Source organism: Lampetra fluviatilis, chromosome 28, assembly GCF_964198595.1.
Source record: "Lampetra fluviatilis chromosome 28, kcLamFluv1.1, whole genome shotgun sequence".
NCBI classification, from domain to species: domain Eukaryota; kingdom Metazoa; phylum Chordata; class Hyperoartia; order Petromyzontiformes; family Petromyzontidae; genus Lampetra; species Lampetra fluviatilis.
Window position 1 is genome coordinate 8,565,621 of NC_136302.1, and position 72,089 is coordinate 8,637,709.

Genomic DNA, 72,089 nt, shown 5'->3' on the forward strand with positions numbered 1-72,089 from the left:
ACGCCAGCATTGTCAGCGTGGCTTTGTGGTCTGGTGCATTCGTATAACTATGCAGCGAATTAAAGCAATTTCACGGACAAAGTTTGGAAACATCCACATTTCCTGAAGTAACGAAAAAAAATACCCACCAGTAACTTTCTGCCCAATGGCCATCATGCCTCGCAATACTCCACCACTGGACCGGTGCGGTTCACACAAGTTTCTGGTATATCAAGTATTGTTAGCGAGCACCTATTAAGGCCGCCACGATGGGGGGGGGGGGGGGGTAATGGCCATGCCCGACCGTTTTTATCTCCCCAGTGGCGATGTTTACACGCACACACCGCACCAGCTACTCATTTTAGACCGTCGACCTCGGACAGACCCCAGGACCGGTTCAGACAAAAAAGAAACCACGTTTGCCGTGGTCACGAATCGAACTTGGCGACTGGGTTTGTAAGCGCAGTGTGCCAACCATTTGCGCCACGGCTCCCCATATAAAATACACAGAAAGACCAAAGACCCCAGACGCCCTCTATAGCCCAAACAGACTGTTGGGGCGAGCGCTGTTAGTGAGCACCTATGAAGGCCGGCACGCACACATTTAGGACAGGTACACTCGCAAACTCCAGCGGCACAATTACTCAGACTAAAGTCAGGCAAGCGTGGAGCCAGTGCAAATGTTATAACATATACAGTACACACCAACCCAAACTTCCTCCTTGCAACGAATACCAGCACACATCTTTAGCCACCAAATACATCGGCGACACAAGGCTATAACACCGGTAAAACATTACATACAGCATTCAACATAGACTTGTGTAAGATGTTAAGTTACAATGTGACACTGGGTGTTATTGCGCGGAGCAGCGACGACTCACCGGATCTCATCGATGTGTTTGATGCAGTGAGAATGGACTGCGCCCTTCAGTAGTAACTAGGCTGGTAGATTCTGCCCCAAGTGTTAAGACTTTAATGATGAGGGTTGCGAGCGAAACTACTGCCACCTGCAGTCGGCAAACTGGTTCCGCAAGCTAGCCTCACCAAGAGTCGCGCATTATTAATAGCGCGCTCCAATCCCCACCCCCCCAATTATATTATTTAGTGTCTAATGATTAAGCTGCGCACATTGAGGTACAGAGAGAGGGGGGGGAGTAAGAGGGTTCAATTGTTTCAGAGCAGCTCGCGTGGATTTGATGGGTGTAATATTTAAAGGGCAATGTTTTAATTAACAACATGCTGAGTTTTAACCAACGGCTGATGACACTGTGTAACAAAAAAATGTTTTGTTCCTGGGTAGTATGTGTTGTTTCGTAATTGCTTATACCTCAAAAGTACAGAAAAGGGCTATTATTCCCCAAAAACTTTGCATTGTGACCAGGACAGTGATATTTTTAAATTGACCTTGTTTGAATGAGAAAACGTGTGCATTTGTATATTTCGTTCACATGAAGTCCTGGATAAAAAAGCAAAGTTTGTGGGGAATAATAGCCATTTTCTGTACGTTTGAGGTTTAAGCAATTGGGAAATAACACTTAGTACCCAGGAACAAAAAAAATGTTGCGTTAAATAGTGTGATTATAGTGCTTATCACTTGTAGAGGAGGCGAGCACGTTGCACGGGTAATTATAATCACGAAATGTTAAGCAATCGTTTGACAATGACATGCAATTCTAGATTTGAAGTTTTCGTGACTGCAAGGATCCATACTCTTTGGTTCTTTCGGTAAAGTCACGTAGGTGAAATTTTTTTTAAATAACACAACAAAAAATTCACCTAAATGACATGCAAGAAAATAATGGATAAATCACGATCCGCGCATTTGATTAGTCCAAATGAGCACAAATTAGCCCAAGCGGGCCTCTCCGATCTTGGAAGCTAATCAGAGATTTAAGCCTGGATGGTGAGTGGCATTGGCGATGATCCTATTAATTAATGTCCCCTCCCCCCTAAAGGCAGCAATTTGTTCGGGAGCTAAATGCCAAGTCTGCTAGCCACGGCCCACGATCAGAGAGATTTAGAGGTCTTCTTGGAGAGATTTCCATATGGCTGCAAGTTACGCGTGTCGGGCAGTAGAGGGCAGTGCAGCAACAACATGTAGCGAATCTTCTGCACTTAAGCTTCCACATGTACGTTTCGCGGCACCACCAAGGGGCCGTCCATAAATGACGTCACGCACCTGGGGTGGGGGGGTCAGAAATTTGTGACGATGTGTGACGAGGGGGGGGGGTTTGAGAAATGTGACGTCACATCAAAATGCGCAACTTTAAATAAATATAGACAACACGTTCTGCTTAATTAAATAGACTTTTTAATAAATGTTTTCTCCGACAACATCAGAGTGCAGCGCCACATTAAATACGCGCTACAATAACAATAGTTTAAAGCGATTTGAAGCATGTTTTATTTTTGGGGGGGGCAGAGCTTTGTGACGTCATATTTGAGGGGGGGTCTGACTTTTTGTGACGCCGTGTGACGAGGGGGGGGGGCGTCAAAAATCGTCCAAAATCGCGTGACGTCATTTATGGACGGTCCCCAACCCCCGCTGACCAGAATGGTGAAGTATGGCCCCTTAGGGAGGCCGTCATCCAGCAGTGGATTGACCAAGGGGCTGGACATGTGCGTACTCGAGGTAGAATTATTCACACGAATCAATAATCATTGACGTGTTCATATAAACATTGCGATCAATTGTAGCGCCTCTAGAGGCCGCAAGGATACCGTGAACCAGATTTATCGGAAAATGTATCGATTTTTAAATCCTTTATATTAAGTTCACTTGCTTGCTTGCGCGTTTACGACCGTGCAAATATTTCGGTCGTTTTTTAACCCACTTCCCGTGATCCAATCGAGCTGACATTTTGCACACAGACTTGTTGTGCGTGACAATTTATTTTCGTGAAATTTTTTTTCCAGAATTTTCCACTTTTTAGGAAAAAACAAAATTTCATACTTAATTTAAAATACCAATGTGATAAAAATGAAACTCTTACTCAAGAAAAATAGAAATGAATAATAAAATAAAACCGATGCTACGCATATAAAGGATTTATAGTGAAAAACTTTGTTTTTACGGGTTAATTTTTTACACGCGCGATTCAATGCACGTATTGCATATTGTTGACCTTAAACGTGTGGTGGGGTGAAGTGTAGGGACTCCTACCTCTTACATGACGTCTGGCCGGCATGGAAGAGTAGACCAATTACTCTCCAGATAGGGCTCTTTAGAGCGGAGGCATTAGCAAGCAAATGTCGGGCTTCACATTTGCATATTCAGACCGTCCCCGACTTACGAACGGCCAACTTACAAACGTCCGGACTTACGCACGCGATTCCATGTGATATGTTTTAACCATCCGACTTGCGAACCTGCACCGGCACTTCGAACCTAACCGCGGGTCTATTTGGTTCGCCAAATGTACAAATGTACCATACAGTATATTTATTATTATTTATGCGTTTCAAAACACATTTTATAACTCTGTCCGTATGTCTTCTTGGTTCTTTCGGTAAAGTAACGTAGAATGGAAATAATAAAATAAAAGAAAATACTCTTTATTATTTTATTATTTCCATTCTACGTGACTTTACCGAAAGAACCAAGAAGACGAATCCCTGCAGTCACGAAAGCTTTAAATCGAAAAATATGTCCGTATGTTTGTTTAAATACAGTACATTCGTGTGTTCCCACTTACGAATCGCCCGACTAACGAACGGGCCTCAGAACGGAATATGTTAGTAAGTCGGGGACTACGCTCGTCAACTGGCCTTTTGACCCTTACTCCAGCGGCCTATCACTGTTCCCCAGTGAAATGTTTAGACTGATATACTATAAAATAAAACAATTGGAAAACACGGCCTTTAAATAAACATGACTTCCATGCCAGAGTGAAAAGCATGACTGTTGACACAGCAGGGTAACTCAGGAGATTTGTGATGGATTTCAGACTCAAGGGCAGAACTTTGACTGACCTCAGTATCCAGTGTGCACTATCCACTGTCGAGTCTTATCAACATCACAGCATTGCGCCAGAGATTGTAAATTCTTGGAAATAGGTTGACATGCGTGCCCATTTGATTAATCCATCATTAGAGGCATCTGTGACAATCTTTGTGCTTTATGGTTCGTTTAACTCCGATAAAAAAAAGTAAAATACCCATTTGCCAAAAAAAGATGAAGTAACGCCATGGAAAGTAAGGGGCCGGTCATAAACGATGTCACGCGATTTTGGACGATTTTTGACCCCCCCCCCTCGTCACACGGCGTCACAAAAAGTCAAAACCCCCCTCAAATATGACGTCTCAAAGCTCTGCCTCACCCCCAAAACCATATTTCCATTTTGAAAATAAAACATTCTTCAAATCGCTTTAAACTATTGTCATTGTAGTGCGTATTTAATGTAGCGCTGCACTCTGATGTTGTAGGAGTGTTGTTATAACATTTAGTGTTGTTATAACAATTCTATATTTATTTGAAGTTGCGCATTTTGATGTGACGTCACATTTATCAACCCCCGCCCCCCTCGTCACAAATATCTGACCCCCCCCTCCCCTAGGTGCCTGACGTCATTTATGGACGGCTCCTAAGTACATTGGACTGACTTGCAATCCAGATGTCTTCCTCTTCAATTACATCTCCCGGAACGAGCGTTGATATCATGAGCAAGTGTATTACATTCCACAGCCTCTATCCACCCACAAGTTTCAACAGTCGCTCATGGTGGGGCAAAGTGAGGGTACTCCCCCCTCTTCCAAGACGCCTGGTCACTCAACACTTATGTTGGTCCAGGGGTAGGAATCAAAAGTTTTTTTTTACCATTCCAACCCGTTTTCTACATTTTACTGAAGACGATGACTTCGACGCACTTGTCCTGGGAAGGTTTCCTTTATTAAGGAGCCACGTGCTCACACTGGGACAGGCGGAGACCCCACGGCAACAGGCCCAAGTCTCCTGCGCATCTCCCTTATATACGGTCCGTGGCCACGCCCCCATTCCTGAACCTTCTCGCTGGCTCTTGACCGCTCGCTCTACCTGCAGACTCCACTGTCCTCTTCCATCACCTGGCCACGCTCCTATTCTCGATCATTCCCGTAGCCACCAGTCCCTTTGTACTGCAAGCTGACTCCCCTGACATTACCTCACGTAGCGACCAGTCCCTTCTTACTGCAGGATGACTCCCCTGTCATTACCTCACGTGGCCACCAGTCCCTTCTTACTGCAGGCTGACTCCCATGTCATTACCTCCCATGGCCACTAGTCCATTCGTACTGCAGGCTGACTCCCCTGTCATTACCTCCCGTAGCCACCAATCCCTTCTTACTGCAGTTTGACTCCCCTGTCATTACCTCCCGTGGCAACTAGTCTATTCGTACTGCAGGCTGACTCCCCTGTCATTACCTCACGTGGCTGCTAGTCCACTCACACCGTAGGCTGACTCCCCTGTCATTGCACATACATTACACTCGTATCACCACAGAGGAACAACCCCTGAAAGATGTTGCTGAGGCTATTGGCTCAGTTGGGAGTTGGAGCAGTGGGAGCGTGGCGATCCGCATTACGCCACAAACCCAGAGATTCCAAGCCACGGCTAACATCAGTGGCGATATTTGAATTGGTACCGCCCTAAACCACCTTCATGAACTCTCAGCGATGGTTGGTGAAGGTCAAACCAACCCGCTCAGGCCCATAATCCACAAAGCGTGGGGATTCCCTCATCCAGCAAGTGGATTGACGTTGTTATTGTCAGAGCGCTCCCAACTGAGTGCAAAGGTTGCGGAAAAGCAATACTGTACATGTCTGTTACATTTGTAATAATCCTTCCAGAGACGGCTTCGGAATCGGTCCTTTTATTTCCACTCCACAATACACTTTGCTCACTCACTCTCCGTTGCTGGCAGACAACGGAGAGAGGACAGACCACGCACTAAGTTCCCACCGCGCACGTGGCAACCCCAGCCCCCGTCCGCGTGTGACCCTGCTCTTGTCAGTTTCAGTCTGCTCCCGATCGTTCCCCTCCACTCGCTCTTAATACCTTCGTCACGTGGTTCCCCCAGCCAATCGTACATGGACAGCTTCGACCATTCTCGATGGTTCCCTGTCAATCCCGGGACCACGCCCCTCATCCGGCTCCCCATTGGCTGGGGCCCCGAATGGCTAGGCCAATCACTCCTGATGACCTGTCGTGATGACGCATGGGCCATGGTCCCTATCTCAACCCTTATTGGCTACAAGCAGGACCGGCAAGCCAATCCCCACGTGAACCCTCTATGGCTGTTATTACACATTTACAACAATACCACAAGCGACATCGCCACCCAGTGTGCAAACAAAATACAACCGGGCAATGCTGTGAGGGAGCCCTTGTTGTGATTTGACAAACTATTCGAAATATGCGTGATTGATTCACAGCTCAGTGCTATGCGGTGGATTTTGTTGTTGTAACACACGCGATTGAATAAAAAAAAGACTGATATTTAACTGCAGAACTTTTGAAATGAGTTACAGTGTTTTACAATTAAACACAGCACACAGCTTTTGAATTTAATCTTAAATTTGTAGCTTTCGTGACTGCAGGAATTACTCTTTGGTTATTTCGGTAAAGTCACGTATAAAGATAAAATAATTTAAGTTCGCACGTTTTATGAAGCGGCCATTTACGCCTGGGATTTCCCCTCCAGCAGAGTAGAGTGAAAAACATCTGGACACCTGTGAAAAAGAGCTTTATAGCACATCGGATTCCTCCAGTATAAATATATATTCTCATTCTGAAACACTGTATTGTGATTGTGAGTGGTTTGCGCACTCCGCTATGAACCTGGCGATCCGAGTTCGATTCACGGCCACGACTGACGACACCAATTGACCAGTGATCTGTGTCCCGCAAACTCGCGTAAACTCTTGTCAAACAAACTCCCTTGGACGACGACAGGGTGTGTATATCGGGCCTTCATCCAGCAGTGGATTGACAGTGGCGTAGCCATTGAGTGTGCAAGGCGGGTCACAACTGACTCAGGGTCAACCCCATGGCTCTGAAAAGGCCGCCAAGCGGAGCGAACATGGACACGATGTCCTCCCGTTTCGTTCTGAGAACCAGAGGCCCGTGCCAACCGTGCTTCGCTGCGGGTTGCAAGCATGCCGCCCGATGATGGGGTATAGTGTTACCCAGAGGTGTGGACTCGAGTCATGTGACTTGGACTCGAGTCAGACTCGAGTCATGAATTTGATGACTTGCGACTCGACTTGGACTTGCATAACAATGACTTTGTCCCACCTATGAGATGTGGACTCGAGTCATGTGACTTGGACTCGAGTCAGACTCGAGTCATGAATTTGATGACTTGCGACTCGACTTGGACTTGCATAACAATGACTTTGTCCCACCTCTGGTGTTACCGGAGCATGAGGGATCTTGCGTGTGCTTCTGCTAATACACAAGCAACGTGTGCATGGAACTCGGTCGTGTGGACATCGCTTAAAACTATGAACTATTTTATTTTAGTTGGTAAAGCCCCACTTGAGCTATGTAGATCTTTTTTAGAAGCGAATCGGCCGCAAATGATAGCTCGACGATGTGGCCCATGTAGAGCAGCCAAAAAGCAGAGGATCTGGAGAAAAATACATGCGACCACGGGAAGAACATGGAAACTCTAAATCTCCAGGCGTCAGGGTTGGGATCGAACCGACAACCTGGACACCAGGCGAGGTGGTTAACATTACGCTACCGTCGCGCCCAGCAATGCCTGCGTGTAAAGATTGGCCAGACATGCCAAGCCACATTATACGGAGTTAAACTGTTGAAAAAAAAGTTTAGGCAGTCAGCGATTATCTTCTAGGGTAATGATTATTCCACACTCTGCGAATTGAAAATTGTTTCCAAATTGTTAAAAAAAAACTAATTGGGCGAGGCTTGCGAAAGAACGAAACTTTAACCGTCCAACGGTTACTAGAGGTCAACAATCACGTTTGCCGAGTGGCACAAGGTTGAACCATGTTGTGGTTCTGTGAAATATTATATGCATAAATATTGAACTGGGTCCCTTAAGGCGATTTTAGTCTATAATTAGCTGAATGTTGTGAATATATTGAAAGTATGGGGAGCGTTAATATGACTCGCTGATATGATGTTGCACGTTATTGCATAAGCATTTCGCTCTGGGTTTGTTTGGGTATAGCATTGGAACGTGCTCTCCACGTGGCTTGGAACAATGATAACGCACATATGGCTTTCAACAACAAGCAATATAATTTATTGTAAATAATAATGTGAAGGTGCAGCCCTGCAATTGCTTGCTCACGTCACTGCTGGCAGAAGAGCCTCCACCAGAGGGTGCTTTAGAGAGCCCCTCTTGAGCCTATTTTTGGCCTCCTCCTCCATGCTGGTCAGATACCTTGTAAGAGGTGGGTTTACTCACACTTTCTTAGGTTTATTCGGTAAAGTCACGTAGGTAAAAACATTAAAATTAATAAAAGTAAAATAAAATTAAATCACGACGTTTCGGAGGCAACACAAGCTTCCGTCTTCAGGTGGAACCGTCACAGCCACGACAGCTGTATCAAGTAAATGAGAGATTGCAGGAGCTACAGCTGTCGTGGCTGTGACGGTTCCACCTGAAGACGGAAGCTTGTGTTGCCTCCGAAACGTCGTGATTTAATTTTATTTTACTTTTATTAATTTTAATGTTTTTACCTACGTGACTTTACCGAAAAAAAACCTAAGAATATGAATCCTTGCAGTCACGAAAGCTTCAAATCTAGAATTTACTCACACTTTACCCCACAACGTGGAACCTGGCAATTGAATAACTGTGGTGTATCCATGAGTGGACAAGGGATTTAAGATATGACCCAATTGTTTGAACAACACCGGGATTGTAAGTGGTGTGGTAACCATTACACTATGGTAGCATCTCATTGATGATGCCTGCATTTCTGAAAAAGAGCTATATAGCTCAGTGGGCCTTACCTGGTGAAATAAAAAGTGTCAACCGTTTAGTAACTCGAGAAGCAAGAGGAGCACAATGATCCCCTTCCTGTGGACACGGACAAAGTGCACGGGGACGGTGACGATGCCAAATGCACCACCAATGACCTTCAACTGAAAAGCATTTAATTTTAAATGCAAATATCACTCAATAATAGCAAACATATGCAAACCTGCCAGAACCATAGTCTCATTTAATTGTAAACAAACAAAATGTTTTCCACAAAAGAATTTACAGCACCGGACGGACGAAAAACGTACAAATGACAAAAACATATCAACAAAAACACACATTTAAGCAGCAAGCCGCGACAACACCACCGCTACTGGAAACCGCGATGGCCGTTATTCATTCGGCGCACGACCGCGGAGAACGTTCAACGTCGCTGTCTGCGAACCACGCTTGAGGCACCACCAGGCTGTGTGACTTTAGGTGCGGCACTCCAAGAGCACTTGTTGACCGTGCTAGAAAGGGAAACGCCCTCGAGATGTTTAAAGTCACAATGCAGTGTTGCAGCGCGCACCCACCGAAGCTACGGTTGTGCTCAAGGATGTGGTGGCTAAACGTACAAGGCGTGCCGCTGGAGCCGGGCATTCTCCGCCAGATGTGTACGCTTGGCACGTGGCACGTTTCACTTCCAATGTGAATAAGAGATCAACAGTCCACGTTTAAAAGTCACCCGAAATTTGTTAAATGTCGCGACCAATTTGAAATGCTGTACATAACGGCACGAAATGTCCAACAGTGGGTGGGTGGGTGGATGGGGGTACAACACTTCACGTCCATGACGGTGAAGTGGCAAAAATGTTTAGATCGGTTCAACTTGGGGGTAAAAAAAAAACAGCGTAAAAATAGTTATTTTAAGTTGAAACAAGAACAATGTTGTCTCGGAAATAGTAGTGCGCAAACGCGAGGTGGCCAACAGCCCCCAGTCTGTCCGCTCACACCACCGCTCCCCAGACTCAAACACGTGTGTGTTTTTGGTTGTGAGGCTGCATAAGCAGTCGTGCGTCGAGGTCTATCAGAGCAGCTCAGAGATGGAGAGGCAGCGTTACACTCGATGCACGTGTCGAGTTCCCGTTCTTTTCGAGGCTCATCAACACATCGAACTGCTTGATTGGCAGGACAAGACGCACGGTGGCACCATGGCAAATGAACAGGTTACAACGCACCACATGCGGTGTAAATATCGTGTTTTGAATACTGAATAAAATGCATCCAAGGTGTTGAAAAAAACGCAAAAGTTTTGTTTTTTACATTTAGAACAAAATAATAAAATCAAGCATTGAGATCCATGTAAAAATGCCTTTCCGAATGCCTTTTGGTAATGATTTTTTTTTTATCAAGTATAGAATGTGAAAAAACACTAAGCTATGTACAATACATATTCACAATCGACTCTACAATATACATTCACAGCACATGTTTTCTATGTTATGGGCTGCACGTTAACGTACACCACAAACCATTCCTTGTACTACTGCTAGTATACGACTGCTTGTGCGAATGCAGCTTATTAAAAAAAACATTTTATATGCGGAGGTAAAATTCCACATGTTAATGCTGAACAAACACCACCACTTTCATATACCCTTGACAGGAAGGCATACTCTGTACAAGGCTTTAAATATATCAACCCAACCAGCACTTGAAAACGATTGCCCGTTAAAACAGTCACATGACAGCTTTTTTTTTATCAATGAAACAAACCCAACTTGTTTAAACTTTAATATAAAATTTAACTTCGTGCAAGTGTCACACCTTGCTTAAATTGTGATTTGTTGGACGATATTGAAGATGGCATACTTTTGTCCACACTGGTGTTCATTTGAAGTGATTATTTATTCTGTGGACGTAAAAGTTGGCATTGCTTTACAGTGACCTCGCAAAGTGACATTTAGCACATTTTTTTACATTTGCCCCGTCACAGCTTTCGTATTTCTTTGCTACATCTCAGTTTGTAAAGAATACCTGTTATAGAAATTACCTCTTGCTTTAAACTGAATTCACCACAAACCCTTGTACTTCAAACCACTATCATACAAGGTGGATGCCGCCTTACGTATCATATTTATTGTGACTGCTAAATTTGATTTAAACCTGAACGTCCCCTCTGGTAGTGCAATCGCAAGTGTCCTTAAAGCTTTTTCACGGTGTGTTTAAGGTCATAGAATGTAATACTATTTGATTCAGCATGTGTAAACGGGGGATATTAAGTATTGTAATACATCCAGGTCAGATTTATAGCCAAATTGGATTTGACACCGCAACGGAAATGTGTGAGAAAAAGAGATTCCTCACATTAACACATCTTAAACACCGCGTTAATTGTAGATATACAATATCTTACACTGTACACGACACGTGTATACATATATTTACATGTACGCAAGTTTATATATACATTTATAACCAAACACATTAGATTTCTGCGTGAATTCATTTCCACCTACTCTGACAAAGTTACTATACAACAGCATCAACGGTAATATGTACACAATGTTTTTTTTATACGCATTAACCATGTTTACATGAAGGAATGATGCAATTTGGCCACGTGTATCTACAAAATCAAACCATACACTCTTGAGATATAAAATAAGCATCTGCAACAATTGCACACGTCAACATGACACCGTAATCCATCGCAACATTACAAACTTTGCACTCTTGCAAAGCGGTGCAATTTCTTTGCCGACATTGCACATCATAAAACGTGGCGTGCCAAAGGTAGGCAGCCGCTCATGTCGTAGTTAACCAAACTCAATGTGCATCTGTATAGGAAGATGCAAGAATATCCAGTTGGATTTGAATATCACTCAAAATATGTGCAGCAATATGGCCTAGGATTTTGTCTTATTTTCTTGATATCACTCTCTAAATTATATACCAGTGCAGTTCCACCAACACACTTCACTCTCCTATTCAGTAGCACGTGACACTTTTTCTTGCCATCTCACACATCCGTTAACAGACCATTAGTTGACTCGCCACACCTCCAGCCGTTCCCATTTTCGGAAAAAGAAAAACGTTCAAGTCGTTCCTGTGGCCACACACGCAGCAGCAGCGTGACTTACAAAGCTTCACGGGGGAGCCAAATCGATGCTCTGGATTGCAGCCCTCTCTCTCTCTCATCCACCCTGATCACTCTAAACCACCTCGATAGTCAGCAAACACTTCCCAAAACCCATCTCGCCGTCGATTCTTTCATTGGCGCCGCCGACTTGCGACCATGCTTGACCCACGGCCGCGGGCTCAGCCGTTGAGCAGGTAGACCACGAGTTCGTAGGTGGCCATCATGATGGCCGTGTTGGGGATCTGCCGCAGCATCTGGGTGGTGAGTCCGCGGTAGAGGGCCCGGTAGCCCTCCTCCCTCACTATGAGGCACACTGTCTGCGGCAGCGTGCGGTAGCGAGAACCTTCCTCGCGCAGCCGAGTGCGGATCACCTCTGCACGCCGGCGGCAGAAGAGACGGCAAGGGGTAGAGGAGAAGAGGGTGGTGTGGAGTGGGAATGGGGGTTGGAGCCACATGAGCCAGGGTTAGTTAACAAGGTAAACGCGTAAAGGTGCAACCCTGCAATTACTTGCTAACGCTACTGCTGGCCAAAAGGGTATTCGAGGGAGCTCAAGCGAGCCTACCCCTTTCCATGCAGGCCAGATGTCTTGGAAGCGGTGAAAGTACCCACACTTCACCCCACCACAAGCGACCTGTCCATCTACAAACTGCGGTGTATCCATGTACACCGCTGGGTGGACAGAGGCGAGGTGAATTTAGGATTGCAATTCCTGTCCTTGACCGCGACACCACGGCATTGTGGGTGCAGCACTATTATTTTAATCAATCCCCAACACCAATGCGTGCATTCCATAACTCTTAAATACAAACGAGCATAATAAGACCGTATTTTTTGTTCTTTAACCTTGAGTCACTCATGTTTACCAATTCTACATTGTACAAGGCTTGTATTGAATCCGATAAATAGACGGCATAACATTCGCCTACTGTACCGCAAAGTCACGAGAAACCTCCCGAACCTAACGCCGGATCCACAGTGACTGTGCTTTGAAACATTTACGCATCGTAGTGCCTGTAAGAAGCGCGTTTATAAAATGTCTACATCTACTCATCCACGCAGGTATAACGTTCGGACATACTTTTTTCAAGAGTGGGGTTGCTGTTCACTGGTTTGCAGTGACATTTGGAAAACAATTTATATGTCTGGAATGCTCTTCCTTCCGATATTAGGAAGCTACTGGAGCTATGCACTTTCAAATCATCATCTAGATTGAAAACGGATTTCTTGAGAACTGCTTTTTGTGTTTAAGTTTGTTGTCCTTCCCTCGCATCTGAGACCTCTGATTAGCACGTTTAGCTACTACGTACTGGCTAAAGAAGATAAACATACATGGGGGGGGGGGTGCAAGAAAGTTTCAAGCAAGTTTTCGTGGTTAATCAACAATCTGTTACGCTCAGTCACAGCACAATCAGGGGTGGGTGTGGGGACACAGAGGACACACCAGTTGGTGCAATTTGATAAGATAGTCAATTTGCCCCACACCCACAAATAAAAACAACTCAACCAACTGCCACAGGGTTGACTGAAGCTGACTTAGCAGTCTACCGTACATCCACCAGCTTGTTGAATTATTAACGTTTCAAGTACAGAATGGCGGGGGGGGGGGATGTTCCATTGGTAGAATTTCCATAGTACATTACTTTTCTATTCTTGCCTCAGGCAAAACGTTCAGGAGCTAAATACCAATGTCGAGGTCTGGCAGCTATGAGACGGCTCAAGGAGTTCATGAAGTTTTGCTATTCCTCCTCCGCTGAAAGCATTGCTATATTTAAGATCGAAACAGGCGGACTTTCTAGCAATTCTGGCTGATCGTCTGGCGAAGCTGGTTGTTGCAATCACGAGCGAAACGTCGTACTCGAATTGTAAATGCTGTGGGTTTACTCTCCAACACACCGGTGTGCTGAAGTAGTAACAAACGGGCACGTTTTATTTACGTGACAAACCTTACTAATTGGCTTGTGCAGGTGGTGGCGGGTTTAATGACAGGTTCATGGTTACACGATCTAACCAAAAAACACCTTAATTATGGATAATATTTGTCGCGAAAGCCTACTACAGTCGTTTCCCATACGGTCCATAATTTGGGTTGCCTGGCCACAAACACACGGCGGCTTGTCTTTAATCTTCCATTTACGAAGGAGATGCATGCATAGGCACATTGATTTTCTGATGGGGGTTGATGGGTTACACCAGTGTCTAACGTACAATATCGCGAGGAAGAATTTGCTCAAATCAATGCGTGACCAAATTAAAACGACAACGGCGGTTCATGTCTATGGCAACGACGATGAAATCACAAACCGGCAACCGTCGCCATGGTGAGATGTTATCTCCCTCGCCTGGTATGCAGGTCGTGGGTTGGATCCCGACCCCAACGCTTGTATATTCAGAGTTTGCATGTCTCTCCCCGTGGTCATGAGGGTTTTACTCCAGGTCCCCGTTTATCCTCCACATTTAGAACCACGCGGTTAGATTAATTGGCCGCGATACATTTCCACACGACAAGCCACTTCGTTGAGCTATCATTTGTGGCCAGGTCGTCGCTTCTGAAAAAAATAGCTAATGAGAGCTCAGTGGGCATTACCTGGCACAAAAAAAAACAACTTTAAATAGTTTAGTTTCACCGTTTTCGTTCGTACCGTGCGGGTAAGCGATGCAGGAAGCGCAGGTCTTAGACGTGGCGGCCGCGCACATCATCCCGATGAAGTCGAACGCGTCCTTCTCCGACGATGAGGCCCCGTCCTGGAGCTCGCTGCCGCCGTCGCCCGAGCCCAGGGGCCGCGCGCGACGCCGCAGGACCTCGCGCTTCAGGCTCTCGTAGATGACAAAGTGGATGATGGTCTCCGAGATGCCCGCGTAAGACGCCGACATGCCGCGGTAGAAGCCGCGGGGGCCTTCGCGCTTGTACACGTAGCGCACGCACTGCAGGGCGCTCATGGCGCGGTCGCCGCGCTGCCTGCCAGACCGTGAGAGCGAAAGGTGCACGGCCGCGTTAGGAGATGAACAGATAAACCAAAAAATATAATTTTATAAATTTACTGGGTAAGGCCCACTGAGCAATATAGCTCTTTTTCAGAAGCCACCTGGCTATCACAAATGACAGCCCAGCTAAGTGGCTGAGCATCGTTTGGAAATATGTAGCGGTCAAATACTCTCATGACGCTGCCCTGGTGTCGTGCATGGCTAGCACACACTGTGGACGTGCAATCCAGAATTCGCTGGTTCCATCTTCTGACGCGCCAGGTGAAACAATGGGCAATTTTTTTAAAGTCTGTCCTGTCTCGGACGACCCAGCAGTTTAAATGGGTAAATAAACTGTGGGCACACACGCCCTTTTTGTCAAAACGACTTGCCAGCGTAGAAGAGGAGGCCAAAATACCCTCGCGCGGGGTTCCCTCGCGCTCCATATCGGGGAGGCCCTTCCGCCAGGAGTGAGGTGAGCAAAAAATTGCAGGGCTGTACCTTTACCTTTTAAGAGATTAACATCTTATTACTAAGCATGTTTCTGGATTAAAACAGACAATTACTCTCAGGATAGACGTGTTGTTGTATCGAGCATGTAAGAAATGATAATTTGACAGTTTGTGCAAATTAAACATGCCGATTTTATATTAACGTAAATGGAGTGAACTAAAGTCTATAAACAAGATGCCACCACCACAGATTCATGCTCTGGAGGGAAGGGTAATTTTTTTCATGCCACGTGTTTCAAGTTTGGGACGCTCTTAATATTCATTCTTTTTAAAAGTTCTTAAAACTCAACATATGATTTAACGACACCTTGGATGGACTGCAGCTACATAAACTTGAGTTTACCATTACAAGCATAGCAAAAAAAAATCCAACGTTTAAAAATATACATGTCCCGAGGTAACCACGGGTGAGCAAGGTGTACTTTGTCAGACAGAAATTCAATATCAGCGAGGCCTCGCCTGACGAAACAAAGGGCACCGATTTGTACCCGAGTGTCGTAATCAGCTGGCTGGAACACGAAATAACAATTGCCCATTATGTGTGCTGTCGTAACTTCCGTGCCCAGCACTACTCGATTTTAAACTCACTTCTTTAGAACTGCTTTTTATCTTTAGTTTGTTGTTCTTGCGCCCTGCACCTCCGATTAGCAAGGCTGGCTACATACAGTGCGGTAGAAGTTATACGTACATACTACTGTGTCTTTACAGAGGTAGTTTTAAGATACAATGGCACCACCATCTGCTCAAAGGCATTCCTTTGTGTGTGCACTATTCAGGGTCAAGCACAGTATTTCCAGTGCTGGCTTGAACAAACAAGTATACTGCACTCATGTGCCTTTTGAAGATACAGTCCAATCAGATGATAATAATCCTAGCCCCCCTAACGCACATCATCAAAGCCGGGTATTGCGTTCGAATTTTAAGCAATTGTCCACAAATGCATTTTTCTCTTTCGTCTAATTTATCATTTCTGATATCAGTTGTGTGATGAGAAGACAATTCCATTCCAAACTCTCGCAATGCAGCTTCACTCGCTGCGCTGACGTATCAAACCCAAATATGTCTGGTATATCATTTGGCTTGCCCGAACATCAAATGCAAGTGTTATAAATATAGAAATTACAAACTTGATTCAATAAAAATGTCAACAATAATTTTCGGGAAAGCATACTGGTAATTCAATCCTTTATTTACCCAGGTGAAAAACTCATCAAAATGAGAACAATAAAATAAAAATATATAAATGTTGTATTTTAGTTACGTAGTTTTAAAGTTTAGTAATATGAACTTGTAACAACTTCTGCCCTCTAATTTTTCATTCGCCATTCAGTAGCTGAAGAAGCTCCCAGTATGAAGACCGACACGTTCAAACTCGTACTGGGCAACACGCGGTAACATCAGAGAGTTTGGCCAGCAGAACACACATTCTGCCTCCAGCAAAATACATTCCACGTATTACTACGAAATAGCAGTTCAACTTCAGGTCAAGCCACGCCAGGGGGGAGAGAGAATGCGCACAACGGCAAACCTCAAAAGTGGTCACAGGGGAAACAGCACCGCCGAGGCTTACCGAGCATTGAGCTGCATGCGCGTCTTGACCAGCCAGATGGGGTTGGTGGCCGTGATGGCAGAGAAACCTGCGTGACGGATACGCGAGAAGGCGGGTGTCAAACGCAGCGAGGTCAACCGGCAAATGCCCCAAGCGGCTTGGTCGGCCACAGTGTCTTGCTCAGGCTCATCGTGAACGGGGTGACGCGATCAATCAAACCAAACACAAATGTCAACAACTGTTTTGGTAATACTGCACTGGCAGTGATGGTGCGCAAGCAAATAGAACAAAAAAAACTCAACATTCCCTCAATACCACTGCTCTAAAGATGAAAATTCATAAATATATTAGGCAACATTTCAGGCAATGGCCCACCTTGACGCCTTTTATCTATTAACACACTGCCTTAAAAATGCAAAAAATACATAATAGGCAATGGCCCTTTTCTTAGTAGCCGAGTTTATTGAGTGCCATTGGCAAAAACGTCACCGATTATCTATTTTCACTCCCTTATGGCGGTGTTTTTTTTGGATAACGCGTCGAGTTTTGGAAAGCACAAATACGAGTTGGTCCACCCGCCTTGGTCTCCGCATGGCGACCACGGGGTTTTTATGCCCAGTTGTTATCGTTAGTTACTCTTAAATGGGTTATTAAAGCCCCCCCCCCCTCCACTGCTATCAAGTCTTCGCCAGATAAACCAGAGTGTGGCACCAGATGTTGTACCTAACGGCCATGCTGTCCTTGTCATCAACGCATGCAATGTGACGTTTTATGCCATCTGTGTTAAAAACGAGTTCGTTGAAAACTCCTGATGTTACGGATGTGTGTGGTTCGATGCGGGAATTCCAAGTTTTTAGCAAAAGCAAAGCAAATTAATTAGCCTTACATTTCCCATTGAAAAAAAATGATTTTATATAATACTAGCATAAGTACCCGGCGTTGCCCGGGTGAAAAATATATTTAATAATCTTACATGTATACACACCCTCACCACTCACCCTCACCATTCACCCTCACCACTCTCCCTCACCACTCTCCCTCACCACTCATCCTCACCAATCACACCCTCACCAATCACCACTCACCACTCACCCTCAACACTCACCCTCACCACTCACCACTCACCACTCACCCTCACCATTCACCCTCACCACTCTCCCTCACCAATCACACCCTCACCAATCACCACTCACCACTCACCCTCAACACTCACCCTCACCACTCACCACTCACCCTCACCATTCACCCTCACCACTCTCCCTCACCACTCATCCTCACCAATCACACCCTCACCAATCACCACTCACCCTCAACACTCACCCTCACCACTCACCACTCACCCTCACCACTCTCCCTCACCACTCATCCTCACCAATCACACCCTCACCAATCACCACTCACCACTCACCCTCAACACTCACCCTCACCACTCTCCCTCACCACTCATCCTCACCAATCACACCCTCACCAATCACCACTCACTACTCACCCTCAACACTCACCACTCACCCTCACCACTCTCCCTCACCACTCATCCTCACCAATGACACGCTCACCAATCACCACTCACCACTCACCCTCAACACTCACCCTCACCACTCACCACTCACCCTCACCATTCACCCTCACCACTCTCCCTCACCACTCTCCCTCACCACTCTCCCTCACCACTCATCCTCATCAATCACACCCTCACCAATCACCACTCACCACTCACCCTCAACACTCACCCTCACCACTCATCCTCACCACTCACCCTCACCACTCAACCTCCCCTCACCACTCACTAATCACCACTCACAATCGCCACTCACAACCGCCCTCACCATTATATTTTTGCCCCAGTCAACGCCGGATATTTCCCATTCGTAGCAGTTTATATCAACTCTATAAGCAACTTATATTAAACAGGAAGCGCGATCTTAAAGTAATTTACAACCTTCGATTAGTCCTTTGTGCGATTCCAAGAATCGATTCCTGGCATGTTGGGGGTTTACATTTTGAATGATAGAGTTTCATTTTCATTGTTATTTTATTTTTTTATTTTTTCAGGAGTTTTTAATTACATTTTTGCCCCGGTCAACGCCGGATATTTGCCGTTCGTAGCAGTTTATATCGACTTTAACCAACTTATAGTAAACGGGAATCGTCCGAATCTAAAGGAATCTACAACCTTCCATTCCTTTGCGCGATTCAGAGAATCGATTCTTGGCGCGTCGGGTTTAAAAGTAATTACACAGTTGTTTTTTCATTGGTATGTAATGTTTGAAAGTTTTCATAAGATTTTAAATGTATTTTCCCCCCGGGCAACGCTGGGTATATCGAGTTTATACGACAATTGCGTGCGCATATTTTTAACGGGAATTAAAAATGGCGTCCACCCGGCAGCGAATGCGTCGCTACCCGTTGCCAGGGGCAACCGCCGTCCAATGAAACTGCGTATGGTCCGGCGACACACAGACACACACACAGACAGACAGATTTGCGATTTTATATATATAGATGAAAGTGTTGACATAAAATGTGAATGGCAATTACAGGAATTTTAGATGCTTTAGAAAAAATATTTCATGCCCTTGAGTACATGGAGTTATATTGTGATGTCCAAATAGAAAGCCTTCCGAGTACTCGCTGAATTTCAACGTCGCCAATCCGAAAGACCGCTCCATGAACTGACCATCGAGAGCGATATGATGTAGGTTTAAATGAGCAAAATTACAATGTTTCAGGACTAAGTGAGCCTGGGCTGATAGCAAGCAATTGTTTCAGAGGCCGACACATCATAATGGGAAATTGAAAGCACCATCTATGTATGTTGACTTTCTTTCGCACCGTACGTAGCCAATCATGCTATTCGGAGGTGTGCATTGCAACACGGCACTCATTAATACAGGAATACGAGCAATGACACCAGAACAAAGGCTTGCTCTCATGAACGATATCACAGGGTATTTTGATGTCCACGGCACAGCATGACCATGTGGCTATGGGAGTCTGGTGTGGAAGAGTAGGCCTATTACCCTCTAGAGGAGCTCTCTAGAGCCTCCCTTGCCCGCTCTATTTGGAGGTACTTCTGTCTGCAGTGACACGGGCAAGCATGCAAGTGACATCCAAGGCTGTACCTTTACCTTGTTTAACGTTACCTATGGCAGTCAAACGTATGACTGGTGAATGCGCTCATTGCTAAGCAACGCAGCAGTCACTGCCGCTCGCTCGGGCTAATATGTTTGTTCCATTAAGTTACCCCCCTTAGGAGGGTATGCATTAGCCCATTGACTCGTCATGTTCTGACACGTGCGCCGCCGCGGCGGGCTGAGTGCTCGTGTCATAATTTTAAGGGGATAGTTACAGGGGTGGTGACGGTGGGGGAAGAGCACGGGGAGTGAGCGAGGAAGGCAAACGCAGTCGCAAGCACAGCGGTGCCGGCACGGTACCCACCCAAATGAGCCGAGCGTTGCTCACTAGCCGTGCGATTTTGGCAGCAAGCGCAGCGAGCACACGCACAGTGCCGCTAAGGAAAGTCAACAACACAAACCGGCAAACGGGAACACACATAGACACACACGCGCGCACCATCAGCAGAACGGGATGGCTAGAAAAAAGCATCGTAGCGTTAAGTCGGCCATTGGTTTATTTTTACATTCGTTGCAGCTGCTATCGAATGAAAATACCGGTTTCGTCGATTTATTTTTCATTCAAAATAAGCGATTCATTTTAAAGTGCACATTGTATATATGTACAGCTTTTTGCAAATCTGCTGGATGAAAGCATAACCATGCCGGGTTGGTGATTTGGGGTTGTTTAACCATGCTTTGTCACTATATGCTGCTCATTTAAAAAGAATGCTGGATGATAGGTTACCATTTAAAAAAAGAATGAGGTGCATTAGTCCGCAAGTTTCTTCAACCAAGCCACACTGATGAGGTTGGGGAATCGTGGTGAAACAACTCCGATGATTGACATGGGAGTGGGGATGTCTTCATCCAGCAGTGGATATACAAAGGGATGCAAAATATAATTATTAAAATGTGCCATTTCACAAACATTTGAGGATTTTCAAGACGAACCTCCATCGCCCTTTGGGTGTAAGACACACCATTCTGCTTATATCGGGTCAATTGTCAAATAATTGCTTATTTATTATTAGAATAACTTTCCAGACATCCCATTTTACATTCCGAAGCAACTCCTAACAGATCAGATTAAACACAATAGCATTAACAATCACGACATGGCAAAAATGGCGAAGCGATGTGTAATATTGCTATGGTGTCCTTTCACAAGCACTGCCACGTTTGTTTGCATAAAGATGAAGCCAAATGAAGCATTCACGGGGTTAAGCACAATATTTATCATACCCTTAGATTTTTTTCGGCAAAGTCACGTAGGGAATAAATTGTTTTAAATAGTAATAGTCATCAGGTGGGACCGTCACAGCTAAATTTACTGTATCAAGTTCACTTGATACAGTACATTTTATTATTTCTATTTTTTATTATTATTTTTACCAACGTGACTTTACCGAAAAAACCTAAGAGTATGAATCCTTGCAGTCACGAAAGCTTAAAATCTACAATATCTATCATGCAAACAATCTGCGGCGGGTGTAATTGTGGTCATGACGAAGCAGCAGGTCAATTTCTGTTAAACTCGGAGCAAGCGTGTTATGATGGACCCTTAACGGGTAAAGCAATGCGTCGTTTATACATCGTTCCATTCTGTCAGTGCAGCGAGAAGCCTTCCACAACATGTTTACGTAGCAGATGCTAGTATATCGAGTGGCGGGCTATTCCTGTAAAGTGCCATAGAGTGTCGCTGCAGCGTTAGGTTTGCACAGGCTCCATTTATAGAAATAGAGCGGAGAGGAATTTAATAAAAACTGATCGACAATATGCAGTGTTACGTAATGTGCATACAGGCATCTTGGACGTGTAATGGCAACGTAAATCGGCGCAAACTTTAAAACTAATATTCCGCGTGAAAAATAAGCCGCGCATGCCCGCAAGAATGCGAGAGGACTAAGAGGCACTAGTCTCTAAGCGGATGACGTGTGTATCAGGTTACAGCTTGCACACAGATCGATCGTTAAGCCGCTTTCTAGAAAATTAATCGCATCCCTTTATTGGCTGTACGGCTTAACTGCAATAAGCTTTCTGTTTTTCCATTCTCTGTGTGACAGATGTAAATTATAGCAACCTCTAAGCCAGAATCCTGATTTGTTTAAACCAACAAGTCTCTTGGTTTGCCCAAAGCCTGGATGGGAAATGCTAAATACAATGTTACAAAGGACTTATAATTTACTGGATACATTTTTTTTAGCTTTCTTAAAGTTTACGTTTAACACTGGGCTATTCAATTATTGTATTTCACGGGGTTAATGCCAAATAATACAAGCAGTATTATTTTCTCCTTTCTATTTCCATGCGTACCAATTCACCTATTTTATATGGTCTCCCTCTGAAAAGATGTAATGGGAAATTATACTCGCTTAGTAATACACGCTATGCGTACTGTATTATGAAATTACTGTAAAACGTTATTATTTTAAACGTTAATGTATTCGCGTTTCACATACAAAATTAAAACCAAAATGCAATATTATTACGGAATAAAGAGCCCACACTAATGCCGAATGCCCACTCCTACCAAAGCATTGCTTCTATCCAAAAGCACGTGTGGCTTGGCACGGGACACCGAGCACGGCTAGGTGCGGGTTTGGTGGTGCGTGTGGCTGCCCAAAGGAGTGAAGGGAATTTAAACCGAGCAGTTTGCGCAAGAGGCCTCCCACGCCTGTTGCCTGTTCCTTGTTCCGTTAGCGGTTGCGGCAAAGTGAGCCGCAACTTGTTTGCGGACACCGTTCACAATCATTTCGGTGTTGCTGCGCTAATTCCTGGCACGGGCAGAACAAGGTGGCCCCTTTTTCCCCATCTCATGTTTATGCTGACCCAATGGCACGATATGTTTCTGTCACCATCTCGCTACGCTCTACTGAGCAGTGCTAAATTAATTAAAAAAAACAGTGGTGGCTTTTATTCATGAACCATGAGAGGGCCCTTGAAAAAGTTTTGTCTTACCGTAAATGCCAAAACTATTCAAAGTATTCATTTTAAAATATCGCACTTACCAGCAAACGCAGCTGAGCATATGTGCACTGCTGTTGATTCCGCCACAAACACGGTGTTCAGCTTTTCCTTGGCTCCAGAATAGGCTGCGAAGTAAATAGCCCTGAGACACAACCATTGGAGGCGGTCAATACTTGGAACTTGTCGACGTACAACATTGCAGTAGGTCTGGTGCAGCATTGTGAAAACCAACTGTAAAACAACACCAGTGTCGTAAAAAAAAACGTGAAGGGCGCAACACGTGCAATACAAAAACAGCATCGACTTTGGACAAGTCAGCATCAAGTGTGGTTTGATAAATAAACTTGCAAAAAACACCACAAACCACGAATTACTGTGAACTGGTGTTAATGTTGAAAAGGGGCCAATATAGTGCAGTTCTCTGTACAAACAGCAAGTGGTTTAATAAACCCAGCTTTACTCACGAACATTCAACCACAGGTGAATAAGACACCAGGTGTACACATTCCCACGACTGTGTATGTATGGAGAACTTCTTTCGCATCGTACGTAGCCAACCGTACTAATCACAGATGTCCTTGCGAAGAAACGACATCTGCGAGTTCCTACGTGGTGACTTATACGTGTGGAGCCAGGCGTGACCAGTACCTGGAAGGAGCCACGCCGACCAGGTTTGGGCCCAGACCCCGGAATAAAGAGCGAGGGCCCTCATTCTCAAAGATGGTTCTAAAGAAACAACAACAAAATACAATGCAAACCGGTTAGTTTGTAGCATCCACAGCAACAATGAACGCTAATACCGTAACGATATGAACAGAAAAGCCAAAGTAATTAACTTTTTTAGTGTAGCCTGGAAACCAACTACTTCTGGGTTGTGTGAAGTTACAAAAGTCAGAATTTGCCAGCTTCAAACAAATACAGCTGGAAAACAAATGTTCAGAGAGTTTGGTTCACAGGCTGATGGACTCAAAATGTCACTTTTATTTTTACACGGCAACAGAGATGCCTGCAAATGTATTCATTTTACTATCCAGTCTACTAAGAAAGCAAATACAAATATTTTACATAATTATTTCTCAATCCATGAGGCATTGTTCCCCGTGCCTACCACCTTGTGAAGGTTTCAAAAGCCAAACTAGTGCGCGCAAGTGTTGTTGGCACACTTACTCAAGGCCAAAAAGCATGGACAATGGGATGCAGTAGATGCCTACATCCTTTTGTACACAATGGAATGCACCAATTCCCACATGCAAAGGGGGAGCACCACATTTACACATAATCGCACTGCAGCTGCTCCTTCACGTTTGCATACTACAAAGCCAGATGAAACTGATGAAGTATGACATTTGGCAATGTGTAGTTATAACACTATATTTTCTGAACGGGTTTACGTTGCTTTTCTCTTTTGGGATTACCACATGCAGTATCAGGATACAATAAGACAAGTGGAGATGTGGCGATTTTAAAGGTCATTGGAGGTATATTGTATGCACACCTCAATGTCTTTTTTTTCCACGTTTTTGAACAGCAAACAAACAATTAGGTCAAAAGACAATGAAGCCTCCTCTATCAATAGTTCACACACTTGCATCTTTAAGAGATGAGCATCATCCCTTAATTAAACTAATGCCTAAAAAAAACGCCAGCAACTTCAGGCATACAAGACTCATTAGAATGTGGTGAATAATTAAAACCATTCAACCACGTGGGTGAAAGGGCATAAGCAAAAGGTTACATTAACAAAAAGTTAATAAAAATAAATCAGACAACAAAGAGACAAGCTAGAAAAGAACTCAATCCATTTTGGGAATGTGCCTCTGGTTAAATTATAACAGCGGCTCCCCCGGTATTTTGTTAACACAATTCTGGATCTAGTGACAGTGCCTCGAACACTAGTTGCTTTGTTCCAATTGCGATGCAACCGAAATTATTTCCAAGTAAACCGTTGAACAAAAAAATTATAAATATTGCGTCCTCGCGTCCTCGTGGGCATCGAGTTTGCCGTCGCCAATTTGCAAGCTTTGGTTCCACTTGCTTGGAACCCAACCAAGAGTGTGAGAGGTGAGATGCGCACATGCACACGTGTGCAAGCGCGCGCTTATTCGACGATGGCAGCCAACTGGAGGAAGAGATGCGAAATCACGCGCAGTGCATGCGCCCGCCACGCGCCACGCAGCGTGGACATGACAAAATACGAAGCGCAGGCTGCGGAGTGTATCCAGCGGACACGTGATACCGCCATGTTTCCAATTACCACTCTTTGGCGGTGAAAGGGGGTGGGGGCAAATTCAACTTTTAAAACTTTGCAAAAAAAAAGATTAAATGCAAAATGCTACGTCTACAAATACTTTGAGAAAAAATGTTCACAGAGCAATGTGCCCAAAATATGCACAAAATATCATTATACGCTTTATTTCTTTGCAAGATGCTTATTGTAACGCTTAGAATTCATGAGCTTAATTTAGCATTGCATGAGCAACACCAACAAAAAAAAATCTGGAAACCATTGCTGACCTGATTACAAAAATAGAATAGTATTTGGTTGTGTGATTGCTTGCTACACACACCAGTTGCACCTCTGATTAGCACGGTTGGCTAATCACGGTAGAAAAAAAGTTTAAACATACATTGACTGAAGGCCGAGTAGCAATATTTTTCAATATTAACACACACATTTTGATGGAAAGAAAGTTGTTCCATCATTAAACTATTCAGCTTTTTTTTTAAGTGGGTTTGTTTGTCTGTCATTCTACGTTTAACTCAGAACCAAAGACAGTAAAACGATGCACCGCTGTGTACACGGCCGAGATGGCACCAAGAGGACTGCTTTGGTCTGTGTCGCAAAAAACCTTTGCAGAAAACAAATCAGAATCTTTATTTATCCTGGAGAACAACGATAAGCGATGGAGCTACTATATTTTCACAGATGTCCAGTAGAGGCGGGTGAGACATCGACAAGGCGAGCTTGTTATAACAAGGACAACATACTACTCTACGAGCTGACTGTAAGAATTGTTGTAACCACCACACTCTTTTCGATTTAAAGCTTTCGTGACTGCAGGGATTCATCTTCTCGGTTCTTTCGGTAAAGTCACGTAGAAGGGACATAATAAAATTACATTTTATTATGTTTTTTATTTTATTATTTCCCTTTTACGTGACTTTACCGAAAGAACCAAGAAGATGAACGCCACACTCTTGTATGCCTTTCCGGAAACAAAGCGTTACTACATTGCATGCCCAACAGAACCATATACACTAATTCTAGATTTGAAGTTTTCGTGACTGCAAGGATCCATACTTTTATTAGTTTTTTTTCAGTAAAGTCACGTAGGTACATTTTTTAAAAAGTGATTAAATGTAGTTGTTTTAATTTTATTTAATTATTTTTTTTACCTACGTAACCATGTACACTGCAAACACCACCTTCTACCAATGATAAAAGACGTTCAAGCTCATAACAAATAAATCTTCACTTTTTTATTTGCAATGTTGCCATTGCAGGGCTATCAATAGAAGCGCTAGGATGACTGATTAATGGAAGAAAAAAAACAGTTTCCAATTCCCTGGACTCGGTGTATCAGCCACAAATGACATCATCGCTTTAGTTAACACACATTGGACCTGTCACCGCTAGCCTCAAGACTGCTAATTAGCACACTGTCGCTACAGATTATGTCCGTCGATGTAGCTGCTGAAGATGAGGTGCCATTTCACTCGGGACGAATCTGCTGCAGTGAGGCGATGTATTGATTCAGATATTACAAACGTGCTTACTGTAAAAAAACGTACCGTTGTGATTGCTAGCCCTTAGCGTGCGCCTACTTATGCTTACTCTAAGCTCTATTTATCAGTTCACTGGGTATCGCAAGTTCTTATTCTATTGTTAAGCCTTCATGGGTATTTGTGCCTACTTCCGTCCTTACTAATACAAACAATTGACACTCAAGCATATTTACACACGCTACATTAGGTACAAGAGTGCGTATTAGTGTTCACTGAAGTAACCTTCAAGTGAAGGGCAGCATTAAAAAAAAAAACTTTTTTTATTTTACCAGGTAAGGCTGCCGAGCTTTCTAGCTCTCTTTCATAAGTGACCTGGCCTACAAATAATAGCCCAATGAAGTGGCTCATCATGTGGAAATGTATAGCAGCCACATACTCCAAACGCATGTTTCTAAACGTGGAGGGAAAACCCGGAGGACCAGGAGAAAAATCGACGCGACCACGGAGAGAGACACGCAAACTCCAAATATACCGGCGTCAAGAGTCGGGATCGAACCTACAACCTCCTACATAAAAGGCAAGGTAGTTAACATCTCGGGGGGGGAGGGACTAGCACAATACGTGCGTGTGTTTATGGTCATTCAGTAAAGACCTTACCAGGGGCATGTGCACACAGCAGGTGTTTGCTGGCTTCACGTGGTGAGAATGCAGCTCTGATAACAGAGGCTCTTGCTGGCTTTTTCCAGCTGTTCGTGCGCATCTGACCTGAGAGATTTGCTTGTTGATTATTAAGAACACCGCCTCCTCCTTCAGACGGATGTTTGTCATTCGCAACCAAGGAGAGCTGTTCACGTTGTTTCAGAGCACATTGTTTCAGCTCTTAAGCCCGAACGTTAGCATATGCCTGGTGCCAGTAGATTCGAGTTGGCGTCAAAGGTGACATGGACAAGAACCTACGGTGTATATTTTTCAAGGCGGTGCTGAATTACACAGCAAATTTTAGCCATCGACACAATGGACAACTGCAGTATAGCAATATAAGAAAAAAGTACGGAAATAATGTATTATCCTTAATATATACATCAACACTAAGGCTAAGATGGCCAAGAGATGGAAAATACAGCTATCGATTTGAAACAGTGTAAGAGTTAGCCCTTTACATAAAGTGTTTTCTCTGGGTACTCTATTCACTCCACAAGTCATCGTTAACGAGGCTGACCAAAGCAACCTCCCAACGCAGGACCCTAAAACAACAGTCTGGATGGAGACTTAGCGAAGCTTAAATAACCTTCACTCTTAAGACACCAGAATCCAAATCGGAAATGACTTCCTACTGGGGCAATATACGAAATGAACCTCATGGCGGCACCCCGGGGTACCATAGTACCCCGGCTCTCGCATAATGTCCCTGATGCAATCGATTTAAGTCTGTTGATGGTCGGCGATGCGGCAATCGACTCGTCTGGACGAGCTGTGCACGATGGTGTGTACGAGCGTTCGGGGTTTCGGCGCAATCGTCCTCGCTGCGTTTCGACATCGCGGAGTAACACCGATTTCGGATTGATTGGTACCCCAGTCGCGGAGTTAAGTACACCCCTGGGAAAAAAAGTGTCCCAGAAATAAGATATTTAATTGCCTCATCCATTTTGTATTATTTGGTACCCCGGGGTACCGCCATGAAGATCAAATCACCAATATGGCCAACGTTAAAGGAACTATCTATTTAAGAAGAGACTTTGGAGACATGAGAAGTCTCATGTCAACAAAGGCGATGGCCACCTTGGTGTGGCGTCATCGTAATGCAGCATTTCTTGCTTTAAAAATTACGCAATGGATCAGGCGAGGCGAGCAAGCCACACGTGTTAATATTGACAGTTACAGAGAGCCATGTTTTGTATTTGCGTTTATGAACAGCTCTGGTAAGTTGATCAAGAGGAAGTTAAATGTTGGGATATGTATTTTAGGCACTGAAAACCACCTTCTTCAATCTAAACAATGACGATAATTCGGTTTAATATATCTCAAATAACCGAGAATGAGCTTATAGCGAATCGGTAGGGTACAGCTGCAATAAGCCTTTCAAGAAATTATTTCAATGTGTATTCAATACAATTACCATTAACTTTCTTACAAATTGCACAGTGAAATCATTTTGGTGAAAGGCAACTTTATTGCCCAACGGTGGTTTGATACTTGTATGGACAACAGGAGTGCATACGCAATGACACCGATATTTGTCACACGCGCACACTTAACGCAGACCGTGTCTTTGAAACGTAGCGCCTTCGGGATACCGAACTTACTTAAGACGACTTAAATGCAATCACTGTTTTAACTCAAAACATCGCACGTGCCACGGCACATCTTGAAAAGGCACGTGTGTGTTTTTTTCTGAAGGGAAAACATCACACGTTTGGTAAAGAACATTTTATGCTGGGGGCAACTAATTCACTTGCACTCTAGTGGCCACACCCAAATAAGACATTGGCTTCGATCAACTCAAGTTTAAACACTGGATTGTTAAAAACAGGGGAGCTGTTGAGTAATGATGTTATACAACTTGGTTTAAACCAATCACACAGGATTGTGTGCTTTGGGTAAGACATATTAAATGTGTATAATCTATATTTATATGGTAAAATTGCCCTTCAGACGACTAAGTATGAGAGTGGTGTTTGTCTCTGTTAGTATACAAACAAATGGACAGAGAATGAGCTACGTGGTCACACACCACATCACAAAGGATCTGTGTAATCAGTAAACGTCTCCCACTAACATTTCCTAACGCAGCAATGTAGGGTTTTGTTCTTATGCAAGTGTTGTGGAATGCAAACATGACTGTACTTGTGCGACTTGGCCAAAAAGCAGAAGCATTCTTTCCTTTCAACTTTATTAATTTTAATTCACAAAACTAATGAGAAATATGAATGTGCATTAGATACACGTGAAATCGAACACCACTGCATAGGTTTTCATGGCTGTGCTGTATCGTTCATCAATGTGCATCTATCCTGGCACAAGCGCTGTGGTGATGTCACAGCCGCTTAGTAGCAAATGGCAGCTGTTGATGTTCCTGGATAATTCCTCAAGAAGCTCCCAGCCACATGCAGCGAAACATTGGACATCACGCCAAACAACATGCAGTGCAACGCGAAAATACATCAGGGAGCTAACACCAAATTCAAAACGTGTCTATCTGCTGTATAGACCCAGAGATTCTACAATCCTTTGAAAGAGTTGTAATTTCCAAACTGATGCAGACAGCACTCAATTTACAACTGGAAATGTTACGCTTTCAAAGGATGTCCACTACCCTATAGCAGATTGGGCTTTGGTATTGCCCGGTAGATAATTAAAAGTGACCCAAGGTAAACTGGGTCATTAGCAAACAAAACGAACGTGTGGTGTGGTGATTCATAGGCCGTCTCACTTGCCAGTGCAATACTTTAAAAGTGAAACAGCACCTGGTTGCGGTCTCCAAGGAAACCTTCATTCTCAGTTTATGAACCGAGAGAGTAAGCCAGCATTTTGAAGGTGTCACTTGGGAGTATTTGCATTAACAGTAATTTAACAGTGTAAAATGAGAAATTAATGTGTAACACGTACACTTTCGCGACCAGTATTATTCATAATAAAGTTTTTTTGTGTTAGATCGCGTAAGTATAAATGTGTCGTACTTCTCCACCATCCGACACAGCCAGCAAGGTTGTTCACGTAAACAACGCGCCAATTAGAAACTACATCAGCCCACCGGTGTGTTGGAGAGTATATCCGCAACATTAATAATTTGAATACATTTCGCTGGTAATTACCGTACATCCAGCATCACCGGGCGATTTAACAAATCGCCCGATGATGCTGAATGTAATTTGCCAAATCATACGATGATGCTGGAGGTAATTACCAGCGAAACTTCGTATTCAAATTGTAAATGTTGCGGATATACTCTCCAACACACCGGTGGGCTGATGTAGTAACTAATTGGCGTGTTGTGTACGTGACAAACCTTACTGGCCGTGTCGGGTGGTGGAGAGGTACGACACATTTATACTTACGCGATCTAACCCCCCAAAAAAAACCTTTATTAAAAAAAACTTTATTAGGAGAAATGTTTATGTTATTAGGCACCCTGGCATAGGTTTTCACTGAAAGATGCACAATGTGATCCGCTGTCACAATCGTGCACTGTGCAGAGTCCACATCCACCTACCCATGGGGAGATAAACGATAGCAAAAGTCGCACACACCTTTAGAGCTATAAACACCAACAGCGAAGAGTAAACTATACGGTGAAAATGCCATACTTAGCAGAAGGGGAATGGGCACACACTGTTGGGGGTCACAGTAGAGTAATAAACTAAACTTAGCCTTAGCCCAGCATTAGCAAAACTAGCCAATCAGCTCCGTGCACCATGCCTAACTTGGCCCTACATCTAACAGAGATTTGATTTAATAAAAAGGGGGATTGGATGCTAAACCTAATCCATTTTTAAGTAAATAATGCCTCCTTCCTTTTTTACATATAGCCATCAGCCATACGGCCTTCTGGGAGTGTACTTTATCAGCAGAATTGGTTCAATACAAGCACACTCTGGACCGGTTTCAACATTCAGTGTCTCTTCAGCAGCCAGGCTTGCTTGAACCAATGCTGGTGAACTCTCAAATGTTTTATGGTAAAGTACACATATAACTGTTCGTTTCGGTGATTTGCAATGTATGCATGTTTCACTTCTGTTGCACCGTACGTAGCCAACCGTGATAATCGGAGGTGCGGGAAATGCAGGGTGCAAATGCACGGTGCAAAGAAATCGTCTCTTTACAGAGTGCACAGACAGCGTCATGAGCTCGTCGCGATCACGAGGGCCCCTCACTTGAGACAGAGTAGCGGGCTGGGAGGCGTGGAAGGCGCTGCTCGGGCGAAGGCGGCAGGGTTCACCGAGGAGACCGTAGACAGGCCGAGCTCGTGCAGTAAGACGTGCGAGCTGTACACGCGGCTCGCTGTCCCGGACACGGTCGATAGTGACATAACGCCCGACGACTGCAGCCTCGTCTTCACCACCTCAAGCGGGCACGTCAGGATGGCACCCACCGTGCCGCCACACCTGCAAAGGGCGGACACCGCGAGAGTCAAGCCGATGACTGGCGAGGTGGCGACCAAGCGACGAGGGTAGGGCAAGGAAGGTGGGTGTTCGTGCGTGGATCTGGCAAGGTTCATTCCCCTTCACCTGCATGATTCTACTTTGTGGGACCCCTAGCCATGCCAGTAGTCTCCAGTATGAGAACCACTACTGCACTTCACAAAGTTGTGTTGTTCATCGGGGTTGTTTGAACATACTTCACCAAGTTAGTCAGTGTGAGCTGGTGAAGGTAGTGGGGGCAGGACAGGTTCAGACGTTACTAAATCAGTGACTGTAACCCACAGAGGAAACAAATGCAGGTCACCAGGTTCGTAGCTAATCACGGTACCATCACTCCACCCCACAATATAAGTAACCATAAACAGGGTAATGATTATTTGAAGAAAAAAAACAAACACCCCAAAATAAGGTCAGAATAATCAGTGCATGGTGCGAACTTCAGTGAATGGGTTTAAAGGTGTCATTGCGGTCAATACATTCAAACTAAGTGCTGGGACTGGGAATAAATTTTACTTAACCTCAAGAGTCCAAAATAAAACCATCCTACCAGTAAGAACTGAAAAGGTGTTTTTGCAATGATTGTGTTGTTTTAAAACTTACTAAGCAGATATTTAGTCAGCAAAAAGAGCGATTATAAGCCTCCAGCTATATTAGAGTATCCTCCCTCATTTTGGCATGAAGCTGTCTTGCACGATTGTCATTTATTAAAAGTGTAGCACTCGTTTCCCTTGCTGTGACTCACGCGGTTGGCACCAGCTACAAACCAGGGACCCCCCCTAAAAGCTTGACTTAAGCCAGACATGGAAACAGTGTTGCAGGCTACATGCAGCTTAGAGCCATTAGACCATAATGAATGCTCAGATTCTCGTCTTTACTGGCTAGTCAGCATGTTGCCCTGTAGATTAAGCTGCATTCATCTCTTGAAACAAAACGAGCACCGTTGGCTACTTACGGTGCGAAAAAAGTTCAACGTACATTTTAACTCATGTGTACCCATCACTGATGCCAGCATATCACACCGCTGCATTTCATTTTTTTTTACATTGGAGTTCTACTTAAAATTAACCGGAATACATAATGAACTGTGAAGATAACAAGCCACAAAATGCATTCCTGAATTAACACACTTAATATATACTGAGGGGTTCAATGGAGAGCTGATGGTGTGTCGCATGTGGTTTTAGCACAACAAAACAACCACACATTCTCGGAAACGTCTAGAAACGGCGAGGGTGCAAGCGTGTTGTTAATTGCGTGACAGTCAGGCTCTTGCCAACAAAGACTAATCATTGCAAATATATACCTGGCAGGGTGACAGCCACAGCTGTCATGAAATATATTATGCACCAGCCTGAACCTTCACCCATCTATTAGACACTCTCATCCCCAGGATGCCTTTCCAAAAACGGCCACGCCCGGGCGAATCGACAATAACACGGTCAGCAGTAGAGCATTCTCACCCACACACAAAATCAGGCAGATGCTGGGTGACCTACACATTGAGGGGGCAGCAAAAATGGAAGACCAGTGATTTTGCATTGGAACGAACCTTCACTCACATTCCAGGGCACAGAACACCTTGTTAATATGCAGCCTTCTGTTGAAGCCATCCAGCTGCCAACTTTCAAGGTTACTCATATCCAGCAGGGAGCAAGTCTCGCTGTGCGCCTCTAGGACTAGCACATTTTAACGTTTCCATTCGACGGCTATTGCCCGTTTCCCTGAAGTGGTCAGAAAATCAAGGTGCACTGCAACCTATTTACAATTTAAAATGAAAGGACATAAACGCTGAAATGCCTCGAGCTAATTTCTCAAAACTTGTCTCTCCTGTTTCTGTACACCAAAGAGAAGACCGCAGGCTCCAGTACCAACTCACATGGTGAAAACAAATCATCATCTGGGCGAAAGCTAAATATATTAATCAGGTAAAGCTAAATATATTAATCAGGTAAAGCCCAGCAAACGCTGGGTGTGCATGTTGATGAATTTATATGACACTCATTAAAAAAATTATACGGAGAATACTGATAAACCCTCAAAGTTAATACTCTTTGGTTCGTTCGGTAAAGTCATGTTGGTATAAAATAAATTAAATCACGACGTTTTGGGCGCAACACAAGTGCCCGTCATCAGGTGGGACAACCACAGCGAGAAACAATTGCTGAAGTGGGCAAACAAAAAGTTAAGTATCTTCAACTTATTGCTTGACCAGACATCACAAGCCATGATAAATCCACTACTCGATTAAGGCCTCCACAAGCCTCCACAGCCTCTCACCACGATCTTGTGACGCCAGAATCCATCCAGCACCTGCATACGAACCGATTGTCCTCACTCCATCTCCTCGGTGGACACACTCTCTCTACGACGCTTCCCATTATTAATTGGTTGACAATCAATTACTATTCTGCACAACCGTCTCAATAGGTTGGTTGACTTGGTCATATTCTCTAATCCCCACATTCCTCTTTCTGGCTCCCACAGCTTCTCTGCGCACTTTAAAGTTTGTATTCTATATGGTGTCAATAACCACTTTCTCGAAACATATTTCATAACAGGTACTGTAGTGCACACCGAACGAACTGTTATTTTCTTTTGGCACATTGGTACGCTACCAGACCATGTTCAGGCTACACCAGCGAGCAATGCGAACAGCCGCTTAGCACCTAAACTTAAGAGATGATCTGGGACACTTTTTACAACGGTGCACCTTTGCCCGCGCGATGAGTACGGCATACAATTTGCATTCCTGGATGTACGAACAACCAAGCACAGACAACGGGCAGTTTGACGCCAAGTCAGCAATGTGCCCTGCCAACCCACGCTTGGCTTGGCCACAAGGAGCCAAAGTTTACTGGCTATTACGTGCAGCAGACAGGGTTTCATTAACGAGATCCCATTTGCACAGCGATGCCTTTGGTCGGAACCTCTTCAAGAGGCGATGGACACTTCAAACACACCCAGTCACAGATAACACCGTTGGTGTTTGCTTTTTAACATTGTAAACCTAACCGAGCAAAGTGGGATTAATCTTCAAGCTCTCTGCCCCGAGTCTGCAAAGCCGTGCCAGCTTTTGGAAGTGCTGTAGATTCAACTGAACTGGGTGAGATGTCTATGACCTGCAGAATGATTATGCAATGCTGAAATGAAAACATACATCAACTCTGGATTATACGAACGGTGGTTAACGCGCTAATGAACAAACCTAGCGGCCCGAATTACATTCTCAGCAATGGCTAACATAAAAAGTGAAGGTAACCGGAAGGAGATGAAGAGCTAAGAGAAAATGGTTTGACATTAGAGATTGGTCCCTGAAAGATGTGCACTAATTTGAGCATATTGACACAAGACCGAGGAAAGTGGAAATAAATGATGAAATGCGTGCAGTGGACACCTACCCATGCAACGTAATGATGCTATCATCATAACCTGTTCCATTCTCCTCCACTTACCTGATCAGCATGGTCAAGTACGCTACAACAAAACAACCCCATGGTCGATATGGCGTGCGGGGGCCTTAGCCCATTGTTGGACTGAGAACAGAGATAGACTGCCTCGTATATCTGTAAATATCATTAGAAACTGTGGTATTCTGGGAAAACTGGGACATGAAGATAGTCGATAAAGTGTTATATATACGCATTATACAGTACATGAATTGCACACACGCAAACAGATACCACTGCAAACTTGAATAATCATGTCATCAAGAGCGGTGTGAAAACTCGAATTTCGGACCACACGGAGGGAGGCAATGTGCGGGGGCAGAATCATCACTTAGGATTATTCCACCTCTGCCTTTCCGTCGCAGATGTCGACCACACCAGGCAGCAGCAAGAAGGTGTTGTGACTTTCGGTTGAGTTGACCCAGTGGAAACACACGCCAGATTTAGATATCAATTATCCATTGACACTAGATACAGCGTATACGTAGCTGTAACAACTCGTGTGGTTTGGGACACAAGTTAGAAAGTTAAAACGAGCTGCATTTCTACATTTCATCAGAATGTGCAGCTACAGTTTTCACATTCTACATAATTATGCAGAACGTGCAGCTACAGTTTTCACTTTTTAAAAATCCAACACTGGCTAAAGGTCTCCACCCCCCACGCTAGAGGGGGGCTCTTTGACCATACTTCACCGCTGTGGTCAATGCTGATATAATGGAGGCGACAACAGACGGCTGGGTACAACGATGCATGATTGTAATCAGCTTCCCACTACGTACTACCCCCCCCCAAGGAATATCCAGGCTCAACGCAGCTAATATTCTGAGATAGTGCGTATGTCAGGTTAGGTGATAAATAACAGGCGTCATGAGATCATATGAATATATGTAAGTGCGTATCTAAGGCATGACATATAATCCAGTTACGCTGTGCACACACACACACGGAACAGTACACGTAAATAGAACTCAACTTTACCCTACACATATGTATGCCTTCCAAGAATCACACATTTCTCCACGTAACAACGCATGAATAAACGAGCCAGCATAGGCCAGCGTTAAGTACGGCGGTTAAATCCCCACGATAGAAATGACATGGGGAGGCATTCATGCAGCAGTGAATTGTTGTTTTTATAGGAATTAAAACATTTTTTTGCCAGACCTAGTGACCTTTAAGAACACGTGGCAATGAATGCCACACTAATATCACCAATACCCTGTAGACGCAATACCATTATCGATACGCTAAAGAGGACTAAGCATAGGTTACGCATATATATTTAATCGAACATACTTTGCAGTCAAATCACGCAAGCTCGACACGCCCAACTCAACCACCAAACGGCGACTCCTCCCAAGGGCCTACTGCAGGCTCCGGGTACACATTTCCAGGCGACACCGCTACAAACGTAAACAACGCGGCGATGATAACGTGCGTATAGACATGCCACATACCCGCCCGCGAACAGGTGGTTAAAGGTATCCCGCTGTGCCATGTCGTTGCAAATGCGTTGACGTCTAGATGAAATGATGCGGTTGTAATTGAAACGTTTTTTTTTATCTCGAACAAAACAATAATAGCCAAAGAAAGAGCGGAGACAGGAGACGTTAGAGTCACGCGTCCGCCGCGCGCGCCTCTCTGCGCGCGTCTGAGGAGTGGCAACCCGAGCCCCGCCGGGTAGTTTTCCACACGCCGCGCCAAACAACCACGTGACTCGCGCTTGCCGCACTCCGATTGGCTCGCGGATCCGCTGGGGGGGGGGCAACGATGACACGCGCCGCGCACGTGAACCGCGTCCGCGACGACCAATGGGAGCACGGCACCGCGTTGTTTATTTATTTACAGGCCAATGAGAGCCCACCTCCGCGGGATGTTGTGCGCGTGACGACTCATCGCCAAAAAGGCTGCCGCGTGTCGGCAACCACAGCACGTGTAGATATTATTTATTTATTTATAACCAATGGACGGCCGCGCTGTGTGACGTGAGACTCGATTAACATACGACGATTGACGATTGACCAATGGGAGCGCGTCCTGTCGTTATATATTTATTTTTGACCAATGGCCGCGTCGCCTAATTAGCATAGGTAAACGTGAACTTTGTACAGACATTTTATTCTCCACGAGGGATGGCGAGACCTTGAATGGGTGGAAAATCACTCGGCGATATTATTTGGCCTGATTACGTTGAGAGCCAATTCATGGATATTAAAATAAGTTATTAGGATGCGCACATTTTACAACAACCCCCCCCACCCCTCCTCCAAGGGCAAGGGAGTTATTTGCACGTTCTGATTAGGGATTATATCGGTTCCTATGATAAACATCCCCATCAGACAGCTTCCTTGACCCATTTTTTTTATTGTTGACTTGTGACTACAGAAAATCAGTGATGCTGTGGAACGCGTTACAATACCGATGGAATATTTTTTCTTGTGATACAGCGTTGGCAGTGGCACATATGCACGTCTGCTAAGTTTGGTCTGGACCACTGAACACATTTTTCTAGAACACTGTTCGAAAAGTCAAAAATACAATCGCCGACGTTATGAGCAACGGTTCTATTTCGAGATGAAGGATCATTGGCCAAAACTGCACCTGTTATATTTAATGTGTTGAGTTTAAGTTTGTTATTTACTTCATATCAGTTTTCACGGGGAATGTTTCAGCAAATATCACTAATGATCAGTTTGGTTCTGGACCACTCTCAATGGGCCCTCCAGAATTTCTCAATAGCGTTTTTTTTACTATATAAGCGGTTTAGCAAAAGTCTATTGTTGCTCTACAACTTCTATGCTCACACACGTCACGTGACTTCACAATCCGTACGGCCAAATATCTGCCAAAAACCAGCACGGTGTTTCACATTCTATTCTATGGGACACGCTGTAACTAAGGCTGCTCAATAAATAACATGCTGGAATTAGAACGGGTCACGCAAAAGGGTGCCATTCAAATAAAGAAAAACTTCAAACCACGACCGTGTATGGAATTATACAAAAAGCAGACTCTGCAGATAAGGGACGTAATGGGATTAATACGGGTTGGACTCTATATATTTTGAGACTGGCACATCACACATGTGTTTCAGTTGTGAGTCACATCGAGTCAGATATGATTCACGTTGTGCTGTGACTTAACAGTCTACAGATTGTGAAACATCTGGCATCGAGTTACATTAAAATTGGGCATGCCTCAAACATCATTTACATCCCAAAATAGTAATACAGTATACATTTAAACTACTTCATAGACGACAGTTAATGGTCATGTAGAGCTTTTTAATGGATCCACTGCTGGATGATGTCCTCAAACTTCTGCTTAGCTTTCGAGATTTCACGAGATTGGGGGGCTTTTATGTGATTTAGTTATGGACACTAGTTAAACAATAGATAATACAACATTTGTCACCATTACAATCACCTATACAGTACCGTATTCTAAATACTGAAATTATTCATTGATGTTTGGCTAATTGGAGATTTAAAAACGTCGCTATTTCAATTGTATATGGTATTGAGTGTGGAGCTGTAGTGTAGTGGTTTGCGCGCTGCACTATGAACCCGGCGATCCAAGCTCGATTCCCGTTCATAGCCAACACCGGTGACGATTATTTTACCCGGTTCTGGGCCTCCCCTAGGTCGACTCAGCCTCAAATGAGTACCTGGTGCGGTGTGTAAACATCGCCACTGAGGAGACAAAGGCGGTCGAGCGTGGTGCTGGCCACCCACCCCCTCGTGTACCGTTCCAGTACTTACCCCAACAGTGTGTTAAGGCTATACGGTGGATCTTTGTCTTTGTTACATTGTATTTTGTGGGGGAGCGGTAGCGTAGTGGTAAGCACACTGCACAATGTATTCAGCGACCAGAATTCAGTTCCCGCTCAAGGCTAACACGAATATCTGAACTTCATCCCCCGTTGTGCCACGCAAGCCTTGATAGGCGCTTGTTTAAAAACAGCACGTGCCAAAAACTGTCTGATAAAAGCTGTCCTGGGAAGCATTATTATATTTCATTGCGCAGTGCAGTAGGTCGGCAACAACGATGTATTTAACATTGGGTTAGCCAAAGCTTCGAAATGATGGGCTTCCCATTTTGGAAACTCTCTAAGGAGTGACACAGTGTACCCTGACCTGTGTGGAAACATTCTTTGAAAGTAAACTGGACAGAATGGAACGTAATGTGGAACGGAACACATAAATAGCACACACACACACACTGACATCGAGACGTGCAATACTGCACCTATGTTTTACCTTTAGTGGAGCATGACAATCCAACAGTTAATCGGGAACTATACAACACGGCTAAATATTATACTACTGTACAGAATAATGACCGTTCTGGATTCTACCATGTCGTTTCGATGGCTGAGTGTAAAGCTATTATTGGCTTAAATCCTTTATATTAAGTTCACGTGCGCGCTTGCTTGCTTGCTTACGACCGTGCAAATCTTTCGGTCGTTTTTTAACCCACTTCCCGTGATCCAATCGAGCTGACATTTTGCACACAGACTCGTTGTGCGTGACAATTAATGTTCGTGAAAAACATTTTCCAAAATTTTACACTTTTTAGGACAACAATATTATATTTAATTACCAATTGCTTAATGGTGCCATGCAATCATCTGACCCATAGGTGGCAGCCATCTCTAGCCAGAGGACGAGAGGACTCTAGCCGCCACGCATATAAAGGATTTATAGTGAAAAACTTTGTTTTTACGGGTTATACTTGTTATGGCTTCTCATATGGGAGACGAGTCCAGTCCTAGACGTACAAATGTGGTTAAATATCTTGCAAGTGTAGCTATTGTTGGGGAGGGTAAAACTTTAATAACGAAGTGCTTAACTTTATTGCGTACGCTTCGTAATGATACACTTTATCTAAAAAAGCTTCACTGTGTACGACATTGGAGTTGTTTGACCGGACGTCAGCACTTTGCTTTTTGCGGGTTGATGAAGTTGGGTGGGGGGGAGCGAGACACTGATGTGAGCCAGAGCATTCCACTGATGTGCGCAATGACTGAATGAATGAGACTCAGGTCAATGGGTTCACAACACAGTGCACAAGCCACTGCTATCACTGTGCCACTGCTCCAGCCCAAATATAATATCGATGCTGTTTATTTACCGAAGGAAAGCCTCGCTGAGACTAAAATTTAGGCTCTTTGTGTGTGTTTCTTTTTGTTCAAAAAGGTCCTGCATTTTTTATGTTTGGCCAATTTCACCAACAAGTGTTTGGCGTGTGAGAGTAAATCAGAGTGCCTGGAGAAATCTTGTGCATACAAGGGGAGAACACTCAAAGCTCCTGAGTTACATTCAACTGCCCTCCACTGAAACTGTCATTGGTGTCATATCCAGCACTGCAAAACATCTCGTACCTGAACTAGCTAAAACGTCGCCACTCTAATAATGTTCCTTTTCAAAGATTCCCACTCGAGAGTAGGGCTATTCAACAATAACCGGTCAACCGTTTTCAGAATCGATTACCCTTCCTCAAAGTCAGGTGTAGGCACTCGTGGCCGGTGCAATTTTCGTAATGAATGTGTAGTGACATGGAATGTCACCACCTTATGTATCGTGTTCACGTTGGTTGTTATGCGTTAACAAATAGTGTTGCCTCCAAGTTGAGTGTGTGCCTCTATTGAACCCACCATACATGCACTGATTGGCACGCGAATGTACAAAACGACACGGCGGCCTAAGTCGCAGCATCACAACATTTGTCCTCGAATCAATTTATTGATTCAGATTTGAAGCTTTCGTGACTGCAAGGATTCATATTCTTAGGATTTTTCGGTAAAGTCGCGTAGGTAAAAAAAACCTTTACATCAGCCGCACCTGAACAACTCTGGTACCTCCCAGTTCAACCAGTCTACACAACAAAGGCTCATTCCTAGCAGTGGCCTCAGCCGCACCAACCTCACAATAATAATACAAAACTCCAATCCAGGTGCCTGCCTTGGCTCCTCCCACCCTCAACCAGTATATATACAAGGACGGGTCTCTTGGAATTTATCTTACTTGATGCAGCAATCGTGCTGTGACGGTTCCACCTGAAGACGGAAGCTTGTGTTGCCTCCGAAACGTCGTGATTTTAATTTTATTTTTGTTTGATTTTACTTTTATTAATTTTAATTTTTTACCTACGTGACTTTACCGAAAAAAACCTAACAATATGCAATTGATTGCTTGCTCATGTCACTGTTGGCCGGTCCTCCTCCACTGGACGGAGCCGTTGAGGTATTTTTGCCCATTATGTTGCGCTGGTTAGACGTGGGCGTACCCACACTTTACCCCACCACATTCTACCTGCGGATAGACTAACAAAGGTGGTGTACCCATTTACACTGCTGGGTGGACAGAGGTGGGGGGAGGGGAGGGGGTGATTTAATATGGCTACCACATTGTTTCAACTGTAATCGAACTGGCTGCTTCTTTGATTGCAAGTCCAGTTGCGATATTAAACCATGGCAGCTCCATTAATTTGTCAGTAAAAAAGAAATCAACGTGTTTTATTTGTTGCTCACATTTTTAAAAATATTTATTTCGGAAAACTAGTGATCGGTCTTTAACAGGTTTTTTTCGACGTGGTTACCAGCAATTCCAAACACCAATTTAACAACCCGTAAAGCATTGCGCTTACCTCCGATCTCTTTATGCCGTTTCAACTCTTCATGCCGGTTTCAACTGAGCCAAATGGGTTCACTTGCGGTGAATGCTTTGTGGATCAAGAGTCATGAACGCGTTAGGGTGGCCTTGTGCAGTCACGTGGCCTCTTGTTACAACATGCGGATTTCGTTTCTGTAAAAAAAACCCAGAGACATCTCGATCTAGAACGCTGTGTAGCAATGCGCATAATCTAAACATTGCACATTCCGAAACAAATCTGCTCATTTCAGCTGTCAATAATTTCCAGGAACAAATTGGTGAATGGGTCACGTTTCCAAAGTCTATGTGACCACGTGTCCTAGGCCAACCAAATATTTACCCAATGGCGCATTGTGTATACATACTGACTGGTAAAACAATGGTTTAAATGTTAAAATAGTTTACTCCATTGCTAGACAGGATCTCTTTTGCTCTTATACATATTTTTAAATTGTACGTGGTTCCCATAGCTTCCGTTACAACGATTCCTGCAATGTGATTTATCATGCAGCCTATGCAATACCCAATGATGACTTTAGAACTGATTGCAATGAGGCTCTTCTAATCAACGGCCCAATTTCTGCATAGGTAATCGCAGGTATGCCATATGGTGGTTCTTAAATGTGTTTAGAGTTTTCCTGCACGTGGTATGATATGATGTCCGATGTTTTCCTCCACGCGCTAGGGTCTGCTCCAGGCACTGAATCTTTTCGGGTTGTAACACGTCTGTGCTGAACAACACGCAGTAGACAATACATTGACGATGGCCGGTCATTGAGAATAATGATGGAGCGGGAGCTCAGGAAAGCGACGTGCCCAAGAGATCACCAGCCGTGAAAACGGAGCAATGAAATCAGTGTGTTGCTCTGCGGATTGTCACAACACAGGAGGACCATGAGAGATGGCAGCAGCTTAGGAAATCCTTCATCCCGCAGTGGATTGATCATGACAGTGATGGCACGGCCCTAAGACGGCAGTGCTAAATATACATTGAGCTGTAATCAAAGAAAATTGTACAATGAAGTCATGTTTGTTTTGTGAGGGTTGATGAAAGTTTATGTATTTATTTGCTTTGATACACAGTGCTCAGCAGATTTGCAGTAGGCATGACCCTAGAATCCGAGATAAGGTCACCCACTCCCTGGTGCAAGGTTACTGCTTACACTGTCAATATTAGAACATCCTGTGATGCATCCTTTGCGCATGGGTAGAAGCCACAGGTCAATCTGCGTGCAGCATCAGGTCACCTTAATTGTCGATTTATTTTGAGTCTGTGAGAGTACAGTAGTGATAAAAAGTAATGCCACCTCGTGTGTGCGGTTTTTTTTATGTGAAATTGTATCCAGTAAGGATGCAAAACGAACCTCATTCATTGTGTTGTGTCTGTTGATAAAAGTAAGGGGTGGAGAAAGTGTAGTGGGTTCACACGTGACAGAGGCACGCTGTTTATTTCAACTTGCTCCCAACACAGGGCAATAAACACAACACTTGAAGGGGTAACGGCCCCTTCACCCGTACCGAGCTGGGATACACCCCTAGCACTATTCCCAACTGGTCTGCTCCCAGGTCCCTCCGCTAAGGGTGCTAGGGGAGGCTATCTGATCCGGCCCTAGTTAAGCACGGATCACGGCACCCAGCCAACAGACCCGGCTCTGAGGCCCTAGGGCCGCGCCACTGGCTTGCCTTGCTCAGTCCTGAGAAGGACGGCGAGCCAGGGGAGTTCCAGGGCCTATCTGCCGGTCTTCAGTCTTCGCTGGTTAAGCTTCCAACACTCAACCCCGAGCCCTCTCGCTCCCCGCCTTTTATACCAATTTGCCACCGAGGGGTGGGGCTGTGGGGGATCTCAGCGTCTACCCAAAACCCAGGGTTAACCGTTGCGGACGTGGATGTAGACACCCCTGTGTGTGGATGTAGACACCCTGTGTGTGTGTGTAGACACCCTGTGTGTGGATGTAGACACCCTGTGTGTGTGTGTAGACACCCTGTGTGTGTGTGTAGACACCCTGTGTGTGTGTGTAGACACCCTGTGTGTGGATGTAGACACCCCTGTGTGTGGATGTAGACACCCTGTGTGTGTGTGTAGACACCCTGTGTGTGTGGATGTAGACACCCTGTGTGTGTGTGTAGACACCCTGTGTGTGTGTGTAGACACCCTGTGTGTGTGTGTGTAGACACCCTGGGTGTATGTAGACACCCTGTGTGTGTGTGTAGACACCCTGTGTGTGTGTTTAGACACCCTGTGTGTGTGTAGACACCCTGTGTGTGTGTAGACACCCTGTGTGTGTGTGTAGACACCCTATGTGTGTGTAGACACCCTGTGTCTGTGTGTAGACACCCTGTGTGTGTGTAGACACCCTGTGTGTGTGTAGACACCCTGTGTGTGTGTAGACACCCTGTGTGTGTGTGTAGACACCCTGTGTGTGTGTAGACACCCTGTGTGTGGATGTAGACACCCTGTGTGTGTGTAGACACCCTGTGTGTGTGTGTAGACACCCTGTGTGTGTGTAGACACCCTGTGTGTGTGTGTGTAGACACCCTGTGTGTGGATGTAGACACCCTGTGTGTGTAGACACCCTGTGTGTGTGTGTAGACACCCTGTGTGTGTGTAGACACCCTGTGTGTGTAGACACTCTGTGTGTGTGTGTAGACACCCTGTGTGTGGATGTAGACACCCTGTGTGTGTGTGTAGACACCCTGTGTGTGTGTGTGTAGACACCCTGTGTGTGTGTGTAGACACCCTGTGTGTGTGTGTAGACACCCTGTGTGTGTGTGTGTAGACACCCTGTGTGTGTGTAGACACCCTGTGTGTGCGTGTAGACACCCTGTGTGTGTGTGTGTAGACACCCCTGTGTGTGTGTGTAGACACCATGTGTGTGTAGACACCCTGTGTGTGTGTGTAGACACCCTGTGTGTGTGTGTAGACACCCTGTGTGTGTGTAGACACCCTGTGTGTGTGTAGACACCCTGTGTGTGTGTGTAGACACCCTGTGTGTGTGTCTAGACACCCTGTGTGTGTGTCTAGACACCCTGTGTGTGTGTCTAGACACCCTGTGTGTGTGTGTGTAGACACCCTGTGTGTGTAGACACCCTGTGTGTGTGTGTAGACACCCTGTGTGTGTGTGTAGACACCCTGTGTGTGTGTAGACACCCTGTGTGTGTGTAGACACCCTGTGTGTGGATGTAGACACCCTGTGTGTGTGGATGTAGACACCCTGTGTGTGTGTGTAGACACCCTGTGTGTGTGTGTAGACACCCTGTGTGTGTGTAGACACCCTGTGTGTGTGTGTAGACACCCTGTGTGTGTGTAGACACCCTGTGTGTGTGTAGACACCCTGTGTGTGTGTAGACACCCTGTGTGTGTGTGTGTAGACACCCTGTGTGTGTGTAGACACCCTGTGTGTGGATGTAGACACCCTGTGTGTGTGTAGACACCCTGTGTGTGTGTGTAGACACCCTGTGTGTGTGTAGACACCCTGTGTGTGTGTGTAGACACCCTGTGTGTGTGTGTAGACACCCTGTGTGTGTGTGTAGACACCCTGTGTGTGTGTGTAGACACCCTGTGTGTGGATGTAGACACCCTGTGTGTGTAGACACCCTGTGTGTGTGTGTAGACACCCTGTGTGTGTGTGTAGACACCCTGTGTGTGTGTGTAGACACCCTGTGTGTGTGTGTAGACACCCTGTGTGTGGATGTAGACACCCTGTGTGTGTGTGTAGACACCCTGTGTGTGTGTGTGTAGACACCCTGTGTGTGTGTGTGTGTAGACACCCTGTGTGTGTGTGTAGACACCCTGTGTGTGTGTGTAGACACCCTGTGTGTGTGTAGACACCCTGTGTGTGCGTGTAGACACCCTGTGTGTGTGTAGACACCCCTGTGTGTGTGTGTAGACACCCTGTGTGTGTGTAGACACCCTGTGTGTGTGTAGACACCCTGTGTGTGTGTGTAGACACCCTGTGTGTGTGTGTAGACACCCTGTGTGTGTGTAAACACCCTGTGTGTGTGTGTAGACACCCTGTGTGTGTGTCTAGACACCCTGTGTGTGTGTCTAGACACAATGTGTGTGTGTGTGTGTGTAGACACCCTGTGTGTGTGTAGACACCCTGTGTGTGTGTAGACACCCTGTGTGTGTGTGTAGACACCCTGTGTGTGTGTGTAGACACCCTGTGTGTGTGTAGACACCCTGTGTGTGTGTGTAGACACCCTGTGTGTGTGTCTAGACACCCTGTGTGTGTGTCTAGACACAATGTGTGTGTGTGTGTGTGTGTAGACACCCTGTGTGTGTGTAGACACCCTGTGTGTGTGTAGACACCCTGTGTGTGTGTAGACACCCTGTGTGTGGATGTAGACACCCTGTGTGTGTGTAGACACCCTGTGTGTGTGTGTAGACACTCTGTGTGTGTGTGTAGACACCCTGTGTGTGTGTGTAGACACCCCTGTGTGTGTGTGTAGACACCCTGTGTGTGTCTAGACACCCTGTGTGTGGGTGTAGACACCCTGTGTGTGTGTGTAGACACCCTGTGTGTGTATGTGTAGACACCCTGTGTGTGTGTGTGTAGACACTCTGTGTGTGGGTGTAGACACCCTGTGTGTGTGTGTAGACACCCCTGTGTGTGTGTGTAGACACCCTGTGTGTGTGTAGACACCCTGTGTGTGTGTGTAGACACCCTGTGTGTGTGTAGACACCCTGTGTGTGTGTGTAGACACCCTGTGTGTGTGTAGACACCCTGTGTGTGTAGACACCCTGTGTGTGTGTGTAGACACCCTGTGTGTGTGTGTAGACACCCTGTGTGTGGATGTAGACACCCTGTGTGTGTGTGTGTAGACACCCTGTGTGTGTGTGTGTAGACACTCTGTGTGTGTGTGTAGACACCCTGTGTGTGTGTGTAGACACCCCTGTGTGTGTGTGTAGACACCCTGTGTGTGTCTAGACACCCTGTGTGTGGGTGTAGACACCCTGTGTGTGTGTGTAGACACCCTGTGTGTGTGTGTGTAGACACCCTGTGTGTGTGTGTGTGTGTAGACACTCTGTGTGTGGGTGTAGACACCCTGTGTGTGTGTGTAGACACCCCTGTGTGTGTGTGTAGACACCCTGTGTGTGTGTAGACACCCTGTGTGTGTGTGTAGACACCCTGTGTGTGTGTAGACACCCTGTGTGTGTGTGTAGACACCCTGTGTGTGTGTAGACACCCTGTGTGTGTGTGTAGACACCCTGTGTGTGTGTGTGTAGACACCCTGTGTGTGTGTCTAGACACCCTGTGTGTGTGTAGACACCCTGTGTGTGTGTGTAGACACCCTGTGTGTGTGTGTAGACACCCTGTGTGTGTGTGTGTGTAGACACCCTGTGTGTGTGTCTAGACACCCTGTGTGTGTGTGTAGACACCCTGTGTGTGGATGTAGACACCCTGTGTGTGTGTGTAGACACCCTGTGTGTGTGTGTAGACACCCTGTGTGTGTGTGTAGACACCCTGTGTGTGTGTGTAGACACCCTGTGTGTGTGTGTAGACACCCTGTGTGTGTGTGTAGACACCCTGTTTGTGTAGACACCCTGTGTGTGTGTGTAGACACCCCTGTGTGTGTGTAGACACCCTGTGTGTGTGTGTAGACACCCTGTGTGTGTGTGTAGACACCCTGTGTGTGTGTAGACACCCTGTGTGTGTGTGTAGACACCCTGTGTGTGTGTGTAGACACCCTGTGTGTGGATGTAGACACCCTGTGTGTGTCTAGACACCCTGTGTGTGTGTAGACACCCTGTGTGTGTGTAGACACCCTGTGTGTGTGTGTAGACACCCTGTGTGTGTGTGTAGACACCCTGTGTGTGTGTGTAGACACCCTGTGTGTGTGTGTAGACACCCTGTGTGTGTGTGTAGACACCCTGTGTGTGTCTAGACACCCTGTGTGTGGATATAGACACCCTGTGTGTGTGTGTAGACACCCTGTGTGTGTGTAGACACCCTGTGTGTGTGTGTAGACACCCTGTGTGTGTGTAGACACCCTGTGTGTGTGTGTAGACACCCTGTGTGTGTGTAGACACCCTGTGTGTGTGTGTGTAGACATCCTGTGTGTGTGTAGACACCATGTGTGTGTGTGTAGACACCCTGTGTGTGTGTGTAGACCAAAGGTGGGACAAAGTCATTGTTATGCAAGTCCAAGTCGAGTCGCAAGTCATCAAATTCATGACTCGAGTCTGACTCGAGTCCAAGTCACATGACTCGAGTCCACATGTCATAGGTGGGACAAAGTCATTGTTATGCAAGTCCAAGTCGAGTCGCAAGTCATCAAATTCATGACTCGAGTCTGACTCGAGTCCAAGTCACATGACTCGAGTCCACACCTCTGGTGTAGACACTCTGTGTGTGTGTGTGTAGACACCCTGTGTGTGTGTCTAGACACCCTGTGTGTGTGTGTAGACACCCTGTGTGTGTGTAGACACCCTGTGTGTGTGTAGACACCCTGTGTGTGTAGACACCCCTGTGTGTGTGTAGACACCCTGTGTGTGTGTCTAGACACCCTGTGTGTGTGTAGACACCCTGTGTGTGTGTAGACACCCTGTGTGTGTGTCTAGACACCCTGTGTGTGTGTAGACACCCTGTGTGTGTCTAGACACCCTGTGTGTGTGTAGACACCCTGTGTGTGTGTATAGACACCCTGTGTGTGTGTGTAGACACCCTGTGTGTGTGTGTAGACACCCTGTGTGTGTGTCTAGACACCCTGTGTGTGTGTAGACACCCTGTGTGTGTGTGTAGACACCCTGTGTGTGTGTAGACACCCTGTGTGTGTGTGTAGACACCCTGTGTGTGTGTAGACACCCTGTGTGTGTGTCTAGACACCCTGTGTGTGTGGATGTAGACACCCTGTGTGTGTGTAGACACCCTGTGTGTGTGTCTAGACACCCTGTGTGTGTGTGTAGACACCCTGTGTGTGTGTGTAGACACCCTGTGTGTGTGTAGACACCCTGTGTGTGTGTAGACACCCTGTGTGTGTGTGTAGACACCCTGTGTGTGTGTGTAGACACCCTGTGTGTGTGTGTAGACACCCCTGCGTGTTTGTCCGCTTTCCCTCCCGTAACACCCCTACAGAAGCACCAGAGTGGTTTGCAGACTGAATTACAAACCCAGCCCCCCGAGTTTTGATTTCTGGACAAGGATAACATCAGTGGCGAGCCATGTCACAACTGGTCCTGGCTCTCTCTCTCTCTGCCTTCACTAACCCACAATGACCAGCGAAGTAATGTACGGTCAAACGACCCCCAATGACCGACACGGCGTAGAGAGCCCTTCATCTTGCAGTGGACCGACAAAGGGCTGTACGTTACATCGACAGGAAGACGTCTTCACAATTTTGGCAAATAACCTGATGTAGCTAGTTGCAACCACCAGCGAAACGTCGTACTCAAATTGCACATGTTGTGGGTTTACGCTCCAACACACCTGTGCGCTGAAGTAGTAACTAATTAGCACATTTTACAAGGAGTCATGTTTGCATTGACCACAATACCTGCAGCCATAATGCAAACAAAAACTTAACTCTGATAATATATGCACTGTCCTTGACAGTATAACTAACTCTGATAATATATGCACTGTCCTTGACAGTATAACTAACTCAGATTTCGATTTAAAGCTTTCGTGACTGCAGGGATTCATCTTCCTGGTTCTTTCGGTAAAGTCACGTAGAAGGGAAGTAATAAAATAATAAAAATAAAGCATAATAAAACAATTCTCACGACGTTTCGGCCACAACGCAAGCAGCCGTCCTCAGGCGAAGAATGAGACATTATCAAGCTAGGAGCTTATATAGGTGTAGCGAGGAGGAGCGCCTTAACAAAAGAATGTGCATATGAAGAGGAATTTTAGCATACCAATGGGCAATGCGTAGGAGGGGGGGCGGAGGGGTTTCAAAGTCCCATTATGCCCATGCATTATGCAGGATCAACAGCACCACGGGGGGGCGCAAGGAACAGCTATCATGAGAGATTCGTTCATGAGGCGATCCACATATACAAACATAGAGACAATTTTAACCGAGAAGATGGATTCAGGCTTAGCAATCATTGGAAGGACGTAATAAACCATTTCGATACACATTAGGGTGAGTTGAATAATACATAGTGTTATATTAAAATGTATAAAGTATAGGGTTGTTTACAGCAATACAGTATATAATTTAATGTTGGGTTTATCTATGGCAGTATATAGTACTGTATATGCTAAGAGAATAAAGTTTAGATGGAAGTATATTATATACTTCTTACGACGTAGAATTGTAATTTATTATTTGTTGTTAGTAACTCAGCTTATTGTAGAGTATAGTAAGTATCAGTTTATATTTTAGTTTTTTTATGTAGTTTTTACTTTGGTTTTCTACGTGGTTGTTTGGTAAATGCAGCTACATATCATTAACATTCCTTTCCTTTATTAACGCTGTTCCTTGCGCCCCCCCGTGGTGCTGTTGATCCTGCATAATGCATGGGCATAATGGGACTTTGAAACCCCTCCGCCCCCCCTCCTACGCATTGCCCATTGGTATGCTAAAATTCCTCTTCATATGCACATTCTTTTGTTAAGGCGCTCCTCCTCGCTACACCTATATAAGCTCCTAGCTTGATAATGTCTCATTCTTCGCCTGAGGACGGCTGCTTGCGTTGTGGCCGAAACGTCGTGAGAATTGTTTTATTATGCTTTATTTTTATTATTTTATTACTTCCCTTCTACGTGACTTTACCGAAAGAACCAGGAAGATATATTATCAGAATTATGTTTTTTGTTTGCATTATGGCTGCAGGTATTGTGGTCTATGCAAACATGACTTTTTGTAAAAAAATGTGTCAGTTTTGTTGCCAGATAGAAGGGTAAAAAACCAATTATCATATTTTTTACTGGCAAATGAGGTTCCAATGGTAGCACATTTTGTTTATGTGACATACCTTACCAGCTGGCCGTTACAGGCGGTGGTGTGTATACAACACGTTAATATGTGCGCGCTCTAACCCATAAAACATTTATTATAAGTCAACAGGGCGCTTTGTGCAGGTCTCATCCCTTGAAGAGGGAAGGTGGCCTGTTGTCGAGAATAACGACAATGTCGCAAACAAAGGGAGGAAACATGCCACAGAATAATCCCCACAAATGTTGTTGTGGTGCTATGGGTGTCACGTCATGAGACATTTTGCTTGCCACAAATGAACCACAATACCTTGTGCCGATCTCGCCAAGTAGCATAAACCATCACACGGCACTCCGGTCATCCTCTCAGCGGCGTTTTGGCTGCTGGCCATCGAAGAAGGACGGTCACCGGATCGCACGCTTTCAGATGCACTTCTGCGGCCGTCTGGAACGCTCTTGCTTCGATATCAGGAAGCCACTGGAGCTGTGCACTTTTAAATCTAGATTAATTTCTTTAGAAATGCTTTTTGTGTTAAGTTTGTCCTTCTCCCGTACCTACCATTAGCACGGTTGGCTAAGTAGACGTTCAAAATACATACACACATAGAATAATCCATTTGGGAACTGTGGCGGAGCAGTGCATCACGTTGCGTTAGAGAATGGCCTGTGCATGGAGATCACAGAACTGCATCTGAAACCGCCAGTGATCTCTTATCCGCTTTTCACACACACACATGAGGAGGCAGCACTTTCCAATCAGCCCTAGGACGAGGAATGTTCATTGCATGACAGTGACGCCAAGATTTTCTCAGAGGTGGCATTTAGCCAAATTAAGTGCGAAACCAAATGTTAAACGATTCACATTACTGGTAACTGCACCGTTAACTGCACAGACACCTATTTACCAGAATTGAGTTGGCGTACATCTGCGGTCCTTTTGTCAATCCGCTGCTGGATGAGGGGTCCACCCCACCTCCTCCCCCACTACACTGTGTGGTCGTCGGGGGGATTTATTTGACCAAACTTTGCCATTCTGTTCTATATTTGAAGCTTTCGTGACTGCAAGGATTCATATTCTAAGGTTTTCGGTAAAGTCACGTAGGTAAAAAATTAAAATTAATAAAAGTAAAATAAAAATAAAATAAAAATCACGACGTTTCGGAGGCAACACAAGCTTCCGTCTTCAGGTGGAACCGTCACAGCACGATAGCTGTATTTTACTTTTATTAATTTTAATTTTTTACCTACGTGACTTTACCGAAAACCTTAGAATATTTGCCATTCTGGTGAGTGCGGGTATGGGAAGGTGGGGAGCACAGACGAGGGATAATCTAAATGCAGTGCAACGATGGATATTGCTGCAATGCCCTCTGCTGCCCGCAGCTTCCTAAAAAAAGATAGCTCAGTAGGTCGAAAACCTGGTAAAATAAAAATAGTTTAGTCTTGCAGTTTTCGTGGTGTTTGTCCACTCCGACATCCTTTCTTCTCAAGCTGCCACTCTATAATAATCACTCTCGACCAGCAGACATCATCGCTTGCCCAAGAACATTTACTTTTGTTAATTCAATACGCCTCTGATATGTGTTTCTTGACGAGTTCATATGTCTGTGTCTCAGAGCAAATTTCAAGCTTGCGCCTCTGCAAGGAATTTTCATTTTCCATGCCACAGTCCGTGTTTCGTATCCATATGTCGTAGCAGGTAATTGCGCACTGACTGAGAGCGTGCATCTTTAGGCGCAATGGTATCTTGCTTGTCAACATACAATTCCCGAAAAGCAATCCAACATGAGATTAACGAGGAGAGGTTGGAGAAGGGATATTGGCGTTCAAACGCACACCTCTCATTAGCACGGTTGGCTACTTACTGTGCGAAATAAGTTCAACATACACACATACATTCTAGATTTGAAGCTTTCGTGACTGCAAGGATTCATATTCTTAGGTTTTTTCAGTAAAGTCACGTAGGTTAAACATTAAAATTAATAAAAGTAAAATAAAATAAAAATCACGACGTTTCGGTGGAACCGTCACAGCCACGACAGCTGATACAGCTGTCGTGGCTGTGACGGTTCCACCTGAAGACGGAAGCTTGTGTTGCCTCCGAAACGTCGTGATTTTTATTTTATTTTACTTCTATTAATGTTAATGTTTTACCTACGTGACTTTACCGAAAAAAACCTAAGAATATACATACATACATTCAGAACTCACCTGGAAATAGAAAGAGAGATTAGAGACATCATCCAAAGGAGACAATAATATTTGCGCACACACTTAGGACGGTTAAAGTAAGCTTCTTCCAACACGTTCCTATGCAGTGGCATCAGTGGAATAAGAACGAAATGACAGAACATTGTCTGTAACTGGGTATCACGCGGCGAAAAGTGCATAGATTAGACGATTGTCTGAAACTGGGAATCACACGACCAGGAAGGCTAGACAGAAACTGACTGATACAGTTGGAATTTGGCCATAGGTTGGCTGTCAGTGCACGCTGACCTGCCAATTTTTTTTGACCGAGAAGTTACGTAAGTCAGTGTAATCCTCTCTCGCTCGCCTCTTTCTTGATCAAATTACGTGCTTTACAACCGTCTTAATTAAGCTCTTCAATAATTTCCCGCAAGTAAACATCCATCGGTTGTCGGCAACGAATGTGTCAAGAGCAGTTATGCACCAAGATGATGTGTAACTAACACAAATGTCGCGCAGGACAAGCTGGCTGCACAATATTTAGATGGGTCGGAGGCAGGGACGTTGCTGGAAAAAAATATCGAGTGCGCAGAAATGCGTAAACTAGAGGATTGTCTGATAAGCTGGGAATCACACGCTCACAGAAGTGGACAGGCCAGATAGAGACTGACGCAGTTTGTGAAAGTGGGCGATGAGTGAGATGCCAGTACACGCTGACTGGCTGAGTGTCACCAGGACATGTTGTTTGAATCAGTCTAACCCTTCTCTCGCACCACTCTTTATATCATTATTTCTAACCCGGTCTACCTTTCAATCGTTGCCCTGAATACTCATAATTATTGTTGTTTTTGCAGCAATGGCCCTCCAGCAAATATCACATGCGTCGCGAACATATTTTCCACGAATGTTGTTTAACTCCTTGAGGCCAACTAACTGACGTCTTTTAAAAAAAAAATAACACAGTTACTGAGCACAGACCTGAAAGGCCAAAAACGCCAGGCGGCCAGCAAACAACAGCACGAGTAAAGTTGTACGAGATCAATCGTTAACACGTCTCTTGAAATGTGGGTGTCGTGGTGGCGAGTAAACTACCTCGCCTGGTATATCGGAAGTCGTGGGTTCGGTCCTGACACTGACGCCTGGTGTATATTTGGAGTTTGCGTGTTCCCTCTATCCGCGTCATCGCGTGGATATTCCCCCAGGGCCGCCAGTTTTCCCCTCCGCATTTAGAATCAACGTGCGTTTCGTGTAGTTAGCCGCCTTTAATGTCCACGCGATAAGCCACTTCGTTGAGCTATCATTTGTGGCCAGATCGCTTCAAAAAGAGCTATACAGCTCAGTGGGCTTTACAAGTTTCATTTTTTTTTTATATAGAATTGAGCGAATTTAAGAGGTTGGGAATTGTGACAACCAATGGAAACGAGTTGCCGAACATTATTGAACAACTTTTTTTTAAATAAGTGTTATGTAGCATTCGATTTACTTTACATGAGTAGAACGGCGCTGTCGATTTCACATTAAATAATGTTTGTTTTCAGGAACTTAATTAGAAAGGAAGAACGTAAAAATGTTGCGCACTCTTATGCCTCCAGCCCATCACGAATGGGCATTGATCACACGTTGAAGTAGGCTCTCTGAAACAACAACAACGTTTTAGTCTTGACTTAAAGCTTTCGTGACTGCAGGAATTCATATTCTTTGGGTCTTTCGGTAAAGTCACGTACATAGGTTCAAAGAAAATAACAAGTAAATTTCGATTTAAAGCTTTCGTGACTGCAGGGATTCATCTTCTTGGTTCTTTCGGTAAAGTCACGTAGAAGGGAAGTAATAAAATAATAAAAATAAAACACAATTAAATAATTCTCACGAAGTTTCGGCCACAACGCAAGCAGCCGTCCTCAGGTGAAAACCAGGTCCGTCGAGGCGACAGACTCTGTCGCCTTTTATTTGTATTATTTCATTACTTCCCTTCTACGTGACTTTACCGAAAGAACCAAGAAGAAAAATAACAAGTAGTTTTATTTTTATTTTTTGGGGGTATTTTCTTTGAACCTATCTACGTTACTTTACCGAAATAACCAAAGAATACGTTTGAGTCTGTTGCGGAACCGACACAGACTCAGGGATGGATCCCGAACATGAGCTGGTTAGCGTGGTCCCAGCGTCTTTGGGCCGGAGACCCCGAATCTCGCGTTGTCGGTGTCGCCCGAGGGTTACACGAGGCCATGGCAGCAGTGTGGCCGCGAGCCGGTAAGGTTTGTCACGCAAACAACGCGCCGATGAGTTTACTCCGTCAGCCGTCGTCTGCGGTGTGTTGCGAGAGTAAATCCACGACATTTCCAATGTTTCAGTTTCATTTATTGGGTATAACCCTGAGAGCCATGCGGCTCTTGACTCGGGTGCAACCGCAACAAAACAAAAACATGAACAAGGAACATCGCAACAGAAAAATCCAGGAGAAAACAGCAAAGTCTTCCAGAAAAAGCACCGTATTTCAACGATGTGTGCAAAAATCCCAGTGGGATGCAAGTGGAACAATAACAACCATAAGACGATGTAGATTAAAGTTATCAGGCCAACTCTGTACTACAACAAACACACATGGCTAAACCAAAAAGTTTTCAAAATCACCAAAATTAAGCTATAAAAACAATGTAACAGTGATCATAGGAACTGTGATTCAAATGTAACAATAAACGAAATTTACAATGTTGAGGCTGGTGCGTCCCATCTCGCACTGCGGCGAGATGGGACGGAGCAGATTGATGGGGGCTCTTGAAGACGATGTAGGCATAATGCCTACGCGATCCTCTTCGTAATAGGTAGCCAGTGCAGCTCATCACGTGTCAAACTCGTGATCCGATCGTGTCTGTTTCCGAGCTATAAAATAATGTCATACATGTTGAGTGTGTAATTTGACAGGCTCTGCAACACAGTACTGTATTAAGGGGTCGTCCATAAATGACGTCACGCGAATTTGGACAATTTTTGACCCCCCCCCACTCGTCACACGGCGTCACAAAAAGTCAGAACCCCCCTCTCAAACATTGCGTCACAAAGCTCTGCCCCCCCCCCCAAAACCATATTTCCATTTTGAAAATAAAACATGCTTCAAATCGCTTTCAACCATTGTCATTGTAGTGCGTTTATAATGTGGCGCTGCACTCTGATGTTGTAGGAGAAAACATTTATTAAAAAGTCTATTTATATTTATTTAAAGTTGCGCATTTTTATGTGACGTCACATTTCTCAAACCCACCCCCCCCACCTCATCACACATCGTCACAAATGTCTGACCCCCCCCTAAGTGCGTGACGTCATTTATGGACGGCCCCTAACGCATTTTCGCGAGTGCTCAACGTCGTAATAAAAAAAAAATTAACACATTCGTCAATAACAGTGGCCTTAGAAGGCAAATATAAGGGGTTACGTTTGGGGTAATGGGCCGTCTTGATAGCAATAGCGGTGGCGTGAATACTACTTCGAGATGGCACTACGTAACATTGGGGCCTCTAATAACATTGAACAAAAAACTTTGAGGAATGTTCCCGCATAATTATTTAGTTTGTTATCCAGTGTGCAACATGAATGTTCAAGTCCAGTGGTGTATATGGGTTGTACAATGTAGTACTGTGTTTATCCACAAGAGGACAGTCTTGTTAAAGTTAAACAAATGATAGTACAATGTTTGATGGTCCATGCGTTGGTTAATGGTGCACAAGGGCACACAGAATACATTCAGCTATTCATGGCCTATGAAAAAGGGTCATTCCCGAAACGTCGTCAAATATAGCATGCCATATTTTTGTGTGTTTTAACCCATTTAATCCCGAATTTTTTCCCAGACATGAAAATATCCAAATCATGTGCCATTAGTAACCCTTTGAAATAATCATAATTTTTTTAATTATTTTGTAAAAGTAGATGAAAAAGTGTGTTTTAGGTCGGTCACAATTGTGACCGGTGGGATAATGTGATGTATACTGAATTAACATATTTCTCCTATGCAGTCATCAACATTCTTACGTATCCCAGCCCAGTTGTTAACACATTTAAAACTCCGTTACTGGCAGTAGGCTTCAGAGCCAAATGCACGATTAGTTTGTGCATCACTATTTTGAACCACGATCAGTCAGACCTACTCTCATACAGTATGTCTTGAAGCAATTGACCTTCTGTTCCAAAAAACATTTCAGTCATTTTGATTGTCTTTTTCCATTTGTCGTCGACTTTTCTTTTCTTCCTCGAGTCCGTCGTAAAGCTTCTCACCAATTATCGACTTTTCTATTTATCTTTTATTGGCTTTTTCAGCAGTTTTTCTTTCACTTATCTCCTTTTCTACTGTCCATGGTATATATTGAAGCGCTCAATGTGCAGTGGTGATTTGCATTTCTCACATGCATATGTAGTGCGTTTGTCACAATTACGACATCTCTGGAACCGGTGCATCGTGTTGATTGGCCGGTGAGAAGCTGTCATATCTTTCCTGATCGTCAACAGTAGCAGCCAGTAGGGATCTCCTTCCGTGGTGTGAGTGGTTTCGTGCCAAACTTTTGCATAAGGGACTGTGCCACTATCCGTGAGAAGGTGAGCAGGTCGATGGTTCCTCCCATAGCGACTCTGTAAAATAAATGGCTGTTTACGAGTGCACTGTTGAGTGACCATGCAAAGATGGGCCAACCACCACTTCTTAGACCTGATCGAGATATGGTATCTTGAAACCTGTAGGTCGTGAAGGTCAACAACACCCATGTGCTCATTGTATCGGTTGATGCATTTTGGTTGTGGGACTTTGTCAAAGGCACGTCGCTCCTCGTTCCATCTCTTGACAAAGGTCTCACTGCATTTCTCCTCCATGTTTGTTGCCACTGTGACGATGTTATTGTCTTCCCAACGGAGCAGCAACTTGTCTCCTTGGGTCAGAACCTCAAAGGTTCCCCGGGGTAACTTCATGAAGTCCTTCTGTGGCTTGAATTAAGGGACATCAAATTGACGATTTTGCCCCATCGTTCCAGAGCTTCCATATCCTCTTTTTTATCATCTCATCAAGGAGTACAAGCGAAGTGAAGGGGTTGTCATGAAGGAACTTGCAACCTTGAGGCACCTGAGATTGCTCTGCAAGACCGAGAACGACACTGGCTCCCTGACCCAACCCAGCCTCAGGGAGGAGAGTGTGGGATTCACCACATTGGCTCCATGTGATACCTGTGTTGAGAAGTTCCCTGGACGCACTCGGAGACGGAGGTAGAGTTAAGGGCTTCTGCCAAGGGTTTATTAAAGTTTGGGAGTACACCAGTGTGTAACAACTTCTAGATTTGAAGCTTTCGTGACTGCAAGGATTCATATTCTTAGGTTTTTTTGGTAAAGTCACGTAGGTAAAAAAATTAAAATTTATAAAAGTTAAATAACAAATAAAATAAAAATCACGACGTTGTATCAGCTATCGTGCTGTGACGGTTCCACCTGAAGACGGAAGCTTGTGTTGCTTCCGAAACGTCGTGATTTTTTTTATTTTACTTTGATTAATTTTAATTTTTTACCTACGTGACTTTACCGAAAAAAACCTAAGAATATGTGTAACAACTTCCCAGGGGTCCCTAGCTAGGTTCCACTGGGTCGCAACACAGCAGGCTGCCCTGTGCTGTCTCCTCTGCGCCGGCCGTGGGATCAGCCAACACGGCCGACCGAGGAGCACAGCCGCGTCCAGCCCTGTCGCTGTGCTATACCCCCCTGTCCCTACCCTCTTGCCCCTGGCTCCCCGTTCCACCCTCTCTCGACCCTTGACTCCAGCTACGAGTCCGCTTACGTCACGGGGTCCCCCCTTTATACTCGAGGAGCTGTGTCGTCATGTGCGCCGTCCAAAGCGCATGGCCCCACGTCCCGTGACGTCATCGCACCGGACAGCGCACATGACGCCACTACCCTCTTCTACTCCCATACACATGTAAGCACTGGATGAGGCAAGGCTCGTAACCAAAATGGATTGGTTTACCTCTTATGAATTGCTTACATCCATGTCGGCCATAGTATTGGATCATGCTCTTATCCACGGACAGCCATTACTGAAATGGCATGACTTTAAATTTCGATTTAAAGCTTTCGTGAATGCAGGGATTCATATTTTTGGTTCTTTCGGTAAAGTCACGTAGAAGAAAAATAATAAAAGAATAAAAATTTAAACATAATAAATTTAAATTCTCACGACGTTTCGGCCACAACGCAAGCAGCTGTCCACAGACAGCGTCTTTCCGACGAAGAAACAGATTTGTCAGAAGGACAGCATCTTTCCGACAGCTCTGTTTCTTCACCTGAGGATGGCTGCTTGCGTTGTGGCCGAAACGTCGTGAGAATTTAATTTTATTATGTTTTATTTTTATTATTTCCCTTCTACATGACTTTACCGAAAGAACCAAGAATATGGCATGACTTTGCATGACTGATTGAGCTCTGGGAAGATGGGCCTAACCTTAAAACAATGGGTCGTCAGTGATTTTTGTGTTGTCAGCCACATGAACTGAGGCCATTATTTCATCAAAGCGATTTCTCCGCACATTGCATTTGAAATGCTTTCGTCGTGTACATCACTGTCAAGTGACCGGTAACTTGATAACTCATTAAACCGTTTGTAACTTTTTGTGTAATTGTAACATGTCGCCATCGTGAAATATACTGCTTTGAAATTGGGTCCATCTTATTGCAACACCCTGTAGAACGCGCCGCGTACTTCACAACGGACGTTGTCAGTCGCAAATTGTAAGGTCGTTGTGTGACGGAGTCGAGATGTCCAATGTGCCAATTTCGACAATTTCATTACTCATTTGGGATTATACATAGCAGTCGTCACCCAACCCCTCCCCATCACTGCCGCAGCTCACTCTTGAAAATGAGACCTATCCCCGGGTTGCTCATAATTATGCAACTACGGATACCCGTCATAACTATGCCTTGCCACCAGATGGCAGCCGTGGATAGGATCAGAGTCGTGACAACGTGTTTTTAAACCCAGTTTCTGGAATTGACTGTTCGCTGAGCTACTTCGTGGCAGAAACCATCCCTCTGAAAATCCACAAGTAATAATCTACGACGTAGTTCTTCATTGCTAGGCCCGCGGGCCACTGGCGGGCCCCTGGTGGCCTTTTGTGCGGCCCCTGATGTGTGGTGCCCGACTATACGCATCACGCTGCTGCCAAACCCCCAATGGTTTCAAATGTGTGGCGGCCCTCACGCTGGCGATGTCTTATCAACGACAGTCACCCCCCCCCCTCTCTCTCTCTCTGATAATTATTAGTGAAGACCACTGAGCTATTCAATGGGTCCTGAATTGATGGCTATTTTAGAAAACAAAAGCAGATAGATCACATATCTTCTTGGTTCTTTCGGTAAAGTCACGTAGAAGGGAAATAATAAAATAATAAAAATATCACATAATAAAATAATTCTCACAAAGCAAGCAGTCGTCCTTGCGTTGTGGCCGAAACGTCGTGAGAATTATTGTATAATGTTTTATTTTATTATTGTATTATTTCCCTTCTACGTGACTTTACCGAAAGAACCAAGAAGATGAATCCCTGCAGTCACGAAAGCTTTAAATCGAAAAATTAAAAGATCACATATCGTTAAGGTAACCCACTGCTCGCTTTTTTGGGACACTTTTACAATCCGCTTTCGAGATATTTAATTGCAAAATATGCGCACTAAATTGACTTAGAATTAACTTTTTAATCCAGGCTACTCTCAAGAAAGTATACTTTTTGGACGGTCAGATATATTAACTGTAGGAATCGATTTGTTTAATTACTTCGTAATATGACAGCGGTAAATAATTGTAACTAACTTAATTGTTTCGATTATAGATGATTACTCCTCTTGAGACTCTGCCTGTATTCAAACCATTGCTGAGCACCATTTACTACCTAATGGCACACATTAACAGTTAAATGTTCTAATAGGTTTAAGAATCAACAAATTGGCTACTACGATAGGTCACTTTCCTTATCAGCTATAATTTCTGTGTTATAAGGTACACCTACAATAAAACATCTAATTTTATGGAAATCTCTAACCCACACTTTGGAATAAAGTCGTTTCTATTCACAAAACAGTGGTTGCGAACACTTTTAAAACTTTGGACACTGGCGCACGGCACACGCAGACGGCGGCATCTACGAAGGACAACACAACCATATTAACATCCAACTCCTCCAGCAGACGACAACACATTTGTGAAGGCCTCACTTCAGGTGACCGTGAGATTCGAGTTGGCACAACTGCGCAAAAAAGCCTTCCGAAGCACGCGAACGATTCATCTTGCCAAGAGCAGAGAGGCTGCCTCTATTTACATTCGACCCCGGAGTATCCTAAGCAGTGGCGGCTCCTGCAAAATCTCTCAGGGGGGGCAAATGTCTGGATGATTTATAAGGATAAGGTCCACCCATGCAAAGGATAAATTAACAGCTTAAGCATGTAAAGGCAACTTCACTTCTTTAATATTAATGAACAATAAAGTGACTCTTACAATACATCTTGTTTGTTTCTATACTCACTATTAATACAATCCACTCAAGTTTCTTTTATTAAAGATTCCACTAGGTGGCGACAAATTATATTGTTGGATGAAACGTGCTTACGTATGATGACGTTAGCACGTATGATGACGTAAGCACGTTAGTGCGAGCCCTCCCGGAAGCCATAGAGAATGCATTGCAGCGCCCCCCGTTCGAAAAAAAACATCTTTGAATGTAAGTCAATGGGGCCACTCAGGGCGATTCTCAGCCGGAGGGAAATCGCCCAAGAAGAGGCGGTACTCCACAGAACGTGACATGACGCTGATTGGACTATATCCAGAGGCACAGTGACGGCTAGCGTGACTCTGTGGTTGAATGACATTGGTGGTGCGTCGCCCAATCGCCCTAATGGAGAAACCGCCCCTGATCCTAAGCCCCCCCACCACCCACACAGCCGTGCGCTGAGGCTGAGAGATATCGAAGTCGGGTTTTGAGATAAGGCACGCGGAGCGCCGCGGTCCGTTTCGTTTTTTCTGAGCGTGGGATTTGCTTCGACGAAACGCTCGCGCATGCCGGCCATAAATACCTTGCGATGGCAGGAATTCTAAACATGTGTGCACAGGTTAGAATTCTTGGAATGCAGTGGGTGTTTAAGGGGGCGACATCTTTTACGTGACGGGTTCGGGTCACGCCGTTGGTCGTAAACACAGGAGTGGTCTTCCGCAATTGTGGAATTCTAGGATCAGTGGGTTCACGGCTCTCACTCGCTTTCACTCACTCTCCATCATGTGTTTCTCTCACGCGCTCTCACTCCCTACTTTGTTATCTCTCTCTTTCGAAGTGTTCTCTCTCTCTCTCTCCCTTACCCACTCAAATAGTTTGTGCTATATCTATCATCTTCTCTCTCTCTTACTCTATATCTTTCTCTCTTCTGGAAAGTGGATTCTAGGAACTGTCAGATCATGCTGTTACTCACTTTCTCTCCGTCTCTGTACTGCGTTTTCTATCTTCCTCTCATTCTCTGGTGTGTTTTATCTTTCTCTCTCTCCGGCTGGAGCACGCATACCACATACATGTTGGTGATGTGCACGTCTTCTTCGAACGCTGGGGAGCCGGAAAAGTCCTCTGCACCAGCGTGCCCGGCACCCTCGTGTTCACCTTCTGAAGCGCTCGCTCGTCACCGTGGCGTGCGCGATGACATCACAACCACGTGACTTTTTTCGTGTTGTGCGCGGTGCTTTTAGCGCCACAGCGCGTCGATTTGTAGCGTTCATTTCATTTGTTTGCTGGTGACTTTGTGTATTTCATATTGAAATCGCCTCCAGTGCTTTTGCTGCTGGCGGCAATAAAAGTTGTTTAAAAGTCAAAAGTCACTCCCTACGTTCTTATCTCTCTCTTTCGAAGTGTGCTCTCTCTCTCCCTTACTCACTCAAATAGTTTGTGCTATATCACTCATTTTCTCTCTCTTACTCTATATCTTTCTCTCTTCTGGAAAGTGGATTCTAGGAACTGTCAGATCATGCTGTTACTCACTCTCTCTCTCTCTGTACTGCGTTCTATATCTTCTTTTCATTCTCTGGTGTGTTCTTCCTTTCTCTCTCTCTCATGTGGTTGACAGCGCACTCCGAATTCCAAACCGCGTGGCTATTCATCTCTAAAAATGCACGAGCCTTGACACACTGAAAAGTGAAAGATAATAAGCATTGAGGCCCTCGGATCAGTCAGTATGCCACCCCGGGTCAAGCGCGTGCTTTGTGCCATCGGGAAATTCTTACTCTAAAAGGAAACGTAAACGGAAAATTTCACACCTTGAGTGAGCCTCCTGTGAGGGTTTTGGTAAAAAAAAAAACTCTCAGGTTTGCAGTATCCATGGTGGAACAATTCACCACCCCCTTCCGGCACGATGAGATTCACTACACCGCTCAACCACCGCCACCTGGCCACTTCGCAGCCCAGGCCTACGTATGATACCTGGCAGTCAGAGTCGGCCCAGCCACTAAGCGACCCTTGCAATTGCAAAGGGCCCCGTGGCCAGCAGAGGGCCCCCTAGAGTCACTGCTAGCTCGTGGGTGAAAAAAATCATACATCAAAGGGGCCTCCAACCAAGTTTTGCTTAGGGCCCCCAAAGGTCTACGGCCGGTTCTGCTGGCAGTGGTGTAGCGTGGTTGGTGTAGCGTGGTTGGTGTAGCGTGGTTGGTGTAGCGTGGTTGGTGTAGCGTGGTTGGTGTAGCGTGGTTGGTGTAGCGTGGTTGGTGTAGCGTGGGCCCTCGTGCAAGGAGTGAAACGGGGCTCCCGTGGCTGACTTCCCTCCCCCCGGTCTTCGTAGCCTGGCCTATGGGGCACTTCCAACCCATGCACCCCCGGCGTAATTGTCCCGCCTGTACACCCGCCAGCTATGCCGCGGGTACTTTTTCTTCCCAGGCAAGTCTCCCATCCAAGCGCTAACCAGGCTAAATCCTGCTTAGCTTCAAAGATCTTCAAAGATATGACGAGATTGGGCACACTCGGGATGATATGGTCATAGGTCAAAAAGATCTGCTCGTGCGTGCACGTGCGCGCGTGTGTGTATATGCACGTGCGGTGTCAGTCAGAGTAATTGTCCTGGGACCTGGGGCTTTGATGGGCTTCGGGGATGGAGAATGGGACTCGAACACTGACAATGAGGCACCCAAGGGTCTAACGTCCGGATTTTGATCCAAACTCATTGAATATCCTCTTCATGAAATTAATTCACGGACCGTTTTTGATCCATTACTACATGAAGGGTCTACCCTCGTTATGTTGGTTCGCGGAGGTTGCAATGGCTATGCTTCACCACGCTGATCAGTGCGGATTTTCCCAAGACCGCTTCTGATATTGCTCGCCACTGATGCTACCCGTGACCTGCAATCGAATCCAGTTCACCGGGATGATAACACAGCGTGCCAACCACTGCGACACTGCTCCCCCGTCCTGTCAGGTATATGGGCATTTAATTAAATATTCACTTTGCAAACGAGATGGTCCATGTCGTAGGGATGTTCCTTGTGAAATGTGTTTTGGCTGTTAACGAGCACCTATATCAGAGCAAACGGGAGGGCGGTGATGGCCAGCACCATGCCGAGCTGCATAAGTCTCTCCATTGATGATATTTACAAGCCGTGCCAGCTACCCACTTCAGCCTGAGTCAATGTAGGAGAGACCAAGCACGTGGATGACGTGTGGTGACTCCCGCCTCTTGCAAGATGTCTGGACAGTGTGTAAGAGTAGACCAAGATACCCTCTAGAGCAGTAGTTCTTAACCTTTACTGCAGCCTTCCACCCCTTTGGTTCGATATCGTAAAAAAAAACGTATAATGTGAATAAATTCAGAGTTATTATGAAACAATGTAGTTTTACTTAGGTGTCCGTCATTAATTTGTGTTTCGATGATTTACCTTCTAATTAAATCTGGCCACGCCTCGCACCCCCAGAAAGGGCATCTCGCATCCCCAGGGGGTGCAGCGTGCACCCCAGGTTAAGAAGAAGAGCCACTAGATTCGGAGCTTTCGTGACTGCAGGAATTATTCTTTGGTTTCTTTCTACGTGACTTTACCGAAAAAACCAAAAAAGAAGAGCCACTGCTCTAGATGGACTCCCCAGTGATCTCTCTCTCTGGTGGTTGGCCTTTCTGTCTGCAAGTAATTTGAGCAATTACTTTTAGGACGACACCTTGACCGTTTCTTTTTGCCCTGGATTATAGCACAGTTTTCTGAACGCAATGCCACCACCCCTGCCTTACAAGACACACACGCGAATATTACACACGCAGACACAATGTACAAAGATCCCCCGTATAGCCTAAACAGACTGTTGGGGCAAGGGCTGTAAGCGAGCACCTATGACGGCCGGCACGGCACACGAGGGGGTGGGTTGCCAACACCACGCCCGGCCGCCTTTGTCTCCCTAGTGGCGATGTTTACACACCGCACGAGATACTCATTTGAGGCTGAGTCGACTTAGGGGAGGCATAGCACCGGTTCAGATAATCGTCTCTGGTGTTGGCCGTGAGCGGGAATCGAACCCGGGTCGCTGGGTTCATAGCGCAGCGCGCTAACCGCTGCACTACCGCTCCCCACTACCACACGCAGACACACACACACACGCGCGCACGCACACACATACGCAGACATATCGCACACTCGCTCAAGAGTGAAACAGGTTTACATTTACAAACGGTGTTGATAGGTGCATTGACGTCGCGCTAATCTCCCTAAATCGCGCACGCCGGTGGCAGTGTGCCCCGCATGCTGTCCGGGCGATGAACGCGGTCGGCTTCGGCTGATAAGAGAACACAATGGTGACCGGGTGTCATGGACTCTGGGTCACGCGCACCCCACACTCGATGGGGCACGGAGAGATCTTCAGATAAAATGTTTGCACTGCTGAAAACCCAGCTCACCCAACCCCCCCTTCCCATCAACAGAAATTCCACCAATAGATAACCACCGGTCATCAAACTGGCAGCATGTGGACTGCGAGAGCAGCAGCACAGTGAACGGAAATATTGCGGATAAAGTCCACGGTCAATGTAAATGTATATAAACAAGTTCATTGACTTTTATATTTACAGGTTTTAGCGAGCATGGGCATCCGTGAATGATAAGCGCTTTATAAGATGCTAATGCAGCCGCAATAAAACTATAATGCGGGCAACAATAGCAAAGCATTTCAAGTATTATTTGAATATATTTTCACGACATTCACATTTTGTAATTGTTTGACTTCTCGAATCTGAACTACCCATACGTGATATTATTTACATTTAGTATGCGTAAATCGACCACCATGCATATCTAAAATCCAGCGGAGGCAGAACTCACAAAAGCACGTGCACAAGACGTAACACTGATCCACGCCTTCGGTTGAGACGACTGAAAGATCGAGAAAAAGAAAAGGGAAAAAAAATAGCCGATAAAAAACCTATTCATCAAGCAAGAATGAAAACTAAACCGCTCATCTTGTTTTTGAAAAGCTTTCTTTCTAAGCCATAGAATCGTGCACGCTCGCACACTACCGCACGCCCACACGCTCGCTCACTGATGTAGGTAAATCTATTCCGCGTGTCACGAGGGTGGGTAGGGGGACACACACACGCGGTGGGGGTGGCCACGGGACACGCATCTTTGTTCTGCCCCTTGTGCCTGGGCCGTGTCGCCCCTGCCGACGCAGAGTCGCTCGGCAGACCGACGCTTTTGTGCGCGGCACCATCTTTTTCTCCCCCAGCCCCCTATTGCGACACCCCCACGGCTTTTCGGCCTTTCGGGACAAATGATGCCGCACTAATGCAGACCACACTGGTGCCAGCTTCGGTGCGGCTGCTGCTGCTGCTGTTTTGCTGCTGCTGCTGCTGTTGTTGTACAATGGGCCCTGTCCGTTGCTTGTATCTTCAATGCTCCCCCTCGCCCCATACTTGCGCGTTTTACTGTGCACGTCGTGGGGAGGGGTTGGTGTAGCGGTTTAGCGCGCTGCGTCGACGAACGCGGCTACCCCGGTTCGATTCCAGCTCATGGTCGACACCAGTGACGGTTATCTGAACCGGTCTCGGGTCTCCCCGTAGGTCGACTCAGCCTCAAAGGAGTACCTGGTGCGGTGTGTAAACGTTGCCGCTAGGGAGACAAAGGCGGCCGAGCATGGTGCTGCTCACCCCCTTGAGTACCGTTCCGGCCGTCATAGGTGCTCGTTAACAGCACTTGCCCCTACAGTCTGGTAAGGCTATACGGGAGAAATGTGTCTTTGACAGCAGGTTCGGAATCAAGACGCTGCATTACATTGCACAGTTAGACCAATATCCATCGTATATAATTGCAACGTGTTGTGCTAATTTATGTATCTTTCCCCAATTTAATTGGCACCTATCTTCGATCCACAGAAATTGGTATAAAATAACTACTTCCCAGATCCCTTCAAATTAGCTCGTATACAGAACAGGAGGCCATAATTTCCCAACTGCCCTGCTACAGTAAAACTGATATTTTAGTTTTAATTCCCAGAACTGGAATTTAACCAAATTGGTGGAGATATTGAAAGCCACGCAGAGATCGTCAACTGGCTATACTTGAAGAATCCGGTTTCATCACGGGTGCCTGAAGTCAGAATTTTAATCCTGGATCTCAGCAGTGCCAGCTCAACACCTGGGCCATCTGGCCACCTCCGATTTGTATATTATTAAACACATTATTTGCTGACACTGCGTTGGCAGTGGTGCAAAGCATAAGCAACAAAACAGAACTGAACACTTTAGTCAATGACACTGTGGAATTAAAGAAAAAATATATATATATATAATAGGTGACTTTTCCGGCAATGAACCTTCTTCATAGCATGTGAATAGAGGCCAGAAATACACAGTGAACCTTTTAGGACCTATTGGACCGACAGGACATCTGTATAAATAACGATTCTGATTTTATTGTGGAGCATACAAACCAATCGATAATGTATATTATCAATGCAGTCAATGGCAACTCAACAGAGGTCGCAATCGGGTACCCAATACCCGTACCCTACCCGATACCCGGCTACCCGTACCCGGTACGGGTACCCGTTTGCGACCCTGGTGCGTCCGGGTACGGGTACGGGTAGGCCGTGAGTCACTGGTGAGTCACCGTTTGTCACTCATTTCCCAACATCTTGTCTCTTCTCACAATTCAAGTTCCTAGAATCAACCCACCCGCGCCTGCAACATGGCTTCATCCCAGAGGTCGCAATCGGGTACCTGATTGCCGTACCCTACCCGATACCCGGCCGGGTACGGGTAGCCGGGAATCGGGTATGGGTACGGGTACCCGTTTGCGACCCTGGTGCGGCCGGGTACGGGTAAGGAATCAAAACCCGTTTGCGACCTCTGCAACACAATCAGCTCCCGTGGGGCGAGGTGCAATTAGCGAGCACCTATTTACGTGGGGTGATGGTGTGGCCAGCACTCCTCGCACACGCCCACCTTTGTCTTCCCATCGTTGCTGTTGATAACAACCCCACCTAGAGGTGGTCCACTACAATTTAAATACAGCGTGATACATTTACAGATACCCCCGCTGGTTCATAATGCTGTTATTACTTCTCGACGGCTGATTGAATACCGTGAAAGCGACGACTCTGCATATTAGAGGGGAGAGAGTTGGAATATATGTTTTAGGTGCATTGTGATTGTGGGGACCTCCGAAAAGCCTTTAAATAAAATATTGTTTGTCCCTATAATATTCTTTAGTTCTTTCGGTAAAGTCACGTAGGTAGAATAAATACATACATAATTATAATTTGTTTTTATAATAATTGTCCCTATTATGTATCTCTAATATTTTAGCGTGGTAGCTATAAATGTATCACCCCCAAATTGTGTACCATTCATTAATTCATCGTGCACATGGTCAGCACGGTAGGAGTTCATGTTCCACCATAACAAGAATCCTTACATTTCGATTTAAAGCTTTCATGACTGCAGGGATTCATATTCTTGGTTCTTTCGGTAAAGTCACGTAGAAGGGAAATAATACAATCATAAAAAATAAAGTAATACAATTCTCACGACGTTTCGATTACAACACAAGCAATCATCATCAGGTGTGAAAACCACTTTTTTCAAATTTTCTTGCTGTGGTTTGCATACCTCATGATGATTGCTTGTGTTGCAATCGAAACGTCGTGAGAATGTTACTGTTTTATTTTTATTTTATTATTCCCTTCTACCTGACTTTACCGAAAGAACCAAGAATAAGAATCCTTACCGGAGCATTGAGCCAGTGCTGTCCTCTTGTTTATAACCCTGAGTCAGTAAATTCCTTACTCCTACGGCAGTCAAGGTTTGTTTTTTTCCCATAGCAAACCACTTTTGACTTCCTCACAAAGTGGTATTCGTTTTATCAACCCCTAGGATGGATGATATCCAGAATCGACCCCAGATTAGTAGGATTTGAGCTCGCAACCTCCTCCGATGACTTTTTTTCTACCGTGACCAGTTTAGCGGCTGAACAAAACGGAGCTCAGTTAAATTAAAATTAAACTTCCAAAACAGCTGTGAAAAAACCTCCCCAACATCTGCACCGCATGCGTCATTCCATCGGTGCTGTAGGTAAATATATTCCAGGCGTATAAATCAGCTTTTTGTCCGGGTATTATCTATGTGCATGTCTCAGGCTAACGTGCCATTGTGCGCAGCCGTTATTCAACCCATTGTTGCGGTTCTTGCTGCTAAAGGCGAACGCATTTTCCCGTGCGTTCTCAGCCACCCGCCCACAACGGGGCTCCCAGCGCCCAGATGAATGGATGGGCGTGTGAATACGTCCCGAGTTTCACGTCGAGGAACACTGATTCCTCCCTCCGGCTCAGCGTTCGGCGTTGATGTACCCACCGCGTGGCTGGAGGGCTTCATGCGAGCGAGCGAGCGAGCTCACGTGAATTCGCGTCCATCGCCAAGACAGTGGAAGGGGATCATGTGTCTTTTTTTTTAAATGCACGTTTGTGTTTGTGTTGTTGTTGATGTTGTTGTCGTTTCTCTCTCACGATTTTTGTCTAGGGTTTAAAGCGGTTGCGCAGGGCGGAGCTATAGACATGATGGCGATAAACTAAAGTATTTTATTTACCAGGTAAAGCCCAGTGAGCTATTAGATCTTTTTCAGAATAGACCTGGCCACAAATGAGAGCTCAACGAAGTGGCTTTTCACGTGGATATTTATAGCAGCCAAATACTCTAAACGCGTGCTTCTAAATGTGGAGGGAGAAACCGGAGGACCCGCAGTAAAATCTACACGATCACGGGTAGAATATGCAAACTGCAAAGATACAGCCGTCAGGGTCGGGATCGGGATCGAACCCACGAACCTTCTGCATACCAGGAGAGGGCGATAGCATCTCGCCACCACGGGGCCCAAAATGAACGAAATCTCAAGTAATTAATTGTGTTGCTATATTAGGAACTTGCCTCCGATTAAAAGCGACCAAAATGTATAAAGGTGTTGTATAAAACCTGGAGATGGAAACCAGAGTCAAAAGCAATATTTGCAAATATACAAAAAAAAATTCCTCTGACAGCTACTAAAAAATAAAATACTTCCAATGTCAATGTTGGAGAGCGTTACATAATCGATGCCAATGCGCGATTCATATAACTTGTATGCAACTGTCAGGCAATAGCTCTGCTTCACAGCGCATAGAAAGGGCAGATAGTAGATGGCCCATTGCCTGAAACGTCGCCTTTAATACACTTTTAATTTTTAAGGCCACAGTGTTATTGACGAATGTTTGAGTTTTTTTTATCAATAGTCAGAAATCTGGCAGTTTTAAGATTGCAAAGGCAAAAATGTAATGTGTCAATGTTAGGATTGTGTATTAATGAATTCATAGGTGTAAGGGACATAAAAAAAAAGAAATTCTACTTATGACAACCGAAATACAATTTTGAATGTATTATTATAGGATCATTGCTAGACACTATTTTACCTACTTGCAGAACGTATTGCAGTTCCGAATTCAGCGTTGTGTCTGTATACAGCGCAACGTTTTTCACGGAACTAATATCTCACGGGTATTTTGCACGGACACGCACTCTATCAGGCACGCGGCATGGTGCAGGCAATGTCGAAGCGACCTGCTTAACGCCAGATTCTCGGACGTAGGTAAATGTATGCGGCCGCGGAACAAACAAAAAAAAATACGGAGAAAGAAATCAAGAAAGGAAGAATGGGCGGTTTGTTCTCGTTTTTATTCGTGTTCATGTCGCAGACTGACACCACATTGTCCGCCCGGTATCCGGTCCCTTGTGACTGGCTGACACAGTTCCGCCTCCTAGCTACCCCTGCCTGGTTAACTGGCGGCGAGCAAGCTCCCCTCCCCGCCCGATCCGTGAATGAATAAATGAATTGGCGCGTTGACAGCGATACCCACTGCGGAGATCGGTGGGGGTTGTGTGTGTGTGTCGCGAGCCGGTGGGGTGGGTGATACAATGCCTCAGTGTTGCGAGTGACTGCACGCTGGCTCGCCGCTCGCCTACGATCGGGTCCCAGCTGTTTTGCATGCTTATTTTCGGGCTTGGGGTTAAGCGGACACAAAGGGACGTAATGAGAAAATGCAGATTTACGATTTTAAATGGGGCATATGGATTCGCGTGTTGCTTTTTGTCTTCTTTTTGGAAATGTTCGTTTTAGAGTTTCAAAAAAAAATATTTTAAGCGCAATAAACGGTGTAAGATGACTGATCTTGGTTCCACAGGTTGTTAGAGTACTATGCACACAACTTGTTACTAAATAGATCAGAAGAACAATCTATCAGACATGTGCTTCTTCGCACGGCATCCGTTTTTGGTAACATTTCATTTATGTACATTTTTCATAAACCTTCATGATGTCAATTACATTGCTTAGTGCACACATAAACTCTGAATTCAAG

At 45.1% G+C, this 72,089-nt stretch overlaps 1 protein-coding gene across 1 annotated transcript; it reads right to left on the minus strand.

Annotated features, from left to right (window-relative positions):
- Positions 1 to 9,140: 9,140 nt before the first annotated feature.
- On the minus strand, positions 9,141 to 37,153 carry SLC25A36 (solute carrier family 25 member 36). The gene is made up of 7 exons (XM_078869621.1): positions 36,917 to 37,153; positions 31,744 to 31,974; positions 23,795 to 23,872; positions 23,188 to 23,288; positions 17,085 to 17,151; positions 14,681 to 14,997; positions 9,141 to 12,413 (listed from the first exon to the last, which is right to left on the minus strand). Exons 1-7 carry the CDS (start codon positions 36,955 to 36,957, stop codon positions 12,220 to 12,222), a joined length of 1,029 nt encoding a protein of 342 aa, XP_078725747.1. The 5' UTR covers positions 36,958 to 37,153; the 3' UTR covers positions 9,141 to 12,219.
- Between the last annotated feature and the right edge of the window lie 34,936 nt (positions 37,154 to 72,089).

Coding starts and splice junctions, on each gene's coding strand:
- SLC25A36 (XM_078869621.1), bottom strand. CDS start 36,957: ATGGCACAGCGGGATACCTTTAACCACCTGTTCGCGGGCGG. Junction 23,289..23,794: donor GTCGGCGTGGCTCCTTCCAG/GTACTGGTCACG, acceptor GTTGTGTCTCAG/GGCTATTTACTTCGCAGCCT. Junction 17,152..23,187: donor ATGCTCAGCTGCGTTTGCTG/GTAAGTGCGATA, acceptor TCCGTCACGCAG/GTTTCTCTGCCATCACGGCC.